Source organism: Colletotrichum orchidophilum, assembly GCF_001831195.1.
Source record: "Colletotrichum orchidophilum strain IMI 309357 chromosome Unknown Scaffold_154.1, whole genome shotgun sequence".
In the NCBI taxonomy this organism is placed as follows: Eukaryota; Fungi; Ascomycota; class Sordariomycetes; order Glomerellales; family Glomerellaceae; genus Colletotrichum; species Colletotrichum orchidophilum.
This window is the reverse complement of record NW_019173110.1, coordinates 1-66,191: the sequence shown is the minus strand read 5'-3', so window position 1 is coordinate 66,191 and position 66,191 is coordinate 1. Positions and strand designations below refer to the sequence as shown.

The 66,191-nt window shown below is 51.5% G+C and overlaps 22 protein-coding genes across 22 annotated transcripts; 13 read left to right on the top strand and 9 right to left on the bottom strand.

Moving 5' to 3' along the window:
* Positions 1–1,770: 1,770 nt before the first annotated feature.
* Positions 1,771–2,163, top strand: CORC01_12472 (uncharacterized protein; the record flags this gene model as incomplete). The annotated part of the gene is made up of 2 exons (XM_022624092.1): positions 1,771–1,912; positions 1,988–2,163. 2 exons carry the CDS (start codon positions 1,771–1,773, stop codon positions 2,161–2,163), a joined length of 318 nt encoding a protein of 105 aa, XP_022469406.1.
* Positions 2,164–3,882: 1,719 nt separating this feature from the next.
* On the bottom strand, positions 3,883–4,206 carry CORC01_12471 (uncharacterized protein; the record flags this gene model as incomplete). Its single annotated transcript, XM_022624091.1, has 1 exon — positions 3,883–4,206. One exon carries the CDS (start codon positions 4,204–4,206, stop codon positions 3,883–3,885), a length of 324 nt encoding a protein of 107 aa, XP_022469405.1.
* A 2,469-nt stretch (positions 4,207–6,675) lies between these two features.
* Positions 6,676–7,740, top strand: CORC01_12470 (F-box domain-containing protein; the record flags this gene model as incomplete). Its single annotated transcript, XM_022624090.1, has 2 exons — positions 6,676–7,059; positions 7,231–7,740. The coding sequence occupies 2 exons, from the start codon at positions 6,676–6,678 to the stop codon at positions 7,738–7,740; spliced, it is 894 nt and encodes a 297-aa protein (XP_022469404.1).
* A 153-nt stretch (positions 7,741–7,893) lies between these two features.
* Positions 7,894–8,693, bottom strand: CORC01_12469 (uncharacterized protein; the record flags this gene model as incomplete). Its single annotated transcript, XM_022624089.1, has 3 exons — positions 7,894–8,019; positions 8,380–8,451; positions 8,520–8,693. 3 exons carry the CDS (start codon positions 8,691–8,693, stop codon positions 7,894–7,896), a joined length of 372 nt encoding a protein of 123 aa, XP_022469403.1.
* Positions 8,694–11,895: 3,202 nt separating this feature from the next.
* Positions 11,896–15,117, bottom strand: CORC01_12468 (eukaryotic membrane protein family; the record flags this gene model as incomplete). Its single annotated transcript, XM_022624088.1, has 4 exons — positions 11,896–12,567; positions 12,623–13,276; positions 13,324–13,440; positions 13,513–15,117. The coding sequence occupies 4 exons, from the start codon at positions 15,115–15,117 to the stop codon at positions 11,896–11,898; spliced, it is 3,048 nt and encodes a 1,015-aa protein (XP_022469402.1).
* Positions 15,118–17,013: 1,896 nt separating this feature from the next.
* CORC01_12467 (dienelactone hydrolase) lies at positions 17,014–18,045 on the top strand (the record flags this gene model as incomplete). The annotated part of the gene is made up of 3 exons (XM_022624087.1): positions 17,014–17,063; positions 17,270–17,657; positions 17,725–18,045. The coding sequence occupies 3 exons, from the start codon at positions 17,014–17,016 to the stop codon at positions 18,043–18,045; spliced, it is 759 nt and encodes a 252-aa protein (XP_022469401.1).
* Positions 18,046–18,235: 190 nt separating this feature from the next.
* On the bottom strand, positions 18,236–20,297 carry CORC01_12466 (choline dehydrogenase; the record flags this gene model as incomplete). Its single annotated transcript, XM_022624086.1, has 4 exons — positions 18,236–19,151; positions 19,275–19,599; positions 19,770–20,162; positions 20,213–20,297. The coding sequence occupies 4 exons, from the start codon at positions 20,295–20,297 to the stop codon at positions 18,236–18,238; spliced, it is 1,719 nt and encodes a 572-aa protein (XP_022469400.1).
* A 1,844-nt stretch (positions 20,298–22,141) lies between these two features.
* On the top strand, positions 22,142–24,245 carry CORC01_12465 (modin; the record flags this gene model as incomplete). Its single annotated transcript, XM_022624085.1, has 2 exons — positions 22,142–23,273; positions 23,329–24,245. 2 exons carry the CDS (start codon positions 22,142–22,144, stop codon positions 24,243–24,245), a joined length of 2,049 nt encoding a protein of 682 aa, XP_022469399.1.
* Positions 24,246–28,678: 4,433 nt separating this feature from the next.
* On the top strand, positions 28,679–31,917 carry CORC01_12464 (WD domain-containing protein; the record flags this gene model as incomplete). Its single annotated transcript, XM_022624084.1, has 3 exons — positions 28,679–29,038; positions 29,112–31,754; positions 31,810–31,917. The coding sequence occupies 3 exons, from the start codon at positions 28,679–28,681 to the stop codon at positions 31,915–31,917; spliced, it is 3,111 nt and encodes a 1,036-aa protein (XP_022469398.1).
* Positions 31,918–32,560: 643 nt separating this feature from the next.
* On the bottom strand, positions 32,561–35,083 carry CORC01_12463 (uncharacterized protein; the record flags this gene model as incomplete). The annotated part of the gene is made up of 1 exon (XM_022624083.1): positions 32,561–35,083. The coding sequence occupies one exon, from the start codon at positions 35,081–35,083 to the stop codon at positions 32,561–32,563; it is 2,523 nt and encodes an 840-aa protein (XP_022469397.1).
* A 525-nt stretch (positions 35,084–35,608) lies between these two features.
* CORC01_12462 (uncharacterized protein) lies at positions 35,609–36,007 on the top strand (the record flags this gene model as incomplete). The annotated part of the gene is made up of 1 exon (XM_022624082.1): positions 35,609–36,007. One exon carries the CDS (start codon positions 35,609–35,611, stop codon positions 36,005–36,007), a length of 399 nt encoding a protein of 132 aa, XP_022469396.1.
* A 1,193-nt stretch (positions 36,008–37,200) lies between these two features.
* CORC01_12461 (uncharacterized protein) lies at positions 37,201–39,141 on the bottom strand (the record flags this gene model as incomplete). The annotated part of the gene is made up of 2 exons (XM_022624081.1): positions 37,201–38,883; positions 39,085–39,141. The coding sequence occupies 2 exons, from the start codon at positions 39,139–39,141 to the stop codon at positions 37,201–37,203; spliced, it is 1,740 nt and encodes a 579-aa protein (XP_022469395.1).
* A 2,055-nt stretch (positions 39,142–41,196) lies between these two features.
* Positions 41,197–41,421, top strand: CORC01_12460 (uncharacterized protein; the record flags this gene model as incomplete). The annotated part of the gene is made up of 1 exon (XM_022624080.1): positions 41,197–41,421. The coding sequence occupies one exon, from the start codon at positions 41,197–41,199 to the stop codon at positions 41,419–41,421; it is 225 nt and encodes a 74-aa protein (XP_022469394.1).
* A 1,459-nt stretch (positions 41,422–42,880) lies between these two features.
* On the top strand, positions 42,881–43,432 carry CORC01_12459 (uncharacterized protein; the record flags this gene model as incomplete). Its single annotated transcript, XM_022624079.1, has 1 exon — positions 42,881–43,432. A coding segment is annotated over one exon (552 nt), but the record flags the coding sequence as incomplete, so codon positions are not given.
* Positions 43,433–43,631: 199 nt separating this feature from the next.
* On the top strand, positions 43,632–43,930 carry CORC01_12458 (uncharacterized protein; the record flags this gene model as incomplete). The annotated part of the gene is made up of 3 exons (XM_022624078.1): positions 43,632–43,643; positions 43,675–43,812; positions 43,859–43,930. 3 exons carry the CDS (start codon positions 43,632–43,634, stop codon positions 43,928–43,930), a joined length of 222 nt encoding a protein of 73 aa, XP_022469392.1.
* A 161-nt stretch (positions 43,931–44,091) lies between these two features.
* Positions 44,092–44,337, top strand: CORC01_12457 (uncharacterized protein; the record flags this gene model as incomplete). The annotated part of the gene is made up of 1 exon (XM_022624077.1): positions 44,092–44,337. The coding sequence occupies one exon, from the start codon at positions 44,092–44,094 to the stop codon at positions 44,335–44,337; it is 246 nt and encodes an 81-aa protein (XP_022469391.1).
* Positions 44,338–46,938: 2,601 nt separating this feature from the next.
* Positions 46,939–48,176, top strand: CORC01_12456 (uncharacterized protein; the record flags this gene model as incomplete). The annotated part of the gene is made up of 3 exons (XM_022624076.1): positions 46,939–47,037; positions 47,101–47,150; positions 47,243–48,176. 3 exons carry the CDS (start codon positions 46,939–46,941, stop codon positions 48,174–48,176), a joined length of 1,083 nt encoding a protein of 360 aa, XP_022469390.1.
* A 663-nt stretch (positions 48,177–48,839) lies between these two features.
* On the bottom strand, positions 48,840–50,587 carry CORC01_12455 (cytochrome P450; the record flags this gene model as incomplete). The annotated part of the gene is made up of 4 exons (XM_022624075.1): positions 48,840–48,956; positions 49,023–50,024; positions 50,087–50,283; positions 50,323–50,587. The coding sequence occupies 4 exons, from the start codon at positions 50,585–50,587 to the stop codon at positions 48,840–48,842; spliced, it is 1,581 nt and encodes a 526-aa protein (XP_022469389.1).
* A 2,588-nt stretch (positions 50,588–53,175) lies between these two features.
* On the top strand, positions 53,176–54,115 carry CORC01_12454 (metalloprotease; the record flags this gene model as incomplete). Its single annotated transcript, XM_022624074.1, has 3 exons — positions 53,176–53,767; positions 53,818–53,980; positions 54,034–54,115. The coding sequence occupies 3 exons, from the start codon at positions 53,176–53,178 to the stop codon at positions 54,113–54,115; spliced, it is 837 nt and encodes a 278-aa protein (XP_022469388.1).
* A 2,719-nt stretch (positions 54,116–56,834) lies between these two features.
* Positions 56,835–57,981, bottom strand: CORC01_12453 (uncharacterized protein; the record flags this gene model as incomplete). Its single annotated transcript, XM_022624073.1, has 2 exons — positions 56,835–57,334; positions 57,885–57,981. The coding sequence occupies 2 exons, from the start codon at positions 57,979–57,981 to the stop codon at positions 56,835–56,837; spliced, it is 597 nt and encodes a 198-aa protein (XP_022469387.1).
* Positions 57,982–61,295: 3,314 nt separating this feature from the next.
* CORC01_12452 (feruloyl esterase B) lies at positions 61,296–62,237 on the top strand (the record flags this gene model as incomplete). Its single annotated transcript, XM_022624072.1, has 2 exons — positions 61,296–61,546; positions 61,637–62,237. The coding sequence occupies 2 exons, from the start codon at positions 61,296–61,298 to the stop codon at positions 62,235–62,237; spliced, it is 852 nt and encodes a 283-aa protein (XP_022469386.1).
* Positions 62,238–63,207: 970 nt separating this feature from the next.
* On the bottom strand, positions 63,208–64,332 carry CORC01_12451 (uncharacterized protein; the record flags this gene model as incomplete). Its single annotated transcript, XM_022624071.1, has 1 exon — positions 63,208–64,332. The coding sequence occupies one exon, from the start codon at positions 64,330–64,332 to the stop codon at positions 63,208–63,210; it is 1,125 nt and encodes a 374-aa protein (XP_022469385.1).
* Positions 64,333–66,191: the final 1,859 nt, after the last annotated feature.

Below are 66,191 nucleotides of genomic sequence, written 5' to 3'. Positions count from 1 at the left end.
CTGCCAGCCGCCAGCCTGCAGCTCGAGGCTGAGGCTGGCGGCCAGCGGAGGATATCTGCTTGCCACGTTTATTGTAGCTTCGAAAATGTCCTCGCAGGGGACCTTGCTCGACATTATGATCTCCACTCTCGACCATTTTAGATGTTCAGATATGAGACGACTTGCAAGGCGGTACTAAATAGGAAACATGGATCTAGTCTAATGTGGTACATGAACCAACGTAGGTAAACACGAATGCTGTGAAATCAGCTTGGGTGGACATAATGAGGCGTTGGCAACAAGGCCACTCTGTGCCTGTCAAACTTCAGGTATGAATTGGTGTGTGGCATATTCGTTCCCTTGTTTATTGTTTCATTGGGCGTCCATTTCAATGTTTGAGCCCGCAAGTCCTGAGCCCCAAGCGGCGTAGTATATCTTTTCATCAGGCACAATTTTTATATCCCACCGCAGGATCGTTCCTTTTCCCCGGGAGTTATTATCCATCGCTACTATGCGTCTTGCCGCAAAAATCAGAAAGGCAAGGCGGAACTTCTCCACTCCTAACGAGCTTTTCTTGTATGTACGCATGCGTTGATGCAGAAGACGTGCAGATTTCATCTCCCAGGTACAGCCCTGAACAAAGAACCCTTGGGGGGTTCTTTGAAGGGGGTGTTCCCGCTACGGGCTGCAGCTTGTAAGTAATGAAGTGACGGGGCAGCGTTTAGCCTCCAGCTCAAGGTAAGGCTGTCTTCTGCCCGCTCTGCTTGCGGCCGCTGTGGGGTCCTCTATCACATACATACCTAAGGCCCGAGGTTGCTGTTTTGTTTCTTGTTTCCTTGCCCACGGGCCATGGTTCGTCCCCACCACACAAGATAAATGTCAGCTCAAGGTGGAGGTTATGGATACTTGGCCGCTTCCCTTGGAGGGGCTTTGGCAAATGAGGGGAGTAAGGATGGTAACTGGCATGAACCATTGAGCCACTGTCTATTTGGTGCGGCATTGCTTTTGAAACTATTGGTTCCCCCACACTACTGACATATGGATAGAGCACTATAGAGAAGGCCATGTCTGAGAAAGCAAAGGCTCCTCCAAGCAACTAGAGTTGGCCGAGGCCCGCTCCGTGAGACCAGCCGAGCATTGCCTGCCGCTCAGGATGAAACGTCATCGAGGTGGCATGGATGCAAGGTTGACATATCCACCGCCACCTTCCTATCCTCTGCTTCCCTCGCCACCAAGGTATTTGAGCCTAAACACGTCCGGAGACACTCTTAGTACTCTCGAATACTTCAGACGAGGCACAATGATCAAGGAAGGAGAACTGGCATTGCAACCTCAGGGATCCTTGCAGCCACTTGGGCAAGGTCAGGCAAAGAAACCCGGACAAGGCCAGCTCAACATGCAGGCGACATCGATCTCAACACGTCAGAAAGAAAGCTTTGTCACTCAGGGCCAGACCTCTCTGAGCCGGATGCCCGTTTCTTGAGTCCATCAACCTGGTCATTGACGAATAATCGGTCGTCCCGGCCACCCCTGTATTGTATGGTCTGCTTCTGTGGAGGGGGTGGGCGTTGCTTTTGTCTTGCCTTATGATGTAGGTCTCATGCTACCACCCACTGGTGGGCTTAACCATCTCACCGGCCATGCGGGCTAATAACAGTCTGGGTATACCGTCGAGGAGATTGGGAACGTCCGCAGACCTATCCCCTCACATGAACCATCTGGCTTGTCCGAACATAGACGGTCCGTTTGCTTTGTCGCCCAAGTAGCCTTGGGTTACGGCGGGCAATCGAGATGACCAAGTCGAGAACGGTCTTGATGAAGGCCTTCGGGCGTTGGTTAGGGCCCCGGGCAGGACAACGTGGCGGCCGGCTGCTGGCCATGACCTATGTTCCACACTGCATTGCGTTCGATCTGCATCAGAGCCCCAACGAAGGTACATGTACCCAGGCCCAAGCCACGTTGAAGGTATCTCCTGATGAAAGGTCTTGTACTCACTCCCTCTCCCGGCTATGGGCTGGCAACGAGCGTCGGTTACCGATCAAAAAATGCGGGATCGCGGCTCCAATCTGCCCCTTCACCCTTTTCCCCTTGGTGGGTGACGTGTGGCTTGCCGAATCCACCGGACGATGTTCCCCGGCGACACCTCATTCACCAGATGTAGCTCTCGTTACAATCCGCAGCTGACGGCTTATCATTGTTGGCTCTGATAGGGATATTCCGGCGCCATCTCTTCTTCCATCCAAACCCGTGGCTTGAAGTAACTCGATGGCATGTCCATAAGTGTTGTCGGCCACTGAGACGAACTGTCTATCCGGCATGTGGAGTGCATTGTCCGGTCTCCTCGAACAGTAGACACAATCAAAACCAGGCTCTGGTGCTCCGAGAAGGTGAGAAGCAAATCATCGACTTCGATCGAACTCACTCAGGCCTAGCTTGGCACACATGATGGATGAACGGTGAGTGGGTCGAGCGGGGCCGCGAACGCCTTCCTCGACGTTGACACACCTTCTGTAATTGTTCAAGGGTTCTAAGTAGGGAGTCCCTTGTGTAGGACACCGATGCGCTGTCAATTAGAAGACCGCTTCTGGAAAGGCTTGCGTTCGTGTAGGCCAAAAGGCTCGAAAGACTTTGCCGCAAAATGCCACCGTTCCGTTGACACGGGCGTCATTTAACTGGGAACAGCAACTGGAAGACCAGCCGCACCACTCGAGAGTGACCTGGTCACGACTTTTGCCGGCGGGGATGTCGAACTCTATCAGGGGAGAGGGTGGCTATAAGGGGGGGGGAGGCCAGAACTGCGGCCAGTACAATTACGAGGCCGGGTGATCCGCGGTCGGCGCCGAGCTGACTATCGGTGAGGTTGTCCCTCTGATACGGGCACATCGTTAACCGTGGCCTTGAGTGGGAGCTGATGGGCAAACGGGACGGCCCGTTTGCCGTGGGACGGATGTTGAGCACGTCCTTACCATGGAGATTCTGACGGTGGGAAAGCTGGTTATACGAAGCGACGTAGCACTGGGAAACCCACTAGGAGTGCTTCAAATCATCTGCCTATCATGAAGTGCCGGGGTATTACCACTGGGGAACACCCAGGGAACTCGATGTTGACAGGATGAGCCTAAAGAAGCATGCATGATTAAGGCCAATGGATATCCCGGGCTTCCAGAAGATGTCTGCAGGCCACCCGAATTCCTGGGTTTTTGCGAATCATGCGCTGAAGAAACGATGCACCATTATTTGATACGTGATTGGGTGCATTTGGCGAAAGGAGAAGACAAATAAAGGCCAATGACAGGCAGAAGAAGCGCACGTCAGCGCGCTACTCGTGGGTGCCACGAGACGGTAGGGTATGGAAACGTAGACAAGCTGAAAGCGTGCTGCATCCCGTTCCAGGACCATCAATGATTCCGATGTTGGTTCCCGCAAAATCCTTGCTTGCCAGGTCTACTCCGTCGATTGTTGAGCCATGCTCGATTGAGGGATGACAAGAACGAGGTCAATCTGTCAAAAAGTGAAGCACCACACGGGAAGAGACGACGTTAAGACAAAGGAAGTATTACGATGTGACCAGGATACGTTTGACGTTGGCCGCCCAGGACAGACGCGTTTCCGTTGCAGCCGCAACGAAGGCCACCAGAGGGTGTGATTGGCCAAGGCCAAATTCAAACTCGTTGGGCCGGGAATATGGGCCGCACCACCACAACAGGAGTCAAATACTCTTGACAACACGCGATGTGCTCCAATAATAAGAGTTCCAACGGGCGGCAGGGTACACGTATGGAGCTAGGACCAAGAACAACGACGCAGACGGCTGGTGGCAGAATCTGGTGTCCATCTCGTGGGAGAAAGCGCCTTGGCCTTTGATTTTTGCACGATGTCAATGCTAGCACCCATCTGGCTCGTTCATGCCGTGCGACGGGGTGTGATTGATATGGTTCGATGCATTTTGAGCTCCGATTGATGGCAAGGGAGGAGTCGACGAGGCGTGGCGAAGAATACAGCCTCGTCCGTCCAGGAGTTGCATCTTTCATGCCGTTTGATGTATGCCTTGGCCGGTTCGTAAGAAGTCTGTCCTTGCAGATTTGATGGTGGTTTCCTGCGGCATGCAGCAGGTGCTCCAATAATGCCCAGAATATGACCTTCAGGGTCTGCGTTGTCCATTGTCGTTGTAGTTGAGAGCATGGCGGGAACAGGGTGTAGCTGCGGGCGTCCGTTGCGGGAGTGCATGGTTCAAGGGCATAGAACGGAGGGCCTTGACAGCAGTTCGTGGAAATTCCAGCTTGACCAGGACGAAAAGAATGGGAGGGCGACGCAGCCAGGGCCAGGGTTCTTGCTCAGGCTGTAGCAGAGGTCAGTTGATTGAAGCCCAATGCTGGATCTGTGCAAGTACCACGGTGAACAGAGGCGGTAAAGAGGGTTCTTTTTTCGGATCATTCTGAGAAGTGGGATGTGCCATTAACCGGAGCAAGCAGTTGCCGGCCTGGTGAGAGGCCAGGTGTTGTCCATAAACCAGGCTTAGCCGTCATTCAGGGATGGTTCGATAGAACCAAGCATCACCGGCGGCTCCAAGTCTGATGGCATGCCAGATTGGCTTCCGTCATAGACATGAGCAGTCGATGTCTCAAGCAGAGACGTGGTAGTCCGAATTGTCCAATGAACAAAGGCAATGGAAAGGTGCACGGCAAGGCGTTGGACTGAGGTGTGGCTTGAAAACGGGTGTGGAACTGTGGAATTGTGGAATTGGGGATGTCGGACGTTGGAACTTCGCGCCGGTGGAAAGCCCAGACCCGGAGCAGCTTGAAAAGTGGGTCAATCGGAGCAAGCAAGGTGTAGACCCGACTGTAGTAGCGAGTGGTGGTGTTGAACGACCGCCCCATTTCGGCTAGATCTGCTACAGGCGCGCCCGGTGGCGACCGGGACGAGGAAAGAGGTGGCCGGAATCTGCACGAGGCAGAAGAGAAGCCGAAGACGCCTCAGCTTCCTTTTCCCGTCGATCTATGTAGCCCCAGGCCAACGAGTCAACGACCTCACCCCCGATGGGACCACTCTCTCTTTACCCCAAGAGCTCGTGCAGACCTTTTTTCCCCAAGGTTAGCCTCTCTCTCTCTCTCTCTCTCTCGCTGCCTCTAGGACCTGAGTGTGGATGCCTCTCGTCAATTGGGCCCCTTCTCTACCTGAAGATGCTAGAACTGCCAAGTTACCCCGACATTGAGATAGACTGTGAGACAGAAAGATACGGGGTGGCGGCGTTGGTGTCGGAGTCCGTTCCAATCAGCGCCAACTGCCATTTTGAACGTCTTTCTTTGTGAAAACAGGCATTGGACAATGGCGGAGGGGCGCATTTCCGAGTTGTTGTTGTGCTGGGACAGTCGATGGGTGGCTTGGGAAAGTGCGTGCCCTTTCCGGCGCTAGACACAGTGCCAGTTCTTGCCGTTGAATGCGGAGACGCGGAGACTCGGCGAGTTCCAGCTGCATGTACCTTACGTACAGATATAGGTAGCCTTGTGGCATTAGGTTGACGGTTGACCGACGTTGACGCGCACTGTGGGTCGCATGCACGCACCCCCCCTGTTCCTGGTCCTGCCTGGACCGTGTGACGCAGCCTGGAACGATGGAGGCGCAAGCTGCAGATGCACCACTCTTGCTCCCACCGGCACACACCAAGACATGCCAATGGAAGGTGAGCTGTGTCGTCGAGCCCCGTTCCTTCCCCTCCGCGATGTCGCGCTCCTTCCCAGTTCAACAACCGTATTTCCTCAACTCACCAGCCTGTACTCTGTGATTCCCGCCCTCCTGCCGCATCAAAGGTGCCCCTGCCATCGCCATCTTTGTCGTCGGTCTCAACTCTGGCCTCACCTTCGGCCTAGACACCCCCATGCCCTCGGCCCATCGCTTGTGTCTCCATCCACCTACCTTATCCTAGCTATTCTCGGTGCCCCTCATCCGTTCCGGTCCTCCCTCCCTTGCGCCGTTGCTTGCTATTCGAGCCTTACCCGATCATTCTCCCGCTGTTCGCCAGCCTCGCATAGGGTTGTCCGTCTTTGGTCGACTCGTGCTGCTCTCATCATTCCGACGGACCTAGTCTCACGCCGTGGTTCCCCCCCAAGCGTTTACGGTAGGCTGCCGGTCGCCGGCCGGGCCTCTAGCGGCCAGCCTCTTCTCAGCACGCGCGCGCAAACGCAACACGCAAAACACAAAGCGCAAAGACATCTGCCTACGCGAGCTTTTCTGTTTCATTTTGAGGCGCGCGATACCCGACTCGTCTGGTCCTCTCGCTCTCGGCGCATCTGTCTATTCAATACCTACCCTACCTCGCCGTAGGTACGCAACAAATTTGCTCATAGGCCCAGGTCGTCTGAAGAACTCGGTTCCATCCCCCGCTCCTCCCATTGTGGCCTCGCCGATCCCCGCGTCTATCCTTCATTTCCTGCGCAACTTGTTTACGGATTCTTGTGCTTGGTTTGGCGCCCACCCGGCCTCCGGAGCACACTCCGAACCGAAGAATTCCACCTCTTCTCCGAAGTAACAGATATCTTAGGTTTTGACCACGACTGGAACAACCACGCCAGCCGCCAGCTGGAGCAGTCGCTCGCACAGCTCCACATCTGTGTCTCATCTGCGCTTGAACTTTTCGGAGCCCAGATCAAGTTATTGGTGTCATCACCATCTCGTCGCTTGCAGGCGACCGAGTCAGCCATGGACGCAATGCACGACGAGATGGCCCCAGACCATCTCCTCTCTTCGACCCGCCAGCTTGCTATATCACACTCGTCTCCCGCATTGCCTGTACCCGCTGGCGATCATAGCCCGGGTCATACCCTCCGCTCCTCCCAGATCGATTCCACGTATCCGGCGGTCGCTGATGCCCAACCATACCCCCAAGCAGCCGCTGGGGCTCGTGACGGGGATGACTATTACCATCATCACCAACAGTACTTTCTAGCGGCCTCTTCGTCGTCTTGTCTGGCGTTATTTGGGCCTCCGTATCAGCCCACGGGTGCCATCTCCGAACTTCCAAACGAGATCATGTTGCACATTCTCGGCTATCTGGATGTCAATGACCTGTTGTCAACTTCGAGGGTAGGCGTTCCCACAACTGAGTGACTATTTGCTTTCTTGCCTTGACCTACCTACCTACCTCCCAACCTCTTTCCACCCTCACGCCAGATTCCATCCCGCCCGTGCTTGCTGTCCCCTCCGTTGACCGACCCCGTCGTTGCTGAACTATGCTGAACTCTGCTGATGACACAGACCAATCATCACCTGCGTCACCTGTCCCTCTCGCCCATTCTCCATCACTATCGGCTCCGTCACACGCGCGCCATCCTGCCACCGCTGCTCTCCTCCCCTTCTCGCCCTTCTCTGGCGGAGCTCATCGCCCGCTCCATCTTTCTGACTCACACCTCGGTCGTCTCGCGCCGCCTCGCCCGCTCACTGGTCTCCATCCGACTGTCACGACGCCTGGCCTCGCGGCCCTCAGCTGAAGCCCTCGTCGAGCGGGCTGTGCTGCCTCCGGAATGTGTTCCCGGCATGAGCATGGTGCAAGTTGCGCCCGCTCTTGTTGCGAAGCGCCGCGCCATCGAGAAGGAGAAGGTCAAGGACGGCTTGAGGAAGTGGGTAGAGGGCGTGTGGAAGGGTGAGGTACGCCAGCGAGAAGAGGGCATCAAGAAGTGGGAGGAGACCAAGGGTGTGGGGAGGGTATGGCGTCTCCGACGATTCTGGGAACGCATGTCAAGAGGCGATGGCGTCGGCCTCCGGTAGGCGGGTGAGATGCCATGTACGATTCTGAACTGGGCTTGAGCATTGGGGCGCAGCTCTGGGAGCGGCCAAAGGCGTTACCGGGCGGGGATCTATCATTTTTTTTAGGATAACGTCTATCATAATGAGTGAAACGTGCACAAGTGGCTGAAAACTTCATCCCCATCTGTCAGCCTTTGCGAAACGTAGCCGCATTGTATGGCACGTGGAATACAGACAGGATAGCAGCGCATCATAGGTCGTGAAAAGATGTAGATGTATTAGTCGTAGGGTGAGATAATGCTACCAGTAATCATACTCAGCCAAGGTCAAACTTCCCGCAAACCAATCTAGACACCAAGCACCAGCCTCAGACAAATACCGCCACTGAAACCATTCGTCTCAAGCTGACCTGTCTGAACTCGCTTCAAGGGCAATAGCAATTATGCAAAGGATAGCTACGATGGCAGAAGCCCAGAAAGAACAAAGCGAGATATACTAGATTGTACGAATTCGGTTGTCGATTCGCTTTTGAAAGACAGGGCTGAAAAGTCCGTCGTCTGATTGTTCCCTAGCATGAGGAGATTTCTGGAGAAGCGGAGAAGATCCCATGATTAGCAAGAGGGCAACACATGAAGCACCCAACTGCGGAGTTACACTTACTTCTGATGAGGGCTTGGAAGGCACAATAGTGTGGCGATCACACTCGGGGCATATGTGGTGAAGGCCAACGCACTAGGAAGTGGGAGTGTCAGCAAGCATTCTGGAAGGACTTGAAGACTAGAGAGAGCTATTGTTGATACCTGGTTGCAGTAGACATGGCCGCAACCTAGGGGTTGGCAGAAGGAAGCACGGCATTGTCTGCATTGGTGGGCGGGTGTCACGCCAGGGGACGCCGGACCTGATGCCGGAGTCGACATCGGCGTTCTTGGTTCGGCAGCAGGGGCTAGAGCATCGGTGTCATTTGTAGCATCCATTGAGAACTTGGGCTCTCGACTCAGAGATGGGCGATGAATGTAGTTCTTTGGAGTTGCTGGAGAGGCGGACGAGCGTGATAAACCCAAAGATGATTGCGTATGTATTTGCCTGACTGAAGGAAGAACCTTGCGATCAGAATCGATCTGGTTCAGTGGCGGCCGGCGCAGAAAGGAAAATAGTTGGAGATCCGTGTCTGAAAGTGGCTGCTATGGAAGAAGAACGTGGACGGAGCTGTGTTGTTGAGGTTGAGGCCAGATAGCTCCGAGATTGGGACTTCATATGGACACTAGGGGCTGGAACATGCCAACCGCCACGGTGGTGGAAGGAACGAAGCAAAGGTGACTGAAGGACACGACGATACATGGCAACTATCAATGTTGAAGTTCATGTTACTTTCTGCTTCATGGGCAAGGACGCACCTGCCCTGAGAAGGAATGACTGTGTTACCGACTCGCCGCGACGCAAAAAGCAACAGTTCCAGTAGGAGGCCCCGGAGCCGGCTCGTGCCTGCTAAGCACCAAGGAAAGGGTCACAGTCACAGCCGAATGACAGCACCTTCTTAATGTTCTCATGAATATGATTCAACGCCTCCTTCCCAGACCCTCCCAATCTTGCTCGCTCGTCATCAATAGATTTCGAGCCAGATCTCGTTGTTCTCCTCCTGCTTATGGGAAAGTGTTGAAGTCTGGAGATTCGTCAGGTCCCAGCATCGCGGACAAGCACTCACCTTGTATCCCCGGCAACAAATGACCGATGTCTTTGACTTGGCACTGAGATACTTGGGATCGTTTGCAAACTGGATTGTCTCAACGAAGATAAACTGGCCTCAACTCCCTCGTAGTGGGTGAGCACTGGGCTTTAGGATATCGGCCAGCCTCCTGCCTGGGGTTACTGCTTGCGAATCACGTTGACCTATCCTCGTCACAATGCATTGTTCCACCCGGGAGCACTTTCAATATACCTCTCCAAGCCACTTAAATGCTCCAACACGTATTAATTCAAGAAGCAGCGTTTGCCATTCTCTCTCGCCCATTTGCCGATGCTTGTTTCAAGTGGTCATCACTGAATTGAATTTCACAAAGCATACAAAATGGAGCCAAAGTCCAATGAGAACTTTATGGCCCCATGAAGCGACCTATTCAGAGACTTTCGGGTTACTGTCTGCTTTTCCACAGTCCAGAAGCCCCCTGGATCAAATACGGAAGCAAAAACCAAGCTAAGCAGCCGCCAGACCACCGCGGTATACTCCTTTCGATATTTTTCTAGGAAGCAATGGACTCTGTTAGTATCTACTGTCCTGTCCCAAAATTATTCAAAGCACTCTCGGAATTTCTGTGAAAAGTCAGTGCTTCATTAAGTTGCTTTGTGGGCACATTGCCAAGAATGAATTTCAGGGGCTAGCCCATCCCGCTGCTCATTGCAGATCTCGCCGAAATTATGCCCGTCGTTCTGCTTTCCTCTTCCAATTCTTCAATCGCTGCAGATAAGTGAGGCTGCTGGGAACACAGTGATATGAGACGAGTTAGGTGTTTGGCATTACCTCTTCGATCACTCATGCATAGGTATTACTTCGAACAGAGCGGCAGTGTCCTGTATGCCTTTTTTTAATCTCCTCGACTCTTCAACCTAGTATCTAGGTATTCATCTCTGGACATAAGTCAGTGTTGTAGAAAGTCCAAAAAGTAAACCGGTCAAGATGGTGACTAATACCCTAGGTCCTGCACGAATCATGCTCTGTTCGACCATTTGTCCCATTTTCGTTTCTCGGCCAAGGACCGCTTGGTCGAATCTCCTTTGGCTACAATCTTTCATCTGGGACCGTAGACACGGGCGTTCTCTTTCTCTGAAATGCAGGAAGCTGAAACCCCTTGCATCATGGATTCCCTCTTGTGTCTGCGAAGTTGAGGGCGATTCGTCTGGCCTGCGGTCAACCTCAGAAGGCAGCTGCGACATTTGCTCGTATCTTTAATCCATTTCCTATGTCCCGGGCCTTGAACTCGGTCCCACCCTGTACCTCTAGCTCGTAAACTTTATAGTTGTGCGCGATTGTGCTCAGTCACAAAATATCCTCAACTTTGCCCGAGTGTAGTAGTCGCTCTTCATCTTCCGGGCTATTTTACGCTACGTAGGGGTCTCAAACTTTTTATCCGCGGCACGCGTCTCTTCAGCTTTGTATTTTTTGCGGATTGCCCACTACCAGTTTCTTGTGCTACAAACGAAACACGTATGAATTAGTATATGCACAATATCTGTCATGGATCATCCAGGGTGCCGCATGAGTATCACTTTCAAAGGGGTGGTGGAATATAAAATCTCCCCTTCTCATCTAGTAAACAGCCGATGTCTAACCAGCAAGCCAAATAGCCCGCAACCACTGTGGTGGTGTAAGGTAGTGAGGATGGAATTTGCGAACGTGCTTGGTTTTGCACAGCTCCTTTTTTGGTTTGAACCTGAGGCAATCTAGATCAGCTCACATGGCACTTTTGTATCAATCAAGCTCTAGTTACTTACAAAGCAATTTCGAAAAAGACAACGCTATGACACAACTTTATATAACAGCTGTGTCCGCGATTGCTCAAAAATGCTTCGCAGTGGCTGATTGTAGGCCATGGTTTGCTCCACTATCTCATAGAACACTCGCGTCATCTTGCCGTGTGACTGCCCACCACCGTGCCCGTATTCTTCGTCGTCGTCGCCCGGGGTATTTCTGAGCTGTCTGGTGCGATTTTCTCATGGCAGTTGGTTCGCTTCGAGCTCATCCAGGCCCATGGTCTCCGGCAACCGTTGAATGCCTCATTCGGGTACGCTTGACTTGGATGAAGACAGATGTCTCAGGGATACCTCGGCAGCTGTATACACTTTGCCAAAAGAATTCCGTTCTCCCCTATCAAGAGGTAGAAAAATGTCAGGGCCTGGGAATAGGATAGCATCGGGATGACTTTAGTTCTACGGGCGCTCCTGATTGGGATAGTGATTGATTCTACGTTCGTATTGTGTGGTTATACGTCATATTCGGGGTTCTCGAAATGGTCCCGACGGCCAAAAAAGGGGGGGGAGGAGGGGGGGGGGGCCCGTTTTCTGCTCAAATGAACCAAGGCTATCAATTCTCAGGAACAGAAAACTGAGGGAAGCGGCACGTCTTCCGAGATGCCCCAAGCTGTGTGATGCTATGTGACAGATGCCAGACTGCAAAAAACTCCATCACCAAATCCTCTTCGCAACCATTTCATATCGATGAACTCCGTTATAGTCGCCTTCTTGCGGCCTTTCTGGTTTCTGAATTCGTCCCTTGCCGCCTTTCAGCCCCTCCTTTTCGTCGGCGTGAATCCATCTCCGCCGGTCCTCCGTGACCTCGATCTGACCATAACCACCAACTCTCTTCCCCTTGGCATCATAAACTTCGCGCTCCTCTTGCCCAGTTGCCACCATGTGCTCCTTACGCTTCATCTTGGCGTACCTGTTCCGGGAGTATCGCAGCAGAACCATGCCTAGCAGGAGCTTAATGATCAGAAGAACCAGAAAGGCGATGAAGAAGACGACAATCATGGTCACCGCCGCAATCACGTCATCACTAGTCCAGGTCCACCATGCCCTGCTCTGGACACTTGGCTCGCCGTAGGGGTAGCCGTAGACGGCCCGACCTAAGGCATCCCGAAGCAATGTATCGAGACGGTCAAGTGCTGCCACCATGGCGGGCGACGATGGTGTTGCGGACTCGACAGATAGGGATGTCTGAGTGGACTCGGCGATAGGCGCAGCTATACGTGTTGAGAGGAACATGTGATACGTTTGGACAGAAGCCCGGATGAACAAGCAGGACAGCGGGATAACAGCGAGACCAAGCCGTCTCGTCAGCGAAGGCGAAACAAATGCCTGCCAGGATCATTAGTTCTTAACCAACAGCAAGGAGAATATCTGGAATGCTTACGTTAGTGTAGTAGTCCTTGCACAAAATGTCAAGGATACGGCTGTAGAATGTTGGCTTAATATTGTTGAACTTGTTCACATAGGCGTGTTTGATGGTATCGACCAACATCTCACTTCCTATGACAATGAGGAAGGGAGATAACACCTCCCCGGACCAAACCCAAGATGGAAGAATCGTGAAGCTGAACGGAAGAATCGATGGGCTGTGGAGAGGCATTGCACCAGATCCTCCTAGGTCACTGTTTTCAGACCCTGCTCCAGGGACAGAGAGCCCACCGACTTCCACAATGTTTCGCATGCCGATGATGAACAACATAATCCAGAGTTGAAAACGTTCCACAATGTCCGCACAGGTCAGCTGGAACAGGTTGTCTTTTTCGAATCTCTTGAACACTGTGCTCTTGATCTCAACGAATTGGTTGGAAATCATGAGGGTCAGCAGCGCATTTGAGTAGGAATTGACAGCCACGTTGAGCGTGATGACCTGGTAATATAGTGCGACAGAGTGAATGACGTTGTATACCAGGGCAAGTCCGAACATCCCCAGCGGCAAGAGCACCTTGGATCGACCAGAACTATTTCTAGACAACGTTTCAGAGCTGAAAAGGCACTCAAAGATATCTTGCCCAAGCGCTGAGAGAAGGCGGTCCCCGACCTGAATGAGTCAGTGGGAGATCTTTGCAAGAGTGAGGATTTGCCTACCTCAAGGACGTTGTAGATGACATAAAGCTTGATGCCATCTTGGGCTCGAATGAAGTGATACATTCGACTGGCGTCCAATTTCATGAGAAAAAGCGAGCTGAAAAGAATGACGGCACCCTGCAGTAGGTCGGCTTTATGAAAGGAAGACAGATTGGACGGTATCGATTTCGTCCTACGATGCCGATGTACTCTAGCACCCGAAGGGTGCGGATGATGGTGGCTGGAAGGTCCATTCATCTTATGAGTGATATGCCCATTCCCGTTCAACTTGACTTCATGTTCAACGACCCCGTTGCCGTTCGTCTTAGGATCTGAGTCGAGATGAATGGCAGGAACGTTATCAGGAAATCTCATGTCCGTAGCTGGGGTGGATGATCTCCGTCCGGGCGGCCGGCTCTGACTCCTATCGCGGCTGGCAAGGTGATCGGGATCTCCTTTTCGAGCGGGCACAGCACTCCTTGCTCTAGGCCTTCGTGCTCTGGCCCATACTCTGCCCATTCCGTACCAGACGAAGCCAACCATCCACCGTGCCTCCTTGATAGCCATATAACCCCACCATCTGAACAATACCCCAAGAGCAATGGTGAACCTCATGGGTAGAATCGTAAAATTGTAGAGCCAGGCATCGAGACAGGCTAGCGCTCCAAAGTAGAGCGTTCTCTCTAGGAACGTCGGCAGCAGGAGAACATTTTTGAGTCTTTCCCACTTGACGACGTAGGACTCATATGGAATATCATTCGTGTACGAGTGGTGTATGTACAGAGGGCTCGGTCGTTGGGCGGCTAGTTCCAACTGGAGGTGCGTAGGTATAGACATGGGCGGGAGGGGTATCGAGGGGGGAAGGGGCGACGGCGGGAAAGGATCATTTCGTTGTGACTTTGATGGCGGCGGTACTTGAATTTGTGGTAGCGGCGGTTTGTTCTGGGTTGGTGGTTGAGGGTTTATGGCGTTGAAGTGGCTGGTCGCATCAAGGTTGAGAGGTGGTGGCCGAGCAACGGCGTAGAAGGAATTTCGGCGGGGCGACGTGGTTTGCGACTGTGATTGTCGTCGATTGGTCGGAGGAGTTGAGAGCGTTCTGCCCGAGACAGGCCGCCTTGACTCGTTCTGATATCGAGACCTGTTACCGCCATCCGTCACGGGGCCGTTGGGTCGCAGAGAGTCGGGCTGACTGAGTATCGACTGCCGAATCGCCTCGAGCTGGTCCGCGAGGGGGAAGCGCACCGGCTGGTCTTGACTTCCGAGCGCCTGGTCGTCGGGAACGATTGCGACAGGGAGGGCTTCGGGGGCGGTGAGTTGCTGTATCCCTGCGGCAGATAATCTCCTAACATTATCATGGCTTTGATTCTTTTTCATAGATGCGGAGCTCGATCCGGCCCTGGCTCTCGACTTTGGTGCCACGCCGTCCTTTTGCTCGGCCTCCTTCTTTTCAGTGGTCGCAGGCTCGGATGTCGACGAAGAGTTGGATGAGTCGTGCTTCTCAGGATTGCTATGCGTGGACGAGGCATCGGAAGACTGTTCTTCGTCGGAGTGGCCGCCGGGTATGGTAGGGAGGGTCGAGGTAGGGGGTGCGCTCGCAGACACGTTTGGCAACGGAGGGAGAGGTATGTGCGACACTCTAATATCGTTCTTGGCATTCAAGATGCCCTCGTCGTGTGCCCTATTGTCAGGAATGAATATGGGCATAGGCGGGAATGCCTCGGCCGGCTCTGCAGGCAGGGCGGAGGGGTGTGCAGAAATCTCATCATGTTTGTCGTCGTCGGCCCCTCGATCATCGTGGTGTTCGCTCGCCGCCATTCCCAAGCCCTTCACTGTCTGTGTTGGAAGGGAAGTATCGCCGCCATTCGCACACCAAGGCTGCGATTGTAGTGGATCGCAAAGGTCTTGTCGAACAAAATGCGCCAGGATTCGCTGGATAAGTTTGCGATAGGATCTGGCGCAAGGAGTGGTTCAAGCAATGGCCAGCCTTGCAGTCTGCAGTTCTTCAGGCCGCGTGGGGGGGAAATGCTGCCGAGCGGGCGATCTCCAGGAACGGCTGGATTGGTGGCCGGACAGGGAAACCTGGCGGCACAGCGCGGCAGAAGACAATGAGACCGCTGTGGGGACGCTAACTTGGATCTGGACGGGGACGGGAGGCAGCATGGCAGTGACGTACTGGGCTGGGCCGTGGGATGACTGCCGATTTATGGTGAGGACTCGGGGCATTCTTCGAGGTTGGCGAGGGTATGACTAAGCCGGTCTCGGTGAGCGTGGTCCACCGAAGATGTCAGTAATGTTCTCTAGACTCCTCTCAGTCCACATCGCATGTTACTGGGATGCACTTTGTGCCTGGGCAACTATGTATAAGGAGAATTATCATATTAATACAACCCATGTTTATTCTTCGTATCCGTAATATTTGGTTGATTTGGAAACAACGAGAAATGGCTCCTGTAAAAGTCTCTTGCCAGCTCAGAATTCTTTAAAGCCCCTTACCTCGCTGATGTCTTTGTCAACTGCTACAACAGGGACGCGACTTCATGGAATCCATTTTGGGTTCTCTAGGTAGGGGCAAGCTTAAAACTTGATCTGAATGGGGTGCGATGGATTTTTCTACAACAGGCAGCTGACGAGGTACTTGTTCACGTAATTACTAATTTGCTGCTTAACGTGCGAGGTCGCGAGACTGGGTTCAACCCCGGACGCTGAAGTTATCAAGCGTCGGGCCGCACACCGAGTCGGCAAACAACCTGCAGATACGGATAGACAGGGGCGATTTCCCGACAATCGCATGCACCGCCCGCGCCCGCCGGGGCCATTCACCGTGACTCTTCGCTACAAATCAAGTGAGATGTAGTAAGCGGTCGTGAGAGCAGAATTGGCCAAGGGGAAAGGGGAGGGGGGGAAAACTGGGAAAAAGAAAAAAAAGGAAAAAAAAAAAAAAAAAAAAACAGCACAGGCACGCACACCACAGAGTGCAGAGCGCACAGCCACGAGAGAGAGCGAGGGAGGGCAGGCGCGGGGCGGGGGGGAAAAAAAGAGAAAAAAAAAAAAAAAGAAAAAAAAAAAAAAAAAAAAAAAAAGGACCTGAGCATGTCGTTGCATCAGCTTACGTCCGCTACCGCCGCCGCTCAGATTGCCGCTTCGGAACCGTACTGCTTGGTACAATGGAAGGTGGGAAAGAACTAGGCTTTTGTCCAGAAAAAAACCGAGGCACCGCAGCTCGGCGGAGTGGGACAGGCACCGGCGCCCGAAAGAGTTTGTGTTTCCATTAAGGTGCCATTTTGTCTCATCGACAGGGGGGGGGGGGGAGTAGCGTCCAAGTTCCCAGCTGTGCGGCTTGCTCAAGACCGCTGGCCAAACACAGTCCAGTCTATTCGCAATTTTGCCATTTTGATGGATCGGAACGGATCTCGGCCCACTCTGGTGCGAATAGAAAGCCGGCCTTGGCGAGTAGGTAGTTTCCGATGTGGGCAATGGGCAATGGAGACTCGAGAGCATCCCGTTGCGTTGCTTGGTAATTCCTCACGACCACGGCCCAAAACCCCCCCGGCGCTGAGCATCCGTGGGTCCCTCCAAGGTCAATGATGCCCCTCCCAGGTCTGCTCGAGCTTCAGACTCTTAAGCTCGCGGGGGCCTCGCTCTTTATTCTTCCCCTGTGATATCGTCTTTTTCAACCATCAAGTATTATTTACCAGTAATACAACAGTCGAAATGGCTTCCAACCCTCCTGGAAAATGCTGCACCGTCGGTGTAAAGCACGAGTAAGACACGCCCAATACCGTAACAAGCCACCTACCCCGCCACGCTTACCCCCCTTCCCCCTCCCCCTCCCCGCGTCCCCCTCCAACAAAGCTTGATTGAGTGAATCTTCAACGTCAGCCTTATGACCTGTCTGTTGTTAAATGCTAAGCCAATCTCTCGGTTGATCGACACGAGAGTTTCACTGACCACGTTTTCATCAACATAGAGGCACCCCCAAGGGCAAGAAGATTACTGTTGCCGGCAAGTATGAGGGCTACCTTGCCGAGGCTCCCGCCGACAAGGCGCACAAGAACACCGGCCTCCTCTACGTCGCCGACGTCTTTGGCATCTGGAGCAACTCCCAGCTGCTCGCCGACCAGTTCGCCGCCAACGGCTACACCACCTTGATCGTCGACCTCTTCAACAAGGACCAGCTCCCTGTGCCGATACCCGAGGGTTTTGACTTCTTCAAATGGCTCAACGAGGGCAGCGACGGCAAGAACCCCCACAACAAGGAGGCCGTCGACCCCATCATCGTCGATTCCATCAAGTACTTGCAGAACGAGCTGGGTCTCACCAATGTCGGTGCTCTCGGCTACTGCTTCGGCGCCAAGGTAAGCTCCGTCTCTCCAACCTCCACAGCTTGTACACGCGTTGGTTCCTGACCTTGTCCTTTTACAGTATGTTGTCCGCCACTACCAGGATGGTATCAAGGTCGGCTTCTTGGCCCACCCCAGCTTCGTCGACGAGGACGAGCTCGCCGCCATCACCGGCCCCCTCTCCATCGCCGCCGCGGAAACCGATAGCATCTTCCCCTCCGAGAAGCGTCACAAGTCCGAGGAGATTCTGCAAAAAACCGGTCTGCCCTACCAGATCAACCTGTACTCCGGCGTCGAGCACGGCTTTGCTGTCCGGTGCGACTTGAGCAAGAAGATCCAAAAATACGCCAAGGAGCAGGCCTTTTACCAGGCCGTCGCGTGGTTTGACGAGCACCTCTTGTGACTAGAGGATGGACGTGGGGGGGAAGCCAAGTTATGAATAATGAGGGCCGCGGCGGTTCTTGAGACTGCGCTGGGTTCTAGCAATACCAATTGATTATTACGCGACATGGTCCGTGTCGCATTCCAGTGATGAGTGATGTCAGTGAAATAGACGCTCTATACTGCTGGATGCTGTGGCGAAGCACAGGGTGTCAAATCTCCTTGGCCCAATCACTCTTGATAAAGTCGGCACATCGCTCTGCCACCATGTAAGTCGGCGCCACAGTGTGGGCACTCGTCACCTTCGGGAAGACGCTTGCATCCGCGATCCGCAAGTTTTTGAACCCGTGGACCTTCAAATCCTGCCCGACAACACTATCCTCTTCTCCTGTCCCCATACGACATGTTGAAGTTGCGTGGTAGATATTGAGCAAACGCTCCCTGATGTAGGCATCAATCTGCTCGTCCGTCACATCCCGCCACCCACCTTTCATCGTCCTAGCCTTGACCCCGGGTGCGAGGTGCCAAGTAGAGTTGAACGGATAATCCGTCTGTCGAAAGCGCTCCACATACTTCATCGAGAAACGGGCGGCTTTGCGCGCCGCTGCCCAGTCGCGGGGGTCTGTGATGTAGTGATGGAACACTTTCGGATGTGCCAGGGGATCTGACGAGGCGAGCTCGATTCTGCCCCTTGAGAATGGTTGTACAAGCGTCGTCTGAAAGGCGCAGTATCCTTTGCCCTTCTCAAAGTCGTACGAAGCATTGATAAACAGGAGCTCAATGTCGGGCACATTCTCTGGTCGAAGGGCATCTGTGTTGTCGTGCTTGTCATCGGTACCGTTGCCGTAATGTTTTATAGTCATCGTGGGCTCATCAATGGTACTCGTGTGAAACCAGGCACACAATCTCGCTCCAGACGTCGCCAGCATGCCGGTTTTGAAAAGGAGGAAGAGGATAAAGTGCCAAATGCCAATAAGAGGATTGAACATGCGGAGATATGAGTCGATGAGACGGGTGTGGAACGCGATGCTGAAGGTCACGTGGTCTTGGAGGTCGGCGCCAACTCCTGGCATATCACGTACAAGTGGGATGTCGTGCTTGGCAAGCTGTTCCTTTGGTCCTATACCGCTGTGTAAAGTTAGTGAGGATTGATCGTGTTGGAGGTGGCTCGATGAAGTCGTACCTCAACATCAAGAGCTGTGGTGTGAAGTGAGTTCCACAACAGATGATGATCTCTCTCTGAGCCTTCACGAAGCATTTCCTGGCGGGCTCTTGTTGAGGTGATCTAAGATGTAGACACCCGTAGCTTCTGTTCCATCTGTATTCGTCTGAACTTTTGTTGCGACAACACCAGTGCAGATGGTGAGTTTGCCTTCGCGTTCATGAACCGTCGACCTTGGGAGGTAAGCTGCCAACGAGGAATGACGGTAGCCATACTTGTCTATCATGATGTCGGTCGTGAAGAGACCCATGGCCGGGGCGTTTGGGTCATTGCCGTCATCTTGGACGGGGATGTTCATGTCGCCTGCTGCCTTTTGAATGCTGTCAAGGCCATAGGTGAGCAAATACTCGGGTGCTATGGGCATCTCAACATACTATTGGTCTATAGGAAATATCATAGGGTTCTGTCGGACGTGGAGAGGACCTGCCAAGGGCAAGCGGTTGTTAGAGACAGACACACACACACAGAGAGAGAGAGAGAGAGGGAGGGAGGAAGCTCAGTCGGTCTTTGGGGTATGACGATACCTTCATGGCCGCGATGGGGGGCGTTGGGATGGCAAGCGGCGTTTTCTATCTTCTTAAAGTATGGCTCGCACTTGTCCCAGCTCCATTCATCATTTCCAAGCGCAGCCCACTGATTGTAATTACCAGGCGCGCCTCGTGTGAGCATCAAACCGTTGACTCTGGTGGCACCGCCGAGTGCCTGAGTGTTGAATGTCCGGGTTTTGCATCCAGTCCACCGCTGGTCAGGCTCAGACCAGAATGTCTCGATCTGAGGACCCTTGCCGTCATTCGCATTTCCAACAATGGGGATGCGGTCAATCCAGTGATCCCTGACCACGCCTTTACAGATGACGAGGACGCTGGTGCTCGGGTCCTCAGTGAGTCGAGAGGCCAGGGCACATGCGGCGGTTCCGCCTGCGTGAGGTTAGCCATCGCGAACCTCTTCTGTTACCAAAGATGCCTACCGCCCACGATGACATAGTCAAATGTCTTGCCATCGACATCGACTGCTTTATGCTCAGGATAAGGACGAGAGAATGGCCAGACCATAATTGCCGGACGAAGTGAAGCGCGATGTGATGATTCGAAGCACTCTCTGGGTTGTCCTCAAAGGAAAGTTGACTTGCTGAAACTACCTGACACGAGTAGAATGGGACGCAGAATGAGGGGTTCTCAGGTTGATAGAAGTAAGCACCAGGTTGTACGGGAAGGATTTTCACTCGACTTACTGCAGTCTTACACAAAGGGCTCATGGCAATGTACAGAAATGCCAGTGAGCGCGATCCCTCCAATCGCTGGCTGATCCTTCACCGGCTACTGATTTTGATTTTGGCTTCCATACCTGATGGCTCCCATACCTTATGAACCCGAGACCCCGTAAACTCTCATAGCTGTAGAATGCACGAAAATCTAGAGAGAACAGAGAGGCAGTACTAACGTCAGTTTCTTTCACACCTATAATAAGCTCTCTGACCTACACACATCCTTAGCGGGGAGTTCCCACTGCTACACGGATATCACGACCCTATAACTCGGCCATCATCTCTTTAAGGTAGGCATCAGCTCACTGCCTCGGCAAGACTGTCACGACACATCATGCGAGCTGAATCTGCACTCTGTAGTACATTCGTATCCGCCAACGTATAGCAGAGAGAATCGCATTCAATGACCAGGGCTGGTCGGCCGACTGGTGGGAGATGGACAGCGTTGAAACACGGCTGCCTGTCATCTGCGATTGGAGACACTCCACTACCGTTAACACTAACAATAAGGTCGGGATACCTAGCGGGGGACCGGACGGGGTAGCAGTCTGAAATAAGGTACCTACCTACCTTAAGGTAACCACTGGCTGGGGAGGGGGAAAAACAAGCACTGAAAATAGCCCATTGAACTTTGCGCAGACCTGTGGTTCGAACGACGGCCCGCTCCTACACTAGTTCTGGCAAAGGCGCCATGGAAGCGACATGGAAGCTGAGCAGCTTAGCCACGCTCTTCGCCTCTTTTTCAACGTCCGCACTGCACTGCCCCCAAAATGGACGACCTTCAACGTCAGTTCACCGATTCTTTCCCCTCCCGCACCGTCGTCCCTCTTCCACGTCAACATACATCGCATCGCCTTGCCTTACATCTGCATCGCCATCAGCAACGGTGGAGCCACCACGAAATCATGCTGCCTGTTGCACAGCAAAGTACGGAGGGCAATCTATTGTAGAAACCACGAGCTAGCGACTGACAGGGCTATTGGGCAAGACAAGGGGGCCATGCTGACACAGGGGAGGGGGTTGGTTGGCCATGGGGCCGGCAAGCAGGTAACAAACGGTAACAAACGATTCCAGGTTTGGACATGGCTGGCGAGACGAGCTGAAGCTGCCACTGGACTCTGAACACTCGCTTGTTGACCATGGAGTAGGGTAGGTATCCGTAGACCGTACTCCGTACAGAGTAGACGGGACCTAGACACTGCCCTGGTCGCACATCCCATCGCATCCCACGGTTCCAACCAGCACCCTCTTTCCTGTTTCCCGGTCGCGGCTGTGCCGCCATCGCGCGCTAGCTCAACGTGCAGCCTCGTCTGTCTCGTCAAGATTTCTTTTCGACTTCGATCCGACAAACGTCGCGGCTTCCTTCTCCCGCGTCTGTTCTCCAGTGCTGAACCCGCTCCTCTATCAGCAACTTGGGCTGCCTCACGCCACCCATGGCTTCGTTCATTTTGACCAAATCTGCTCCCTTCGCCGAGATAGACCTGTCTTGAGTACTTCGATCCCACCCACTACCGAAAGCACCAACCTCCAGCTGCGCTCAGCTGTGTTGCTCCGAATCCCAAACCCGCGAGGCTCGGCAAACGACGGCAAATAGAGAACTAGACGCGCAGGTGAACCCATTGGACCCAGATCATGGCCATGGAGGGCATGAGCGAAGCACAATTCAACCAAACTCTGCAGCAAATCAACGACAACATCAACGATGATGACAAGGAACTGTTTGTTGCCATTGTCGCTCTCGTCATCTCCATCGTCGCCTTACTTGCCTCCCTCCTACAAGTCGCCCAACAATACTTCGCCTCCGCCGCTGGCTATTCAAGCTGTGGCAGCAAGGTGATAGGCAAATGGTCCGAATCCAAGCAGCGTAAGATCAAGTTCACCGAGTTCCGATTCGAGGTTCTCTTCGAAGCTCCCGTCATTTTCCTGTGCCCTCCCACCAACAAGAAGGGCCCCGTCAAGGACCAGCCCATCATATTCATCGACGGTTCGGAAAAGAGCTTGCTAGACAGCAGGTCAGAACTCCGAGACCAAACGGACGTTTCCGATAAGGAGCTCGCCAAGCAGTCAGTCCACACGGCCGACAATGAGCGGGCTTCGTGGGTGGCGCTGCTCTCCGCCTTGCAAAAAATGGAACATGATTCTAGGGAATGGCAGAAGGAACAATACAAGGGCACAGTCTACCAGGAGCCACCAAAAGCACCTGCTCAGCTCGAGAGTCCAGAAGACGTCAATAATGTCCTCAAAGCAGTCAGCGACAAGTATACTCTGACGGTCGCCGTTCAGAAGAAGCGCAGGAGCTGGGACACAATGCCGACCAACGTCAAGAAGCCTTACGCCACAACGGCGTGGTGCCATATGGTAGAAATGCTGGCTATGCTTGGCGTTTACTGGGTCGAGTTCAACAGGACCAATGATAGATACCGAGCAGAAGGCAATGGCTACACTGTCACGGGGGAGAAAGTCAGTGATCTTGGCATCATGTTCACATTTCAAGTTCATGGACGCAATCGATTCGAGAACAACCGCGTCATACCCGTGGACGAGACCAAGGAGCTCTGTTTTGGCTTCCTCCCAACCATTTACCGGGCAACGTCAGACAATCGACGTCTAAAGTTTCCCAACGATGAGCCCCGCGACTTGTCGACCTTGAACTTTGCCAGTAACCATGAAATCGCCGAAACGCTAGTTTTGATCGGCTGCAACACCAACACTGTCAACTACTTTTCCACAACGTCGACGGCCAGGGTTGGTCATTTGTTTCCCGGTAAGCTGGAGTCGCACTGCTTCAACTACTCTCCAGTGTTAACATTCTTTGGTAGTCGCTTTCGAGATAGTGGGCATGTTGGGACGTACGCTTCACATCGAAAAAAGTGCGTTCCATTTACTGCCTAACCCGACCCACTATCGATGGGACACGAAGAATTTCTCCTTGACCAGACTGCTGGATGCGTACACTATGCAAATGAACAAGCTGAACTCGGATCAGCCGAGTCCTAGCCTCGTGGGCCGAGCTATTAGAAGGAATATCCGCAAGATCAATGGGCTGATTAAGAAGCATACTGCCATTGGCAATTGGCCAAGCCTGCCCCTCATGGACGCTCTGCACGAGGCTCTCGACGACACAGATGAGATCCTGACGGCAAGGGCCAAGATATCTCGACCGACAAGAAAGTCCTCGGTTTTCGAGGGGAACGCTGAAGGGGCAAATGAGAGCGCACGACGTGAAATGGTACAAGATGTGTTACGCAGTCATATCCAGGAGGTCCTCGGGGGCTTTAACGAGAAGTCGGAAAAGCCGGCGCAGACACCTCCTGGCAGCACCTCAACTATCGAAAACAGAGTAAGAAGTCAGCTTCGATTCGAAGATATCGACGCCGCACCACCGGAACTCAAGCAGGAGAAGCTAATGGAGGTTTACTTCCGCTTGGTGCGGAGAAAGGTAGTCGAAGTGTCTCGAGAATCATCAGACAGGCGCGAACAACCCGCTGTGGGTTTCGGCGGTCTCAGGAAACGAAACCAGACCAACTTCAGTACCCGAACTGTCGAAACGATAGATGATGAAGAACCAATCATACTATATGAGTTGGGCGAGGAGCACGTCACCCACGAGGATATTTGGTGCACGCTTGTTTTCCGCATGATTTGTTGGCTCATGCTACACGATTTCCACAAGAAAGATGTCCAAGTATCGAAGAGCGAGCTTTTGGGTAGCCGATTACCAGTGTACATCTCATAGGTATTGGATGATACTTGAATGATACAATGACGGCGACTATCAATATTTATTTCATGCATTTACAGGCATTTTTGGGGGACAAAATTGCATAGCAAGGATGGACCTGGGCGATTTATGAGTTTGCAAGCAAGCGGCATGACGTGCCCAAGAGGCCCGGGCTTTTAGCTTACGAATGATGAAAATGACGATTTGATCCAAACAATTATTCCAATAATTGGAAAGTCTGCAATGCTAACTGAGATGCCCAGGATCTTTACACTCTCGCTGGATGGAAGCAAGTGCTGGCAGCAGCCACGCTTATACTTGTCAGTGTCTCGCTGCCTGCCATGCGACTAATCCCATGTCCATGGCCAAGATGATGACCTGGAGGGTTGGTCTGGACGGAGCCAGCCAACAGGCCGGGGGTTTCCTGAAGAGTCAAACCGAGGTTTGCGAACAAAGATGGAGCCAGGTTGGAGGGATGCGGAGCCCGTTGCTGGCTCGTCACCGAGGCTCCGACCTTTTGCAGCAACTCCGAAACTCTCTGCCGCCAAGCGGCCCAAAAGGTTCCCAAGCTGCAAAGTGGTTGCAGTTTTCACATTCCTGGGATCTCTGGGCGTGCTCCGGGAGCCGGGGGCCACAAGAGAGCGCTAGGCCGGATCGGGGCGGACGGCGGCAAACAGGGGAGAGACAGGAAGATGAGGGATTCGGGGAAGCAAAAGGGCATGGATTCGGCGAGAGGCCTACATGAGGGAGCTCGAAAATGCAGCACAGCATCCCGAGGCATTGAAGAGACGATCGCTGGTCTTGCTGACGGATCGTAAAGTATTCCATGACTCCCCAGCGTCTCTTGGCTCAAGTTGTCAGCCGAGGGAGGTGTGTGATGAGTGTTACGATGCGCATCAGGGCCAAGAACTAACACGAGTGCTGACGATACAGCAGAACGCCTTGACATTGAAAAGGGGTTCTTGATGTCACGAAGCGGAACCTGCAGCCCGCCAGAACAACCTGATCGACATGTTCCATTATTTGGATAGAAAGCAGTGTCACTCGAAAACTCACTCGAGAGCTATGCGCGGGGAAAAGCATTTCAGTTTGGCGGTGCATATTCAAGACGAATGTAGAGGGATGAGGTTAGTAGTTTGATGTAGACCGCAACTCACCATGGCTGTTATTAGTCTCTGCGCCTACGGATATTCCCATCCCTATGGCTGTTGGTCTTTAGACGCCGGTTAGTGTGATGTCGTCCAATGCCTCGCAGCGCAGGAGACGCACCCATGCGGCGGCTCTCAATTTTTGCAATCCAATGAGCCTTATATGCCAGTGTGGTTGCAGTTTAGACATGGATAGGCTTTTCATCCATGATTGTCAGACATGGCTCTCAGGCAATGGCTGTTGGCTCGTAAGTGGCTTGCCGCTGGCGTCTCTCTTCTCTCCCGTTCCATAGGTGTGTGTGCGCTACCTACTTTGCGATGGAATGCCTTGAGCGTTGGCCCGTTCATTGATAAGGGAATGTATGTATAGATAGTGGGAGAATTGCTGGAGGCACCTTAGGGGTGGAAGGGTTCAATAGGTGTGTTTATCGAAACCGAATCGCAGCGTCGAGGGCGGCATGAGACGAGACACTGCTTCACGGGTGACTAGGTAGTAACGCGTTCGCGGGGTTCTGTACATGCCCAAGATCTATCCGTACTGAACACTGCATTAATGCGAAGGTATAGACGCGATCAGCCTCCCCCAGCCTGGGCGTGAGATCAGCGGGGGGTGGACAGGCGAAGCAATTTAGATGGCCAGCCCTGCGCCGCGGTTGTTGCGTGCCAAAGTCGACGCGAGAATTGGACGAGCGTGAATGTCAAATGTCACTGGGGGACCTGGACCGGTGACCGTGACTGGCAAGTTGCAACTGCGAGAATGTGACTGGGGGGAATGAGGAGAGTAGGCCCGCAAGGATTGGAAGCGAAAGGGGGACTGGGGCCAGCGGACCAAGGGGCTGGGTTTGACATGGATGGTCTCGAGTTCAGCCGGCGGCGGCCATGACAAGGGGAACAATTCATGGTGACGACTGACAACGGGAGGGTCTCTTGTTGCAACTTGCTGAAATGGGCATGAGACGTCTTGCTGGCTGCTCTCGCAACAAAAGCGATAGAGGGAGCGAGACAGCGGAGTTCCAGCCATTCTGCCGATGGCGTGCAGACAAGGGGCCTGGCAGAACGGAAGAGACAAAGGCGGCGAAGCCATGAACGTAGCAAACCAGAGCAAGGCTGATTGGCGACGGAAAGGAAGACGTACACTGAGGTAAGGTAGGCGAGTCCGCAGCCCACACGAGCAGCATTTGGATGACCACCTTACCGATTACCAGCAGTATTGGAAATACCTTATTGGACAACGACCCAAGAATACCCGTACAAGTCCTTGGATGACAATCGAGTCTGTTGCGGCGCCGAGTACCTTGCACGCTTGAAACACCGGATCAGATACCTCCACATCTATCAGGGGCAGGGAGGCCCCTCGCTTGATGGAATCAAAGGGGGATCCACCAATACCTGCAGCCACTCACTCGTCAGAGTCGTCACTGCAGAGGGAGGCGACAGAGGAAGGCGCGTACGCCTGAGGTTGAGCGAATCTGGAAAGGAATCACGGGCCCCGGAGTCTGGAATCCCACTCTATCCGTATTCGTACCTTACCTCCACTTCAATTCACGTGTTGCTTCTCCACTTTGCCATCGGGAGCAGGCAGACACGTACGGATACGTGGACCTGTAAGGCACTCTTCACACACTGTAACTACCTTGTGTAGGTCTTCGTAGAAGACTTGAGCGTTAATCATCCAAGTATCGAGGTAAACGGATAACAAAAGAAATCTGCAAAACAAGCCGTCTAGTAAAAACATCAGAGACAGCGCATGATCACTGCTATTCAGTGTTGGCTGGCGGTACCTAATGTATGGATACCGCAAGGTCAGGTATGAAACCCTGAGTTGCTCGCTGTTCCTATCCGTAGCCGCTGCCAAACCAACACACCGAACCAAGTGTGGCCCAGTGACGCTCGTCGTCCTGAGAGAGTGGAGACCACTAACAATCCAGTGTGCCTGGGAACATGGAAGGAATGAAGCATGTACCTCGTCGGCCAAATTTGTCTTGAGAGATACCTCCAGCTGGATGCGAGCGGACCACAAACCAGCCCAAAAAAAAAGTTTTTATTTCTTTTCAGCTCTTTCTTTTAGGTATTCCATGCTGCCGGCCACGCTGCGATCTCATCTCATCTTGTCGCTCGAGCGTTGCCCACCAACCTGATCCACTCCCCATAATTGGTGTTTGCTGTGACTTGATCATGTCTGCAGTCTGCACTCATTAAGTCGAAGCCCCAAGCATTTGGACCCCATTCTGAATTTCTGCTGCCTCGACACCGCAGTAGTCGATCAACCAAAGTTGCGCCCGAGGCTCAAAGGAGAGGAGGGGGTGCTTCGAGATTATCCAGGTCTCGACAAAGACGACAGCACTGCAAACAAGCCCGGACCAAGTTCGATCCAACTGCTTTCACCACCAGCAAACAAGGTTCCTTACGGTAGACTTGTTGGAAGCCAACCTTATCCCCCGCACCTCAGCTTGGAAACCTTCTATTCTCCCCGCCGCCAACAGTCGTCTCATCTCGCTATTGACCGACGCCTGCTTGACGGCTTGCCTTACCTGACTTGCCCCGCCTGCCCTTCCATCGCGGCATTGCGGTATCGCGGCATTGCTTCTGCACTTTCGATCCGTTGCGGTGTGTGCCGCGGGCCTCTGCTGTGCCGTGCACCCACCCTTATCCTCCTGCCTTCCTCAAGACCTCTAGTATCCATACTATAGCAGGTAGGTCTGGAAGTACCTCCACTGACGGGAAGTACCTTTTCCTCAGGGGTACTCGTCCACCCAGGCAGGCAATGGTAGTCAAAACCTGGAACGAGCCTCCCCGTGTTGTGAGGTGTCTCTCCTCCGCTGGATTGAGGTACCACACCTCCTTGATCTGACTGGACCGCTCCGCACTGCACTGCACCTCAGGGCACTCACGACTCACGAGTCACTCTTTCCACTGTCGTCTGCAACCGCTACGTACATTTCGCTCTCGCGGCGTCGCGGCGTCGCACTGCACCCGGGCTCCCCTCCCGCCTTGGTCGTCCACGGTGCTGCCACCAAAAAAAAAACTCCACCTCCACCTCCACAGTACAGACTACCTACAGAGCAAGGTAGCCGTAGCCGTAGCCGTGCCTGCAACCTGCGACCTGCGACCGTAATCCCGCCCGCCACCTTTGAAATCCCCAACCCTCACTCGCACCCGATCCCGACCCTAAACCTTACCCTTCCTCTCCTCTTCGACAACTCCCCCTTCTTCCGACACAAACACCACCAAGTTTCCTTCACTTGCCATCCCACCCCGCTTGACCCTTCGCATCAGGCCCTATACCACGCGAGAGGCATCATGACGCCCTCGCCCGGTCCCCAGATCAACACCACAGAAGTGAAGCGGCCTCGCTCCAGCCAGACCGTCTCCTTCTCCGTTGACGAAGGCAACAACTCCTCCATCCATGGATCCGACTCGACAAGCCTTCAGTTGGCCGTTTCCGAGTGCATAGAGACAACAACCACCACCACCACCACAACTACCAAACGCACATTTCCGCCCGTCTTCCTGCGCGAAGTTCGTCCTCTCCACGAACTCGATTCCAAGGAGTATCCCCTCGCCTCTAAGCCTTTACCCCCCGAACTCGCAAACTTCTCTTTCAGCGTCTCGGGCTCTTCTTCCGATGGCGCAGTCGACAATCCTTTTGTTGCGAAAAAGGTATGCCCCTCACGCCTGTCGTTCCGTGTCTTTCTTCGCCGCCGCATTTGCTGACATTGTCTGTCTCCTGTAGCAGCGCAAAGCACCGCTTGCAGCCGAAAGGCAACCCGCAGGCCTCCTCAAAGAAGACGAGTCGAGCCAAGAATCTCCCAGACGCACATCCAAGTCGCCTTCAGATGCCCATCAAAGAAGATCTCGTCGCTCGAATCCCCGGGAAAGGGAAGTCTCGCCGTCCTACAACGCGTCGCCCGTTCTGCCTTCGAGACCCTCTAGGAACCCCAGACCGACAGGTCTCTCCATACCCGAGGACGCTTCGCAACGCCTCCGACGCCAGCTCATGAGGGGCAGACCGTCCGGCTACTTGGCTACCCCAGACACGTCCGAAGTCGCTGGTTCAAGCTCAGAGCGTGTGACGCGACCCCGGACCCTTCAGCTGAACCGCTCCAGTCATACTCCTCCCGAGTCGGGACCGAGCCAAACAAATCTGCAGGAAGCTGAGAGTCCCATCGGAAGCGATGCACTCACCGTCTTCAGCAGCAACGTCGCCACTCCACCCATCACTGATGCCGACCCCGAGCCATTTGTGGACATCGACGAGTCGCTTCAGCAGTCTCTTCGAGCCGTTGGACACCGACCCTCCATCGACGCCGTGGCTGCACAGGATGCGAGCCTGCCTAGTCCGAGACTTTCGCCTACACTAGCAGCCGCTCAACTGAATTCGAGAGACTCCGATGATGAAGATACAGAGTCGCCTCAGAGCAGCATCGTCGCCCGACGAAATGTCAGCTTCCGCGACCAGGCCTGGTTGAATGAATCACAGACCACCGAGGAGGGTGGCTACGTCTCCGACATGTCCATCGTCGTCGATGACAGCTCCTTCCAAGCCGATAATCTCGACGCTCACACCGCCATGCTTGATACCCGCAACATGATGGAGAGATTTGATGCCATGCCCAACGAGATGAAAAGCTTCCTCATGTACAACCTCCTCCGCCGATGCCCGAGAAAAACACTCCGCCTCGTCGCCGACGTTGTCACCCCTGCTTTAAAGTGCGATTTCTTCAAGCAGCTCCCGCTCGAGTTGAGCTTCCACGTACTGTCGTTCCTCGACCACCGCGACTTATGCCGAGCTGCACAGGTCTCCAAGCACTGGCGCAATATTGTGGACACGAATGAAACTGGGTGGAAGGAGCTGTTTGACCGTGATGGCTTCACGCTCCCCCCGGGTGAGCTCGACAAGGCTATTGCTCAGGGTTGGGGCTGGCAAGATCCCGTTGGAGTTACTGGGGCCGAGGTTGACTTGCGACCATTAAGCCGATTGGACTCGGCTGACAACGAACTCACCAAATCCGTTGTCAAGGCTGATTCAACGAGTAGGCTTCGCAGCTCTAAACGCAAGAGGGCACTCAACTTGTCCAGCGCCGATAGATCGAAACGTAGAGCAAGCGGACAGGACGTGGCGCGGTTGGATGCGATGCAGTCCGAGGTGAAGCAGCACAAGTCTGAGGGACCGCTTTCAGCTGCCAATGCGGCCGCGGCTGCTGTGCCCAATCCCAAGACCAGCATCCCGGGGCTCCAGAAGTTGCACCTCTTCAAGTCCCTTTATCGTCGCCACTACATGATTCGGCAAAGCTGGACGAGCGGAAAGGTCAAGCCCGGGCATGTTGCCTTCGCTGCCCATCCCCGCCATGTCATCACATGCCTGCAGTTTGATGAAGACAAGATTATCACTGGAAGCGATGACACCCTGATTCACGTCTACGATACCAATACTGGCAAGCTACGAAAGAAGCTCGAAGGCCATGAAGGCGGTGTCTGGGCTTTGCAATACGAAGGCAACATGCTCGTCTCAGGATCTACCGATCGATCTGTCCGTGTCTGGGATATCGAGAAGGGTCTTTGCACGCAGGTTTTCTACGGCCACACTAGTACTGTCCGATGCCTTCAGATCCTCATGCCTACCGAGAACGGAAAGGGGCACGACGGAAAGCCCGTCATGATGCCGCCAAAGCCGCTCATCATCACGGGATCCCGTGATAGCCAACTCCGCGTCTGGCGTCTTCCTGAGGTCGGCTCTCGCAGATACATCCAGACCGGCCCTCCAGCCAACGATGCTGATTGTCCCTACTTCATCCGAACGCTCTCTGGACACACACACTCCGTGCGTGCCATTTCTGCACACGGGGACACTCTTGTCAGCGGAAGCTACGACAGTACCGTTCGCGTCTGGCGTATCAGCACTGGCGAGTCGCTTCACGTTCTGCATGGTCACTCCCAGAAAGTCTACAGCGTGGTCCTCGACCACGAACGTAATCGATGCATCTCAGGCTCCATGGACTCGCTAGTCAAGATTTGGGACCTGAACACTGGTGCCTGCCTGCATACTCTGGAAGGGCACAGCTTACTCGTCGGATTGCTTGACTTGCGCGACGAAAGACTTGTATCGGCAGCCGCCGACAGCACTTTACGCATCTGGGACCCAGAGAATGGCAAATGCAAAAATGTACTCACAGCCCACACCGGCGCGATTACGTGTTTTCAACATGATGGCCGAAAGGTCATTTCTGGAAGCGAGAAGACGGTAAAGATGTGGGACATTCGCACCGGTGAGTGCGTGCAAGATCTGTTGACCGACCTGAGCGGTGTTTGGCAGGTCAAGTTTGACCAGAGGCGCTGCGTCGCCGCTGTCCAGCGAGACAGCTTGACTTATGTCGAGGTAAATTTGACCTTCGCAGATCTTGACCAGAATTATGCTGACCAACTTGCGCTAGATTCTCGACTTCGGTGCTGTCCGCGACGGCAAACCTCTCTCGGAGCTGGGCGAACGCAAACTCCTCAACGAGCCAGAAGTTCGCGCCCTTCTGGCCGAAGACTTATAATGACGAAGGAATATCAAGACGGGACAATAGGAGTTTTCACGAACAAGCATATTACGACGGGTAAAACAGCATCCACCACGGGGAAACCACATGATGGCATAATGACATTGGTAGGGCGGGGTTGGATGGATTTCCATCTTCATGTTCTTGGCGTTTATGATGGCCACAGGCGGGGCTTGAAAAGGAAAGGCGGGCGTTTGCATGGATTTCCGGGCCGCGCAGAGCGCATATACCACCTTGTTGTTGTATGGGTTAATGTAGATATCAGGCGGCAGCCGCACGAAACGAAACGGTTCATGGCACTTCGATTATTACGCTGGTTTGCGTCCATTGCATGTGGCCGACGACTTGCATATTGTGTCTCGAGGCTGAGGAAAATATTGTTTTTGAAATGGAATCACTTGTTATCAAGGATCTGTGGACGTCTAGCTCGTTCTGCTTTGTGTTGTGTGGACAGTTTCCCTGCCATCTTTTAATCTCCGTTCGCACTAATTATTGAACATGTTTATGGTGATTTTTTGAGAAGGAGAATAATGAACTTAACAAAGTAACAGCACATGACGTAGTGGAAAACAAACGCTGAAAGACTCTGTTGACGAGAATCTCGGGATATCTACTTGGACATTGAAGAGAGACATTGAACCTATCCGCTCAATCTCGACCACCTCCGATTAAACGCTCGCCTTTGAAAGGGACTCCCCAACCTTGATGGTGTCCTCCCCGACTCGTCACGCTGGTTCCTCTCCCTCTGCGGCTGCTTGACGTCGCCCTCCAGCCCGAACCCATAAGTCTCGGCCCCTCCCGCGTGCGGATCCTTGGGCACGAGGCCGTAGCCGACCTTGGCGGCAGCCACGGGACGGTGGTCACTATTGGGCGTCGTTGCCCAGGGGAGCTTCTCGAGACCCGGGCCGCGGGTTGCCGCGACGATGCTACTAAAGCGGGTGTTGCGGACGAGACCCTCCTCGCGGACGGCAACGAGACCGAAAGCCACGCCGACGATGGCGAGGAGGATGGCGACCGAATAGACGGCCCAAAGGTCGCGGGCGTGATACTTGTAGCGGAGGTCGGTCCGCTCGCGGGTGCAGGGGTAGGTGTGGTTGTCGCCCAGGCGGGTACCCGTCTTTTCGCTTGTGTCGTTGGCCCAGACGACGGCTAGGAGACGGGGCTGGGAGAACATGGAGATGAGGATGTCTTCGTAGAGGCTCTGCACCTGGTTTATGAAGTCTTTGACGACAAGGTAGTTGTGCTGGTCGAGGATGCGGGTTTGCAGGACTTTGGTGTTGGCGTTCGTATTGGGCTGGAAGATTGTCCCGTTGATGAATTGGCGGAATTGGTATCCGATGGAGTGGTATGCCATGGCTCTGCGGTAGCGAGCCACGTCCTTTGGGAAGATGTAGTTTGACTCTGGCGTCGCCGTTGTGTTGTCCGCTGTTCCGTCTTTGGCGTCGACACCGGGGAGGTAGCGAGTGTCGGCGATGCGGTCAAGGAACGTTCGTTTCCGGACATTGGTCTTTTGGACAAGGCCGGTGTAGCCAAAGTCGACCTCGTATTCCGTCTCACGATGTTCGCAGCCAAACAACTTTGGAGTGTAGGCCGTTTGCCATTCGGGCAAAGTAGGGTCCATCGGCTGGGGGTCGGACGGTTCGTCGACCTCGGCGAAGCCGAACCAGAGCACCGGTTCCGTACGGAGGGCGCCGAGGTTTTGTGGATAGGGAGGCGGCGTATTGGGGATGCCTTCAGGACCAGTGTCATTCATCTGAGGGTTCTGGTACTCGCCCGCGGTGGCGTGGGCAATGTACGTATGGTTGCCAACTGGAGCAAGCATGCTCATATTGAAAGGCACGTCGGCGCCGTTGAGCTTTTTGGGTGTCGAACCAACGCCGCTGGCTAGTTGTTCGCACTTGTACCCGGGGCCTTTGAACTGGATGGTGAATGTACAGTTCCAGCCCATGCCGCAAACATCGACACTGGCATTCGTCCGCGCGAGCGGCTTCTTGCCCAAAATCGCCGAAGTGGATATTTCCTCAAATTGCCAACTCGTCCCAATCCAGTAGTCAAAGAAGTGCTCGTCAGATTGATTATGGCTGGTTGTGTTCCACAGAGAGGCGGAAAGCTCAAATAGGTTATTAATCTTCGTCCTTGTGCGGAAATCACTGGTTTCTTCCTGTTCAAAATTGAGAGTGCGGACGGACGGGCACGACGTGTTTTGGCGCGTTGTGGCAGGTTGAGCAGTCAGAGTATCAGAGGTGAGGACCACAACGAGAGGGGTGCACCAGACATAGATGGCCAAGATCATGGCGATCCTAGCTTGGCGAAAGACTTCCATGTTGAAAATGGCAGTCATGTCCTCGGCGGCGGCAAAGAGCGAATCCACAGCAGCCAGGGTCAGCATCTTTCGACGGACCGTCATCCATACCCTCTGTCGGAAGGCGAGTATCACAGCCGAACCCAGACTTGCTTTACTGAGGAAAGACAAGGCGGCACCGTAGCGAAGCATGCGGATCTGGCCGTTCGCCTCTGTTCCGTCAAGGCCGGCGTAGAAAAAATGGTGACCTAGAGCAAATGCAATGCCGGCCAAGAGGAAAAAGTACATGTTCCACGACGTGTGCCAGTACTTGTTGAAGAGTTGGATTTGTTCCGGGGGATAGTACATTGGCTGTGGTCGATTAGGCGGAGGGCCATGCCATGGCGGCGAGAGTAGACCAGCTGCTGAAGACCGAGAATCGACGCGCGCGGTCATGTGTCTTTTGGGTGGAAGACCCCCAGTTGACAGACCCCCCGTGTAAGGGGTGCTCAGGCTGGAGTAGGAGGCTGAATAGTTTGAATACTCTTCTGTGTCCATCTGTAACGGCGCCGGTCTTGGTCGCTGCGAAGTCGCACTACTTCCGCTGGCCGGTGCTGGGAAGTATGCCGCGGCGCCGGCAGCTCGTTCGGAAAAGGATGGCTGTGATGATTTGGCGGAGGGCGTCGGCGGGCTTCCTCCGTAACGCCCGTACGGGCTGCTGATGGGTGCCGGTGTTGTCGGCGTCTGTGGTCCGTTGATCGGCTTTCGAGCAAATTGGCGATTGGAATGCCATTCAGCCGACGGCGTCATTTGGATATTATGTTGATCTTGGAAGGCATTCTGCCGCAGGCCGAGCCCTTCGCTGTCGGTTTTGCCTTCCATCGTGGCAGGTCCAACAGGCGGATGAGGCTTGAGGACTGAGGAAGATATTGGTAGGGGTTTGAGACGATTCCGCGATCAGGTAGGGATGTCAGTCGGTGTTGGAAAGGGCCGCAGGGGTTGAATAGACGTCTCAGACACATTTGCCGGTTGAATTTCGCCAGTTGAATTAATCTGCAAGACGGCAAGAGTTGAATAATATAGACCTGAACAACTTTATGGTGTTCGATGTGCAAGGTATCTGTGTTGTCATTCGAAGCGCCCTGGGTGAGCGGGAAACAACGGTGAGGGAACCGCTGCTGAAGAACAGAAAATCCAAGGAGTACAGAGCGGAGAGAGAAATAGAATTGAGGGAAAGCAAGCACGGAATAAGGACTGATAAGACAACTCGCATGTTGTCTCGCAAGGCTTGGGGAAACACAGCTACCAACACTTGCCGGACATGATGGGAGTTTGTGGCTCCTCCCGCCCTCCATCTCCAGACGTACAAATAATAAACAAGGGAAGGCCGATGCGACCTGCATTGAAATGCACTTGAATTTACAAATTCCTTGCCTGATCGCTTCTTCAGGGTTGGCCACTGCAGCCAAGTTGGCTCAGCTCGAGGTGATGGCACAGGACTGGCGTCGCCGACCAATGGTGGGGGTTACGGCTGTGCGTCATTGGCGATGGCTGCATGTGGCGGCCGGGATATGCCTCGAGAGAAACCCCGGAGCCTTGCTGGCCCCTTCTGATAGACGAAGACGGCCGTCGGTGGTTGCCTTTGATCGCACTTGCAATCGTGAATGGCTTTGTTTGACGAGGTGGGATGAGGCGCTCTGTCATCATCTAGACGCAGCTGGGGTTGTATTCCCCTTCGCACCGGGAGTATCCAGAGAGTTTTCTAGGGTGACACTGCCTCATGGGGCCAAGGAGGATGAGAGTTAGATGAGAGATGGGACGTAACTCGTGGTAGGTCCAACGCACTGCAGGGTTGATGATGAGGTGAGATGACGGAGATTGAGATGTGGGTGGAGGAGGAGGCAGCTGGGAGTTGGGGGCTATGACTGAGTCTCCGTCCATTGCACACCAACAGGCACTGGGCGATTGAATGATGTCTCCCAACAGAGAGCATCAAGCGTCTTTGGATGTTCCCATATATTGGGGCTGAGAAGTTCGGGCTTTGGAAGATGACCTGTCAACAGACAAAGGATGGACCACGGTTGCTTGCCAACTCCCTTGCATCTGGTCAGTCCCAAGTATACGGTTCTTCGAATCTCTAGGGATGTCGGTAGTCAAGTGCTGCAAGGGGAGAAGCAAAGACCCGTCCGCCACCGGGGCTGGATGAAGACACCGAAAACTGTGCGCTGTGACTGCGATTCCCCAAGTACCGGTATGGTCGTTGCTGGCATTGGCGCAAAACCCGAGTACTTGGCCTAGCACTAAGAACAAAAAGCTGACATGCATCTCCAGTGTGCCGTCTCGTTAACGAAAGAAGCCGTCGTCTTTTTTGCCTTTTCTAGTCTTCCCGCAAGCCGCTTGTCGCTATTCGCTGAAGAACGCCGCGCTGGTCAGCTGACGATCAAACTTGCTTTTGACCGTCTGATATTGCTTCCCGATCTCGTCCATGTCCGGTTCAGCCCTACGCCTCTTCGCTGCTTCCGGCCATTCCCGGTATTCGAACAGCCTCAGAAGCATTCCATGCCTTTCCCAGAGTAGCAGGGGCGTGATCGATCAAAACATAAGTCTCCCCCCGCTCAAGGTTACTGACCAACAAGGAGATGACCAGGATTTTATAGTCAGTGCCGCAGACATCGCCACCTGGCCAGGCCACGACGATGAAAACCCCAAAGTAAGTTTCATGTCTGTTTGCTGCGATGCTATCTATTGCTCTGTAATCGAAAACCTTTGATCGCTCAAAGATGATGTAACAATGTTTGTAAGTATGCTTGCCCCTTGGAATGGTTAATGTGTCCTTCCCCAACAATAATGCAAAATGAGGGCTTATTCCAAGTCGTCTCGTCCCTCCTGCGTACCAATTACGATCCCAACTCCGTCCAGGCTGGGAAACCGCCCAAGCCGTATGCATCGTTTCCGTTCTTCATTGCCTTCATCTGTAGCGTCTTTTTCATGGTCACATCCTAAAATACGAGAGCGGACACCCTCTCATCTCTATCTCTGTGCTCCTTCTCCTTCTTCTTGAATAGAGTCTTGAGCATGTTGTTCCTTTTGGGTCGAAGCACCGCTTCGATGGCCTCATCTTCCTTTTGGCGGCTGCCGTCCTCAATCGCCAGCGTTGGCGCGCGTGTGCTGCGTTTAGATGCGGAGCTGCGGTGACTCCGGTGGCTACTGGCGACACTCTCGGCGTCCCTCTCAGATCTCGCAATCTCAGACCTTGCAACGCTGCTCTTGCGTTCGGACACCTCGGACTCACGGGTGCTGCGGTGCGACCTGGAAGAGTGGTGCGACTTCTCCGACCTTTCGGTTCTCTCCGTCCTCGAGCTGCGGTGCGTCTTGGAACTGCGTTGCGTCCGGAAACTTCTCTCAGTACGGGTGTCGTCTCCAAGTATCGAACGCGCGGCCTCGGGGCTGATGAGCTCCATATCGACGCTCTCATCCTCACCGGCAGGCGCGATGCCGCGGCGCCAACTCTCGATAGAGCTGAGCTCCTCATCAAGCCGAGGGTCAAGAACGTACGCTTCGTCGTAAACGACGCTGCCCTCCCGTACGCTACCCTCCCGTACGCTACCCTCCCGGACGCTTCCATCCCGGACGCTCCCATCCCTTGGCTGCTGGTAAGGGTCATACTGGTCGTATTGCTGGCCGTAATCATTGTATGCGTACTCGATGGGTTGCGGCGCGGGTTGTGCCTCAAGCGCCATGGCGTTGGCGATGGCTGCCTGCTTTTGGGCCTGGGCGTCCTTGATTTGCTTCACAATTTTCCATCCACCGAACATGACTACTGTCAGGCCGATGCTTGCACCGGCGGCGATGAGAAATTGGGGTGATGCGAGAAGAGCAAAAACTGCCGGCGAGCCTCCTTTGATGACGGACAAGAAGGCAGGTGACATCTGCTTCAACAGCGTTGATAGTTCCGCCAGAGTCAGGGCGACAGCGGCGGCGGCATCGGGATTCCCCTGAAGATGAGCGATGGTAGCGGTCGCCGAGTGATGCGCGCACTTGGCTTCGTCGAGAAGTCCCTCGACTCTGGAGACAAGAGTCTTGGCCTCCTTCTCCTTGGTGAGGGGGTCCAAATCGGTACGATCCTTTAGATCGGGGGGAATGTTACCGTAGGCGAGGTCCATATCAATCTCCTTCTCCTTGCGACCCTTGGCTATGATGGGCGCGGACATGGTACGAGGGACCATGGAGCCACGGATCGTCGCCGAGTCTGCAAGGCTGTCGCTGCACGTTGGGGCAGTGGTGTAATGTGGCAAGGTCGGGCGGCTCAAGGCCATATCAAGGGGAGCTGTCTCAGCATACGGGGTACGATAGGCGGCGGGCGGCGCTCTTGATGGCGTGACGCTGGAGACTTCGGAATGTGTCTTGAGGTTGTTCTCGGTAAGGGCAGGTCTCGAACCAGGGTAGTATTCGACATCGCGGTGGCTCGTCTGGGAACGTCTGGATCGGTGACTCCTCCTGGAGCTGGCGACAGAGCGGCCATCATCGTGTGAGTAGCGGCGATCGAAGGCCTCGGGAGGGAGGTCGCGAGAAGTGTCAAAGGTTTGGGCGCGCTTGAGAACCTCTCGGTCGGCCTTGATAGCAGCCTTTTTCTCCTGGTAGGAGGCCTTGGCTTCCTTGAAGATACCGGCCAGGTGTTTGCCCTGCAGAAGCGAAGATGATACGTCAGCTATTGGGCTTCATCGCTCGCCTGAGAGTGGTAGTGCGTCTGCATTGTTTGCATGTCGAATGTTGTTGTACGCAGTTCTGACGGCTGAGTTCAAGGGCTGGATCGAGTGGGCATGGGAGTGGTGAGGGGCGGTGGGGGGAAATGCAACGGGTGTGAGCCAGAGAAAAAGACTTACGGTACTTATAATCTTGCCCGAGTTGTTGATAATGGTGACCGTCTGCGTGAGGGCCATGATGATATATCTCAGTCACCTGCCCGGCGTCTTCACCGAGCAAGTGATGTGGATGTGTGTGGAAGTATATGTGAGTGCGTCGAGGTGAAGGAAGATTGTGTGAGAGAGACACACACAGGCGGTAACCTGGTGTGGTAGTGTTGGTGCGGGCGGCACTAGTCGATTTGTGAAGCTTTCCCTTCTTCTTAAGTGACGACAGATCCCAGGGTACTACGATCTGGGCTTGGCTTGGTCAAGGGCGTTCCGTCAGGACTCAGGGAGGAGGCTGGTCTCAGAGGGAGCCCAGTCCACCGCCAAAATGACCCCGTCTTGTTTGCTGTTGCGGGGAGCCACTTGGAGGGCACTCGGGGCACTTCGGGGCGCTTTTCGGGGCAGGGTCCCTCGCTGTTGACGATGCGGTGAAGGAGAGGAGGCGGCCCCTAACACAACTCCACCGTCACAGTTCCAAACAGAAGCGGAAGCGAGTACCGACTTGGGTGACAAGGGTTGGAGGAGACCGAGGACGGGTTTGCAAATCGCCCCCACAAAGTCACAGAAATAGGTCAAGACTTGAACAATAACCCCCCGGAGATGCTGATGGCTTTCGTGGCACCGAGAAGGATCGTGGCGCGTGGGATGTTCAGCCGTTGTTGTTAAAGTGGACGACGAACAACGGCCGGCAGCCGGACGAAGGCGATGTGGGGATACAGAGGTTGGGAAACCTGCGGCTTGGTTTCTCGCTTGGTATCTGTAGAGGGGATTGAGATGGAGATGTCTATCGTTTGTGACAACAGTCTAGGGAGATACCGATATGACGGTGTGAAATGCAGGTGAGCGTCTGGTATGTGTTGCTACCCCTGACTCCTTCTCTCCCTTGCGATGCCGTAAGAGATGGAATGTGAGGCCACGCTATGTTGGCTGAAATGAGAGGAAAAGAGCGGGGAGGAAGGATGAAAGGGAAATCAAGAGACGGGGTAGGATGCGGGATGAGAGGGGCTTTTCGATATGATATACAACGGCGGACAGTATAGGCTCTCAATTGCACCTTATCACTATCTATGGGAAAACATGGAAATGAACCAGTGAGGAACGTGTCGATTGCCCAAGCCGTATCAACGGGTCAATTAGAGGGAAAGCCCAGCAATCAGAGCGAAACTCTGCCCCTCGCGCGCCTTTGTCAGTTCGTAGGTAGAGTGGCCAGCTTCTCATCACAGTCGCATTCGCAGTCGCAATCAGTCGCGGTGACTAGTCCACGTCTTCTTTTCGATCTCACTCCCTGAAAACCGAAAAGTCACCCCTCCCCTGTATCCGTAGGGGAAGCCCAGACCGTTAAGGATGAGGCGACATCCTGGCGATTGGTTCTGGAAGAAACTCTGAGCGCCTTTTTGCACATTTGGGCCTCGCTGCAGCTGGCCACTCCAAAAGGGACAAGACGAATGGGGCCGGAACTGGCCAAACGGAACGGGGATGATTCGTGAACTTGACAGCTGAGACTCGACGGGGCCGGTGGGTTGAGGAGTCGCTTCACCACCAACATTGTCACTTTCCACTCCCAGACTCCCAGTCCTACCAGTCTCCTCCTGGCTCAGTCTCATTGTTCTACCCTAAACTTCTTACCTCTCATAACGCGTGGGAGGAAAACTGCCAGCTGGGTCTGTCTGGCCCACATCTCCTCATCACTCACCACTCAGCTCACCACTCACTCTCACCTCATTCACAGGCCATGTCCCTGTCACTTGTCTCCGGCTTCTTTCCGCCTTTCCGATCCTTCATCCCCTAGTGTGCCGGTATGTGGCCCCCTTTCTCTCCGCCCTTCCAGCTCCCTTCCCTCCAGCCCTCCTCACCGCATCGCAGCACCCAACAGCCGGTCAAGGATCGCTTGAGAGAGGGCCACACTCGAAATCGCTTGGCTTATTATTATTTCCAGATGGGACGTGGTCTCTTTTGCTGCTTCTTAGGCTCGCTGGCCGCTGCACCGACATCAGTCACGCGTTTATACTGTTCATGGTCCCGTTCCTATTCCTGAACCCTTCCTGCTGATTTTGATCCTGTTTTTTGTTGTCTCTCTTTGCCGCGATGCTGCCGCTGCTATTGCTGCTGCATGACGCACACACGATGAGGTCGTACAGCTTCACTTTCAAATGGCCCCAATCTCCCCATTTGATGTTCCTGTATTGCTACCCAGCACCCGACACACCGTTCCTGACGTCGTGTGTCCAACACCGGCAGCTTGGCCTAGAGCCGTCAGCCGTTGTCTGTCGTCAAGGTGGATTGACGTGGGCATGGACTGTGAGTAACTGAGTATTCGTACTATGAGTATGAGAGCGTGGCCGGGCGGGTAATTGCGGGGTTGAAAGACCGACCGAATCCTCAGACCAGTCAAGTCTCCTCACCCGAATGAGCTCACTTCAACATCTACGCTGTCTTTTTTCTTCTAACAGTTAAAGACCGTCGTTTTCCGGGCTGCCGCCTGTCGTGATACTACACGCATCTGTCTGTCCAGCTATCACCGATCATCGCCCAATTCCAAACTGCTCTCTACCGCGGCCCTTCCCATTGGGTTCGACCTGCCCCTGTCAATCCGCATTCTCGTCAACACCATCAACTGCAGCCGCCGATCCTGCCACACCACCTTCGGGCTCTTCCACCACCACCATTGGGCTGCTATGCACCTGTAACACCCTCTTGACCCTCCAAGCTTCAAAGGATCCTTCATCCACGGTCTCGCTCCTGGCTGATCATCTCCCCGCCGCCCGGTGCTCCTGTCAATCCGGCTGCTCAGGAAGCGACACGACAGCAGGTGGCAAGTGTCACCTCTGGGCTCTAGCGTACTACTGAACTCAAACAGCTCCTTGGCCAGGGCCATAGGCCCCGCCTTGGAAGCACTTCGTCTGATTTTGAGTGGCACAGTTTTGGCTGGTGCTCCTGATAGACAACACGTGAGGAACATAGCACCATCGTTGGAATATTGTCGGCTGTCTCGGTTGTCGCTTTACCTTAGCCCCATTCACTGCTGTCCGTCCAGGCAATGATGGGCAACAATACCCCTTACTCGTGCTTGTCCATCCGCGGTTGCGCGTTTGGACGACAACAAGCCCCCGGCCTTTGCGTACAGCCCGTCTCATGCAATTGGCCCATGATTCATGGTCGGTATCTAATTTCAGCCAGTGCCCATTCCTCTTGCGGTCTTCATTATCGCTGGGAAAGAAGCTTCTAGTGCTGAGGGAAGAGAGCGACCGTGAAAAACTTGATTCTGCTCATGATATGAGTTCCCACCATTGGAAAGCATTTGAGTCTGCTACGATACCTATTCGTAACTTGATCGAGTGATATCGGTCAGACACCTGCCTAAGCCTTTGTATTCGGAATTCGAGCTCATCTCCGTAGGATCAAACGTCAATCTTAGCTTAGTCTCTAGTCAAATTGCTGACAAACGTACTGGGAGATCATTTGCTGGAGTCATTCGCTCGAAGACGCTGCTTGATTCACTTGAATACTTGGATTGACATGAAGGCTTCCCTGCGAAACTCCTCGCGAGGGCGTCGCTCATATACTACGCTTTACATAAAATGAGCGGCTCCGAACATCTCGACTTGTTCTTTTCCACGAACAGCGCACCGGCTGGTGTGCTATTCTGTAATATATGCAGTAAGCCTCTTAGCCAAGGTCCATATCCAGAGACCCCACCTACCGCCCTTCCAACACATGAACTGACTCGTTGAGATTGATCCAGAGGGTGCTTGAAGCGCCATGTATCATCTGTCGGCGCGCAAGAACCTGGCCCCGGAATCGGCCGAAGCCCTGCCGCGAATGTAGTACAGCGAAACATAAGTGCAGCTTGCAGGCTCGTTGTACACGTTGCACGAAGAAAGGACTAGACTGCGTTTACCCGGGGAATAAGAGTCATGGGTCCGAGGACAGCACAGAAATTGTCGAGCAACATGGCTTGGTCCCGACTCTTTCCACCTTTGACCTAACTAATCCTAATCCTCCCTTCACATCGGAGGCCTCTATGTTTGATGAACAACTTCAATGGGACTCACTATCACTGTCCCAAACCTTTGAGCTGACGAATGAGCTCACTCTTGGAGATTTCCCTCTGATAGGGCAAGGATCTGCTCATAGACCGGAGCAACGAATCAATGGTGTCACCGGTCTAACCACGACGCCCGAAACCTGCCGGCAGATAATGTCACACTGTATTAACCATGAAGAGATGGTGATACCTGATGCATCTTGGATCATCTTTCCACTTCAGTTCATCGGCTGCGTGAATCAGGTCGCGCAGAGCAGCCCAGACATGATCAAATAGACAGATGATGCTGCGAAGATCAACGTTTCCACCTTTCATACACCAATACCAGGACACGAGCCATCTTCCCGAGCCTTTGGCGAACTGTATGGGCATGCGATTCTCTTTGCTTCTCGGAATATGGTCACAAGTCCCTTTTTATGGCATTCGATACGGATGGAGCAGGAGAGAAATCTAATTGAGGTCGAAACAATTCACTATGCCTCTCTTGGTGAGTTCAAAATGCTAACTGAATCTTCTAGATGACGAACTACAACAGACAAGACATCTTCGCCTCACTTCAAGCAGAACTGATCTACATAATCATGCGTCTTATCAGTGGCGAAGGCAGCACCTCAGAGGACCGCGACTACAATACTCGTATGCTGCTAGCCTACGAGGTATGTCGGCCTGTTGATGGAGTGTTTTGTCACTAACGCTGGCCAGGCGCTTTGGAAGCAGTTTATGATAATAACTGATACACCGTGCAGTGTAGACTCCAAGAGCTCAAAAACATAGGAAGATTGGGTCTTGAATGAGTCTCGAACGAGGTGAAGAACCCCCATTGTGTTGTTGAGGGGCACGTTCGCTGACAAGAGACTCAGAATTGCCTGCGTTTGGTTTCTTGTAGCTCAGGTAGCCTCTGTCAAAGTCGGTATCTCCTGCGCTGTTTTAGACACATGGAGAGAATTGTCCCTTCCATGCCACAAAATCAAATGGGTTGCCACAACGCGAGAGTTGTGGAAAGAAGAAACAGATGCTTTGAAGAATATTCCAAAACAAGGAAAGAATTAGCATATTTTGGAGGGCTTTTAGAAAGTCATCAACAAGCTAGTGATGCAAGTTATGCAGAGACGCTGGATAGATGGAACTCAGGAGCCGACAACATAGGGATCCTCCTAAATCTGGCTACGGCAATTCTGTAACACTATGTGGTAGAGCCCGCTTTGCATGAATACTGGTGGAAACTTCTGCTCCTTCTATCTTGCATCATACTTGAAAAAAACTCCAACAAGTACTTCAAGTACATGTAGCCATGCCAAAATCTCCACTAGGTTTACCAAGCCAGAAGACCCTTTATGTTCGAGAACGTGCCGGTCGGTCTACCCGGAGCTGCGGTAGCCAACTCCACAATTCTCTCCGCACCGATAGAAGTCGGTGCACCGGCATCAATCCATCTAGTCAATTTCGTTTTAACCAGGCCGGGGCAGACAGCGTTCGAAGCCCCACCAACATCCTTCAGTAGGTATACGGGCAAAGTTAACAGCCAAGCTGTTGATAGCCGCCTTGCTGCCGTCATGTGCTTTGAAGTCTACGGTGTAGAAGGGCATCTTCTCGTCCAAAGACGACTCCAAGGAGCCCAATTGCGATGAGACGAATGTTATACGGGGATATTTTGACTTCAGTAAGAGAGGGAGAGCTGCCTCACTCAGAACGGCCGCTCCGAAGACACTCGTTTCGTAAGTCTTTCTGAAAAGGTCTCTGGTGGAGCTGAATGCCTCAGGGGACGTATCAATAAGAATGCCTGCGTGTTGAGGACATCATCACTCCCATGGGTGTTTTGGATGGACTCGACGGCCTTGAAGATCGAGTCGTCAGAAGAAAGGTCGAGCTGGACAGAGGAGACTGAGCAGTTTCCCTGTTGAGAGATTGGGCGAGCTGAGATTCAGATTGGGGATTGCGGGATCCTATAATGACGTGATAGTCTGGGATTTTGGCTAGTTATTGGACAACGGCTTCGCCAATGCCGGCGTTGCCTCCAGTAACGAGAGCGACAACCATATTCGAGAAGGTGACTAGATAACTAAATACAGCAGGACGAGTCCAATGTCTCAAGAAGAATATGAGGAAGAATCGATTTAGAATTCAAGTTGTGTATTCAAGTTCGATGCAAGCCTGTCATGGTAGTAGAACAGACCGTCTTATATGCTCACCAAGAGTGCTGCGTATTACAAATCTTTTCCGCATTGAAATAAACTCAAATCAGTGTTGTTTTTCTAAGAAATTTGAAGGATCGATCATTTTCAGGCCAATTTCGCCGTCCACCGAACATGGTACAGCATCAAAGACCGGCCAAATTGGGCGGCGAGAAGTGGCAACCCCGGCCAAATTCGCCGGTGTGAGAAGTTGTAAAAAAAATGGGCCATGTCCCCGTCCTTGGAAAGGGACTAGAGTAAAAAGTAGAGAAATAGATATTGAGGTTTCCGATAGATATATACTACAATGGTAGTCTTGGACAAAAGACGAAAAGCAAAGCCGGGATAGAAATGGAACACATGGCAAATAGCGAATCATATTAGATGTTGCCTTATCCTGGAAGGCGTTGTCATAAGCAGCTTCTGGGAGCAGGCGAACATTGCGGCACTCAAATTCGCGAAACATAGAGATAATGAGGGACAGGTAATCACCAATCAATTTGGCACCCTAATTAGCGCAATAGACATCATTATACGTGCGATCATATAATAGAAAAAGCTCTTTCTTGGATACGTGAGACCGAGAAATCCGTCTAGTCGTTTTTTTCTTTGTTTCGATGACTTGCTGGGCATTTGCTTGCAGTTCCTTGTATAAAGAGCACGATCCAAACAGTCGTACGAGATCTGACCGTCATTTGTTGATATGGAGCTTTAAAGCAGACGAATCCGAGACAATATGCAGTCTTGTCGAATTAATTTGGATGCTGCAATGATAAATTCCGTATCCGAGCACAATCCAAATCACAACCCATCCCCAGATTTGCTGACGGGGCACAGCGCTCCCTTCGACGGGCAGAAAATAGTGACTCGGTGAATGAAGACTCAATACTTTGATGGCTTCTGGGGGAAATATGAGAACCGGCATTGAGGAAAATGTTGTGATTGACAAATGTTGACAATGCTACAGTTGGTGTGACAGGCACTGACATTTCATTGCTGGGATGAGACATCCATGCAGGGGCGCGTTTTCACGTTTGAAGACTGAAGTCAAAGAGGTGCATTCAATGGTAGCTCGAGCCCTAAATGAATAGTGAATTTGTCAATTAATTCAGACGAACGCCTTCCCAGCTGATAGAGTTGGTCGACATGCCGTGACTGCTGTCTAAAGCTGGGAGCGGGCCTTACAGTGCCCATTGTCTGGGATGATCAGCCACCGCTCACATGAGTACTATCGTCGGAATTTTGAGACCTGCACAGGCATTGATTCGATGAGGACGCGGGGCTCATTCCGGTCAAACAGTTCTTGAGACGTTTGGAAGGCACGCCTCGAGTATTTGGGGGCAAAGACAACACATGTATTCGCCGAGAAGTGCCTCGGCCTTGAAGGGAGCAAAGATTTTGAGTTCTGCTCATCTATCTGCGAATGAGTTGACATGCAGAAACTGGTCTGAAGCTATGGCTGTTTGTCTATATAATTAAGGGAATACCCCTGATACGACCAGACGGGCTCGTGTTTGCAACCATCACATCATACTTCCCCCTCTTCCAGGATTGAAGACGAAAGAAATCCACCAGACTTGAACAACTTCTCTTCGAAAGGGCTACATCACCATGCGTGCGCTCGCTGTTGTTACGTCTGCTCTTTACGTCAGCTATGTCTCCGCACAACAGGGAGCTGTCTGCTTCGACGACTTGGACTGCTTGCTTTCGGTATGAAATCGCTGGGAAAAACCCTTTCTCAGCCTCAAAACGTTGACTGACGTTGTGTTAAAGGGAGGACAAAATGCCAAATGCGTGAGGGCACAGGCTGGAGGCATCACAGGGTCAGTACAGTTACATTGTTATCTTACCTACAAGTCAAATAGACTTGAAGATGAATTCTGTATTCTCAGGGTTGAAGCTGACTTGATTCTAGAAACTGCGCTGGAGGTAAAGCCGCCGGAGCCGCCGGCGCAGCAGCGGGAGCAGGAGCAGGAGCAGGAGCAGCGCAGCCTGCTGGTCAGCAAGCCGCTGCTGCCGACCCAATCGGCACATTGTTAGGAGGACTATCGGGCAAAAAGGCTGCAGGCAAGACTACTGCCGGTGCTGCAGCGCCAGCGAAGGCGAAAACCGCTGGAAAAGCAAAGGCTCCGGCTATAGGGGCTCGGCAAGCTGCCGCGGCACCTGCTGCTTCTGCAGCTCCCGCCGCCGACCCCATCGGCGCCGTCCTCGGAACAGCAGCAGGTCTGCTGAAAGGTAAGGGTGGCCAACCGGCTGGTGCCGCCGCCCCGGCTGGATCTCAAGCTGCCGACCCAATTGGCCAAGTTTTGGGAATTGCCGCCGGAGTCCTAAAAGGCAAGGGAGCTCCCACAGCCGGGGCCGCAGCCCCGGCTGGACAGCAGGCAAATCCCCTTAATGCTGTACTTGGAGCTGCAGCAGGATTGCTGAAAGGGAAAGGCGGCGCTCAGCCAGCTGCCGCGGCTCCCGCAGCTGGTGTCGCTGCTCCTCCACCCGCAGCAGCCCCGGCGGCACCGGCACCATCTAAGCCGGCCGCTTCAGCTCCCGCCCCACCAGCAGCTTCTAAGCCGGCTGGTTCCGCCCCCGCCGCCCCCGCCGCCCCCCCAGCTGCCGCTCCTCCGAAGGCCCCGGCTGCGGGCAAGTCAGCTCCGCCTCCTGCTGCAGCCCCGACAGCCTCGGCAGGTGGAAAGCCCGCACCTCCGCCTGCCGCCCCTCCTCCCAAGGCTCCGGCCGCAGGGAAACCCGCTCCGCCACCTGCCGCTGCCCCTCCTCCAGCCCCCGTTGGCGGAAAGCCTGTGCCAGCTTCTCCTGCTGCGCCCGCGGGCAAACTTTTCCGCCGCGTTTACTTCTAGAAGTGGAAGCAGTCACCATTCGGATGGTGGGACGCGTAATTTTTCTTTCGTTATTTTCTTTGACTTATACACACTGATGCGAAAAGCGCACAGTTTAGTGAGAATACCTAGGTAAACTTCAATACACGGCCTCAAATAGATACTAAAATCAAAATGGGTCCGTGAATGTACATTTTCAATAGGCAAAGTTGAACATGTGGCTCACTTTGAAACGTGTAGCGAAAACGCCACCGTTAGTAGTTCGAGTGGCAGCAAAGCATGCATCTTGTTTGAGAGGATTGGGGTCGGGATAACGCCATTTTGAAGGAGGACTTGGGCATCTGTGGGGCGCTGAAGAGTTTCAATTGATTCAACAATCGATGAAATCGTGGGAGCTCGTAAGACTTATCTCGGGCTTAGTTCGCGATGATAGAAGCTTACTCTTTGAAAATACGCTTGTGTCAGTATCATAGAATCTCTTTAGTACCAAGGGAAAAAATGATGGCAAAGATATGTACATCTGCCGTGTATTGACTTAGCGACGTTATCCAAAGCGCTGAAGAAAGCCGATGAGAAGTCGTATGAACATGAAACTACTGCAAGTCTGGGCAAACCTCATAGTACTTATGTACAAGAGGCATGAGCTAACGAGACGCGCGCGGATGCTTGTAGAATAGTCATGTCTCAGATCCTTTCCGTAACTTGAACCCACATGTCCGAAATCACGAATAGGCCCATACAGTTCTTTGCCCGCCACGGACGCACTGGATCATTCAGAGCCAGTTCGAAGTTGCGCAGTACCTAGGAATAGTCAACATCTCAACAAAACCGTATACATGGAAGCGTAATTTAGAGCCTCCAACTCACCTCGAAGATAGTCTTGAGAAGTTCCATTTGAGCCACTGGTCTTCCAAGACACATGAAATTGCCATGACCAAATACGAGATCATTGGTCTGGGTCATAGACGCAAGTTTTGCTGAATCCGGTTCGAACCACCTCTCAGGTCGAAATGCTGCCGAGTCAATACCGTATGTTGCCTCGCTGCGGTGCATCGCGTAACCAGAATACCCCACGCAGACTCCACCAGGTAAAAAATGGGTTTCCCCATTGACTTCAACAGTGTCACCTCCAGCTGGGACATCTCGGGAAAAAATGTTCAGGACGGGTGGCCAGACTCTCAAAGACTCTCGGATTACTGCTTGTAAATATGAGAGTCTCTTCACCTGCCCTAGAGTGATTATTCCATCGCCGTAGGCTGGAGCTTTCCCATCACGCACTGCCTCATCAATCTCCCGCTGTAGCTTTGCATAAACCCTAGGGTTTGTTATGATCTGGAGCAGTGTCCCTCGTATGGCGGCAGCGGTTGTATCAGAACCGGCGATAATTTGCTCAAGTGCCTCGGATTTCAGCTCATCACCACTTAGCCCATGGCGTATAAACGATGAAAGCATGTCTGACCTCTCATCTGTGGATTTTTTGGTCCTTTCCTCGACGTAGCGGAAGCATGCAGAAATCATTTTGCCGAAGCCGTTGTTGTCAGTGGGCGAAGGAGCTATAAATTTGCCGATGATGGGTGATTGAGCTATCCAGCTGATGCCAGCAGCACAGGCGAACCTAACGGTGGACAAGCCCTCCTCGGTTGATTTCAAGTAGTCGTCAACGTCACTATCAGTCCGTAGCATGCCGAAAGCTTTCCCAAGACCGACCGCACTGATGACATCCAGGGTAAAGTACTGAATCTTCTTTGCCAAATCCATTGGTACAACTTTGCTGTCGGATGAGAGATATTTAGATCTGATGAGATCGAGGAGCTCTTCAAGTCGGTGGTCAATGGTAGGTTCGAGGTCTAGGTTCTCTCTACCAGAGTACTGACAATGGCTTGAGGTTAGTCGCTAGCCCACTCTCACACGATTAATGTTAAGACACATACACCCGGGGCCATCTGTTTCCTTCTCTTCTCGTGTTTTTCATTATCCGTCTGGGTAAAGACATTATCACGTTGATACTCAATTCGACAAGCGTGATAATACCAGTCAGAGCGTTTGTAACCAGGGTGTCGGTTGACATGGGCCCAAAGTTCAGGCGAAGATGTGATTAGAATTCCGGGAGCAATGCGAGTGATTGGACCTGGAAGCTATTCAGCTATCAGAAGGCAAGACATGCTACCAAAGGGGATGCGATCGCCATTGTCCCAGGCAACCAGCATGGGGTTGTGCATACCATGTTTTTCGTTCATCTCGGCGTACCACTCGTGGCAATTGGGGCTAATAATTGCCCTGCTATGAGGCCAATGACTGACGCCAGTCCACCAAGGCCCTCCGAAGTGTCGAAGTTTGAAATAGAGTGCAACTCTCTTGACGATGTATAGGGAGAGTAAAAGGAGGACAGCCGGCACGGCGGCCTTTCCAAGCAGTGTTTTTGAGATACCCATTGTGCTTTTCAGGAATAGGTGCATGCAGATTAAGTTTCTAGACCAAGGGGGTGATTGGCATCAATTTTATAGATGTTGTATTAGCAAAAACCATGATTCCCCCGCACTTCGAAAGATAGGGACAAGTCGTTGGTTTGCTCAAAGTGGTTTCCAAGAGGCCCAATCATATCCTGGACATATATAAGCATTCCACCTCGGACGCCCTGCCTTTTTTCCATTCGGTCGCATGTATGCAGGTTTCGCACTAGTCGATGTCATAATTGAGTCGTCGGTACAACCGTACAAATTTCTAACAGAAATCATTGCTGGCGCATCCAAGCATTCAACAGAGGGAAACCTGGCAAGCATCCAATATCAAAACTTAACATCGCTTGAAGGTGGAGAAGGAACAGAACATGATGATTTTTGGTGCGATGCGAAACAGATTTCGACTTCTTGCGACTAGATAGGGCATTGCATTAAATGCCCACTGCAGAAAGAAAGTGACTAGGCTAGAGTATTCAGCCTCCAGTCAATAATGCTCTTAAAGGGAAGAAACTCCAAGAGAGCGTATACTCATTCCTGCCATACGCATTTTGTAAACGACGTTCTCTATTTAAACCTAGATGTAAAGTATTAAGCGCCTAGAACTATATCTAGACTAAGTAAAGTTAAGCAAACGATTAGAAGCCACTCTAGTTGATCTTAATAAAAGGTATATTAAGGCTCATTAAATCATTATTCATATACATCAATTTTGAGTTAATATTGAGTTTAGATTGAAGTTCTCTACATAGTAGCGTGCCTTATGACCATATATAATTTATCGTATATAACTAACAAACTAGTTTAAATCTTAAAGTTCTCGACCCGTAATTCAGAAACACACTTTCGCACTAGAAAATCAAGGCCTATGACACTCTACTTATAATCTTTCTTTACTTGAATATACAGATTCTTACAGTCTTCTATTTATATATGAGAATAGTATTTGGATAAAACTAAATTTAGGATTATAATCAAGCATCTCCGCTAGTAAATACGTCTAGCCGACAAGCTATATGTGGCTTTCCACGAACTTGGTTCTTTTACATAACACATTTTTTTTATTTAATGTCTCTACCTCTTAAGGTCTAGGTGATAATTAATACTTTCTACTCTCCCTATATCCTCATTACTATGTGCTTTTAGTTAAAAGATTAAAAAACAGGTGGCAAATCCGCTTACGAAATGCACGAACGCATAAAGTTCTTCAAGCTTTCAATATAACAGTACATAGGACTAGTGATTTTAATGTAGTTCAAACTTTCTTATAGGCCTACCGAAGTGGACTACGATGATCACAGTTAAAAGTGGCGCAATAAAGTTATATGTGACGCCTGACTGTGCAATAGTTACTGAAGCCGACATGTTTCTTTACAAAGTAGCTAGTAACAAGGTAATAACCAAAGTGCTTTATTTCTTTTTCCAAGTCGAAGAATTCTAAAAATTATATCTGCAGCGTTGCTATATTCTAAGTGTTTGAGGATATGTGCCTCGATGGGTACAGAAGTACGTGCTTCCTTCCCTTGAAGAAAGATAAGAGTCAGGGTACGGATATACCTCGAGCTTCCTGCAATGTGGGTGGGATTGTTCATAAGAGATAAGACGGTCATCGAACAACCATTGCAGCCGGCGGGATCTAGCGGGACTAGGCGGGAGGAACAATCGGCAGATTGAGTGACCCTCGGAGATGTGGGGACGACGGCGGTGCGCAACTCCCGGGATGTGGGCGGAGCAGCGCGGGGTTTTTCAAAGGATTTCCTCGCATCCGAGGTGGAACAGAGGTCAAATTAAGGAAGGTCACATCCTCGTTGGTCGGCAACGCCCGAAAATCATAAAAATAAGCTTGAATCGACCAATCCCCATTAGAAAAAGGGACGGTGATAGTCAACTGCCAAGGCTGCCAAGAGAGCCAAGAGCTGGCAGTGGGAACTGCAATAGTCTTTTTGCGCGTCGTCCGCCAATGACCTGTTTACGATTGGCGTAAGAGGAAACTCAACCAGAGGCATCTGCTAGCTTTAATCACACCGTTGCACAAGATACGAACGGGACACTGGACTTGGTGCCTTTCTTGGCTACAGTCACCGTCTTGGCGTTGCCTGTTAGATAGCAAAAGCCGCATTTCATCTTGGCAATTCAAAATATGCCGCCCAGCCGGCTTATCACGCAAGGTCGTTTGTTCCTGTCGTTAATTTCAATGGCCTGCAACAAGACAAACTCAGCAGGTGAAACTTTTTGAGCATGAATCAACTCCCTAGTCATGGAGCCACCTTCGAGAGCACCAGCCAAAAAAGTATTGAAATGGCCCCAGTTTACATACGATGAGCCTGCTGGCTATGATGTTGCTAGACTTTTGGTTTCTTCCATTTGAGGAAGGTTGAACTCGAGATGCTCAGGCGGTAGTGATACAGACTTTGGGGTGGCATGTCACATGTGAGCTCAGCAGCAGAAAGCAGTCGAAGAAGAAGTTATATATACTGTCGAAATACCAGCCATCAAGGTGTTCTTTCATCCTCATCCCACCTCAGGTAAGCCATTACAATCAGGTGTCCGGTCTCTTCTTCAATATGCAGTTCAAGAGTCTCCTCGTCTCCGCCCTTGCGGCTGCTTCCACCGCTTTTGCCCAGCGTTCTTGCGGTACCCCATCCCCGACCGAGGAGCAGATCGAGGTTGCCCAGCGCCTTCAGTTCAAGGAGGAGAACGCTCGTGTTGAGGGTAACGCCACTCGCCTTGGCCCTATCACGGTCAATGTCTACTGGCACGTCATCGCTACTTCCAACTCGGTCAGCGGTGGTTATCTTACCCAGGCCACCCTTGACGCTCAGCTGGATGTCCTCAACGAGGCCTACGCCCCCCACGATGTGTCTTTCGCACAGGCTGGTGCAGACTGGACCGTCAACCGCCAATGGGCTTCCGACACCGCTGAGCTCGCCATGAAGAAATCGCTCCGCAAGGGTACTTATGCCGACCTGAACGTCTACTTCCTTCCCGGCACCCCCTACCTCGGATACGCCTACTTCCCCACAACTGTCACAACCGGTTCCAATGCTTTCTACTACGACGGTGTTGTCATCCTCTCCACATCGGTCCCCGGTGGCAGCCTGTCCCAGTACAACCTCGGACATACCGCGACCCATGAGGTCGGCCATTGGCTTGGACGTAGGTTTGCTGATCGGAAAAACATCAATTTAAGCTAACTTCCTCATCAGTCTACCACACATTCGAGGGATACCAGTGCGGCGGTGACGGTGACTATGTCTCTGACACCCCTTTCGAGGCTGAGGAGGCCTACAACTGCGAGATCGGCCGTGATACCTGCCCCAACCTGGCCGGCACCGACCCTGTCACCAACTACATGGACTACTCTGACGAGTAAGTTTTCATCCACACTATGGTCGACAAAGCACACACTGACCATTATGTAGCGACTGCTTCACTCACTTCACCGCTGGTCAGGATACTCGCATGCACAGCTACTGGGATACCTACCGCGCTTCTTACCAGTAAATGTATCAAGCTAGCAATTTCAAGGTACTGATGCAGCTGGCATCGGTTTTGCGTCTCGAGTCAAACCGTCTCGTAAGAGCCAAGTGGTGTTATCAAAAGACTCCGCAAATGTGATGTCGGAATGGGCTCATTGGGGCAGAGGAGGGGAGTGGTAAAATTCCAATAAATATTTCTTTTAAATCAAGATTATATTCATACTGGGACCATGAAATCAACAGGAACATTTGGCGAAAATGATTTACCTAATTGTGGAGTTTGTAAACAATTCCAGAACGACAACTTTCCTGACTGAGAAATGGCCAATTCAATGCCAATTGCCCCATTCCACTACAAGGTTTCTCAGGGAATTGGATATTTCATCGGAATGACCCTTTTGTTCCTGAGCTTACGCCTCGTGAGCTACCTCTCGATACCAATCAGCCATCATGCGTCGGATTTGTAAGGCCCTCGTTGGGCATTCCTAATCTCCGTTGCCAAGCTTTACGGCACGGGGGTTCAAATGAGCTTGCCAGCGGTCAGTGTCGCCCTGCTCTCTATCAATACGCGCCAGCAACTTCAAAGGTAAGCACAAAGCCATTGGTCTCTATCCCCCCACTGAGGCACAATTTCCATTTTCTCAGATTCTAAGCTAGCAGATATGTCAAAGAAAGATCGCGGCTATAATAATAGACAACAGACATGTCCTCAGTCGAAAAGAGATTGTACGTTCGTCAGAATATCCAAATTCTGCTCCAGAGCGTGACATAAGGTTATCAATTCGGCAAAACGTTGTCGGCAATCGCGGCGGGCCAGTATCTCAAAAGCTGAGCGACCATGGTGAGCACTAACATATATCTCCTGCCAGGTAACGTTGGAAATGAATTCGCGCAGAACTTGACGACTCATTCTATCGCTAGCTTCATTTTGTTGAGCGAGAAAACGCGAAGGGATTTGAGATGATCCACCATCATACTGGAGTCTTTCCGAATCATGACTAGTCCTGCGAGGCTTGATACAGCGTGGCCGACTAAATGATCGTTGTGGGAGCCAAGTCGTGTAGATGGAATGGGTATTTGATCGATACGGTGTAAAATTCTCGCAAATATAGAATGATCTTTAATAGATGAACTAACGTCTAGGGATTTTCCTGTTTCGCGAGCAGGTTAATGCCTTTGAAAAGTTTAACAGATTCTTTTGGTATTGATCTTAGGTGCGACTGGCCTGACTGAGCAGAGAGGAACCACCATGGCACTGATTAGCTATCGCTTTCCCCCCTTTCGGATAGTCTTTGTAAACCTCCGGAACAAGTTGATAACTTGACTTTCGAACCATATACTGCGTCTCCAGGACGACTCTATTGGCAAGTCGCCCGGCTGATTTATGTATGCAAGTTTCTGACTGAAGCGATGATCGATCCTTAAACACCTACCACTCCTTGAGCTTTTCTTACGAATAACGAGCCTATGATAGTAAAATGAACTGAGTCGCTAAGCTTGAGTAGGATGAGCAACCAGACCTAGGAAGCATCGAGTCCAGAAATTACGTCCATGCACCTTTTGACCATGTCCAACGGCTAGCTTCCAAGAATATAGAGAAAACTGTGTTTTCCTTCTTCGATTTACATTCTGTATTGCATAGTTTTTTGTTCCCTACCGACTCTAGTACTTTTGGTCACCCGAGTGACAGAGGATACCGTCTGTGCGCTGTGTGCATTTGGCGCCATGCTGAGCCACTCCGTAATCCGTTTACGAGGACGAAAGTAGTTTAGATTCAGATTGACATAATAAGTAATCGAGTTTGTTACTGGACGATGATTACATATGATTGAGCGGAGAGTGCTGGAAGACTGTTAATAATAAACTGCGTGAAGAATGGTAAGAGTGCGTTGCGATCATAGCTGCAGAGGCGGACAAGGCCGTATGTTCTTATATAGAGGGGCCACTAAGAAGGAGTACAGAGCGTATTCTAAAGATATGGAAGTTAGTGGAGCAACCGCGACCTATATATACGCTCAACGTCTTTAGAAGGTAAGGAAATTCGTTCCTCAGCTTTTCTATTTCTTTTAGGTTAAGATCTACCCAGTAACACAGAACTTAATGTTCATGGCCTGTTTGAACTCTTTACGTCTGTTTCCGTATGCAAACAGCTTTTGATAACTGTTTAATCTATTATTTACCCCCTTACCCTTACACGGCCTGAACTTCATACCTTGGAATCAGTCTGATAACCTTTCTATAGTCAATTATCTGACGGAATGTTCCAATGACATCGAGCGAGATCTCAATTATAACATCAATACATTGTACCGCTTTATCAAGGACGACAAGGTTAAAGTATGCTCAAGAGGTCTCCTGAGTAGTTCATAGAAGCCGATTGTTTTAAGGGGAGTAAGTTTGATTTCATTATCCTGGTAGGTACGAATTCATTCTTGGCCCCGAGAACGAAGCTTCAAGTTATTATAGATTAGTTTAAAGTGTTGAGTGCGTTGAGCGAAGCCAGGTCCTGCACGGACGGCCCGAAGACCAACGCTGTAGTAATGAAACCATTGGTACCCTTGTAATCTGACACCTGACTAGACGCCACGGGGGCCCTCTAGCTTTACTTCATCTTCGCTAATAAGTCGTCCCAACTATAACTCTAGCCACGAGGAAACCTCAATATTAAGTTAGTTTAGAAAATATTCCTATTCCATCTACCAAAGTTTTCAGTACTTTAACGACGAGTATATACCTGCACAAAGTTACATTTCTTCTGCCAACGTTGCAATGACTTCCTGGGTTAACTTTAAAACCACCCAGTCCTCCATGCGCTTCGCACCCAGCTTGCCATAAAACCGCAACGCACGCTCGTTATTCTCGAGGCAAACCCACTCCATCTTGACGCACCCCGCGTCACGCGCCTCTTGAGCCATCGCCTTCATAAGGATTCTGCCGTAGCCTAAGCTTCTGAACTCCGGCAAGACGTAGAACTCCTCCAAGCAGAGTCCCGGCGCCGCTGACCATGTCGAGTAGTTATAGAAATAAATAGCCAGGCCTGCGATCGCCCCATCAGGAGTCCTGGCAAGCAGAGGATAGGCGAAACGCCGCATTGAGCTGGCCGCCAGTGTCTTCGATATTTCTGGTGACGATGATGGCTCGAAATGCAGCGTTGCGGCCAAGCTCTCGGGCGTTGCTCCTATGGTAGCCCCTGGTAGCTGTTCTGCCGTAGCGGCCACGATGAATGAATGTATAGTAGAGATATCTAGGTTAAGGTATTAGTCACTAGCGTCTTGGCGGAGCGGGGAGTGTTCCGGCCTTACCCTCAAGTTTTGCGCGATAGACTTTTCCTGCGGATGCTATTTTAATACACCGACCAGGAAGCAAAACGTAATTGGGTTGCAAAGAGCCGCTTATTGTATGATTTTCAAGATAGGTTAGGGGAAAGGCGGTATAGATTCAGAAATGCGAAGTCCGGCGTTATAAAAGCTTAGTTGGTTTGAATTTTGACAGCCAAAAGGCGCGCCTTATGTTACGACCTAACACACATAAAGGACCAAAGACATGCCCCGCTAGCCTACGGTGGCTACCTCGCTATATATGTAGCTAATATGGGAATATATGTGTCACCCTTATAGATTAAGCAAGGCCTCGCTGTCGATGCTTGTGCTACTTATGAGTATCTACTTTGTCGGCGGTCCGCGGACGCCCGTCTTACTTTAGAGCTTAACTCAAAACATGGCTGAACGAATCAGTGCGTAGTCTTGAGACTGCTGCCCCTTTCTGAGGGGTAAGATTCTATAGTTATTACTTACTTAGTAGTAGGTCGTCCCTAGACAGATCTTCCTCATTAGACCACAAGACACACCCGCGCCATGCCTTCTCGAATTCAACGCTTGCTGTCCCTAGCATGCTTTCCGTGTATCTCGTTTGCGATCTAGATTGGCGGAGGCCTGATTCGGAATTCCAGCTTTAGTCATAGCGGATGGGTGGTCAAGACGGATATTACTCTAGCCAACTAGAACCACGAAACTGTGCCTGCCGCGCAACTAGATGCATCTCAATCAAAGCCTCAAACCGACCCCCTAGGGCTGTTATTAACTAAGACTTCGCAATGGGTCGGGTTTTCAAAGTTAGAGGAAGAATTAAATTAGCTGGACTGCTTCGGACGCTCGTAGAACAAGCTATATATTACCGACTTTTTGTAAGAAAAAATCGACATCTTAATGGGACAATCTAATTACTAGCTGGAGAAGGGTGTCGTTGGGTTGAAGGAGTTACTCGAAAGAAATATCACCCAAAGCCAGCTCGCTGGCTTGTAAGTTCTAACATGCCCAGTTCATATTACTAGCTCTGGAAACACTTGTTCGATCGATTTCTCCAAAAACATATACTATGTCAATACATTGTTAAAGTTTTTCCTGATTCTAATGACTAGCATACATTCTAAGTTGATGCTAAATCACGGACTGAGCATAGCCGATTAGGAAACAGTGGGATGTATGACTCTTCCTTTCTTCTTCGTATACCTAATTATCCTTGTGTTGTTATTTATTATCGTTCGCTGCGAACTTATAGAGCGACCGTTGCCCAAACCGAGGATCGAACAGTGGCAGATCATTCTTTACGTAGTGCTTTTCCTCCCGCTTGTTGTTGATATGGTATGCGTTGTGTTTGGTATGGAATTGTCGGACCATTTCCGAACAGAACATGGGGTAGGCAGCGCGTTGAAATTGCAGTAATAACGCTAATTATTATTTCCCCATATCATGGGGCTGGCTACAGTGGTTCTTGCGACGTTCGCAATAGGTCTGTACTATATTGAGAGGCGGTTTAGATCGTGGCGCTACCTGGACAGGTAGTGGGACCGGATACGGAAGATCATTGGATACGCCGATGTATTCTTTTGCTAGGCCGTACTCCTTATATCGGGCTTTGCTTTGCCTGATGGTATTGATGACTTTGTAGTGATGAGCCTTTGTAGGACAAGCATCATATCCACCTCGTTGTCATTCTCGATAGGAATGATGGTGGCCTTTATATGGAACAGCGCTATGGCGGCCATGACTCTTCAGTGGTGGCTTGTTCACAGGGCCAAGCTGAATGAACGTCGAAACAGAGCGCCCTCGTGGGTATCACGCATCTTTCAGCGTAATGAGGAAATTTCCGACGAACAGCTGATTTCGGACAGCTGTGAACGACGGTAGTAGATAATTACTAGACGGAAATTGTACGACGGCTTGTCTGGAGATAAGGTTGTGAATGTGAATTTATGGATATTGCTAATATTAAAACCCGATCTCTTTGTGCCGGGAGTTTATTAAAGGCAGATGCGTAACCCTGTTTATGTCTCGTAGCCTCAGTGGCACTGACGCGTTGGTTATCTAAGGTGCTTTAGTTGAAATAGAGGCAGTAGCTATTACTAAGACCTAGCTACGACTTAAGGATAGGTCGACGATATCGTCCTTTTTGTGCTTGCGTGTATGAAATGAAAACCAAGTAAAGATGAGAATGAGTGTTTTCCACGTTACGTACACGCCAGCAGTAGGATAGTTGTATGCGAATACGACGCTTAGATACTAAGGAAATGGCTTTGCGCTCCATCAAGGGCAAAATACCACATCCTATCCAGGGTTTGCAGCAGAGTTAGCAGCATGGAGAAAATGGGTTGAAGCCAGGGAATTAAAGCAGCTCTGTGGGCCTTAAGAGACAAGGCCCGATGCGTCCCGCGACTCATACAAGCGGCGATCTTGCTTAGCCGCCTTCGACCTGTTCAGGAGGCAAAGGGAAATTCGGTAAAAGCCAAGATTCTTGAACCACCAGTGGGCTACACAATGCGGACTGTCGTGTATTCCACTCTATAATAAAAGCAAATTATCTTGCTGAAAAGACTCATATAAACCACCGTAAGTGATTGTGAGGTGTGAGCTTCTGCCGGCGTTACTTACGCGCAAGGTGATATAGGGTAGGTGCCAGGCACCTGTTAATAACAGAGTTCTCAAAGAAATGACAGCAGCGTAGGCGAGACTCAAGAAACTAAGTAACCAGCCGGGTACGATCAGCCGGGAAAGGAGAGGGAAAAAGGTATTAACGATCAGTCGCGACAAGTTTTGTAAAGTTAAACAACGGGTAGGACATAGTCATAGCCTTTTTAGACTTTACTAAACGTTTTTCTAGCTAAACGAACAGGTTGCTACGTACCGCAAGAGAGCTAAGGTTAATATTAGATTTACACTTTAAAGCGGGAACTCCTCGTACATGTTTATTTCATGTTAGCTACTTCTTCGATACTATTAAGATAGGGAATAGGCATGTAAATGGACTTAAATTTTCTAAATCCCTACGTCTCTTAATCCTTTTTATCATCGAATGTCTCAATATTTAATGCGGGCAATAAGGGGGTAGGCTGGTATTGTATTAGGTGCACAGCCACCGGCGGGGCGCCGGGGGGGGGGGGCACCGGGGGCAATCTTTGCAGCTAGGAAGGGTATACCGCTATTAGCGGGGCGCCGGGGGGGTATTAATAAGGTAATTTTTATAACCTTACGGCGAATTAATAATTAATTTTATATTAAAAAAATTAAAAAAAGATTTTAAATATGTTAAATTTAAAAAAAGTAAATTTAAATATATTAAGTTATAAAGTATTAAATAAAGAGATTAACTATATATATAAAGTTTATTAATAATTATTATTCGAATTTATTTTTCCTAAGCTTAATATACTTAAGATCCTTTTTTAATTCTTTTAATATATAAATAATTATTAATTTATTATAAAGCTATAAAAATTACCTTATTAATACCCCCCTGGCGCCTTATTAATAGCGGTGTACCCTTCCCGGCTACAAAGATTGCCCCCGGTGCCCCCCCCCCCGGCGCCCCGCCGGTGGCTATGCACCTGACATGTTGCTCTATGCACTAGCGGATTGCTAGTCCCATTCTAATACGGAACGTCGAAGTTCGGTCGTTAATTCGTTTACGGAATATAAAATGAATAGTGTCAGCGCGCCGTCTTAGGAACCTCAGAGCTTCAACTGCGCGCACCGTATCGTCTAAATCAGTCCACTTCTTATCATTAAATATATATATATCAGGTTACAAGTCTATAGTGGAAAAAAGACGGAAACACCTCGTTTTGAGAGCGCAGCGGGGTAATATCCTTCAACTTTGGTTTGCAATCTAAAAGTTTCAGTTCCTATTGAAGTTAGATATCGCCCAGAAAGATGTCTCGAATCATTTCATTGTTGGCCGGGGTTGCAGCACTTGCCCTCGCCGCGGAGCTTCAGCAAATCACCTCTTTTGGGCCCAACCCTACCAATGTCTCCTTCTACCTCTACGTCCCTGACTCCTTTCGGCCCTCAGATCCTCTTCTGGTCTATCCCCATTGGTGCCACGGAACGGCCCAGGATGCTTTTGCCGCGAAACCATGGCGTCCGCTAGCCGATGAATTGGGTTTCATCACCATCTACCCATCGTCACCATAGACCGCAGATCACTGTTGGGATGTCTCTTCCACACAGACTCTTCACCACAATGCGGGAGGAGACTCACTTGGAATAGCTAGCATGATCCGGTGGACTCTATCCAATTACGACGTCGACAAAGACCGCGTCTTCGTCACAGGCATTAGCTCTGGCGCAATGATGACCAATTTCTTGATCGGCTCGTATCCAGAGCTGTTTGCCGCCGGGTCTGCCTTCGCTGGCGTCCCTTTTGGTTGCTACGCTGGTGACGGGTTTGCCGTATGGAATAGCGATTGCGCAACTGGTCAGATTGACCGAACCGGCAAAGAATGGGCGGAGCTTGTACATGAAGCATACCCAAAGTACAAGGGGCCACGGCCCAAGATGCAGGTCCTTCACGGAAGTGTTGACAATATCGTCAACGTTACGAACTACTACAACGAGATCAAACTCTGGACCACCATTCTGCATACAGGGCTCAAACCAACGCGGATTGAGGAGAACAACCCGCAAACTCATTGGACAAGATATATTTATGGCCGCAAGGGCCTTTTCGAGAGTTTTCTAGCAGACGGGGTAGATCACGATATCCCAAACCAAGCCAGCGAGGTCGTCAGATTCTTTGAGCTTGATTGTACCGGAAAATCTTATTTCTCAAGGAAATCTCTCCAGTTCCCCGCAAATATGTTTAGTGAGGGTTGATTTAAGCAAATGTTAGGCAGTGGTTCCTAGGTTACTCTATACACGAGTCCGGTGTCCATCTTCCTAAGCTCAGCTCGCAGATAGAATAAGCAGTGAATTATCGAACGGGGAAGCCAACAGTATTCAAGCAAACAGCATCTTCCTCTGTGGGTAACCATATGCTTAGCTCCATAAACGAATTTGTGCTTTTCCTCCCGAGGAGATAGATTAAAACGCAGCTTACGATTAGAATAAAAGATACTTGATTTCTGTACTCAAACGGTGTTGAGAAAAGAGACATAGATCGCCAATCCACTGCTCGAGAGCACTTCCCATTTAAAGATAGCGCAATTCTCATAACCATGACTCAGAACTTGCCGTAAGAAACACTACGCCTATAAGCCGAAGGCCAATAAAAACTATACCCTCATGAATTTATCCGCGCTCAATGATTAGTTCCAAGGGTTGGTCCGACAGAGCTGCCTAATAGCAACTCGAGGCGGCTGCAAGTTTCGGCCTTGCATCACGACTGTGTTTCGTAGTCGCCCAGTCCATAGAGGCGCCGAGATAGTTCATAACCAAAAAAAAAAAAAGAAAAAATAAAGGCAATAGTAACTGTGGTCGAAATGAAAGCCCAGAAAGGTGCCGAAAGAAAATAGTTGTACTTTCCCAAAAAGCAAGATACCCCCGGCGAGGAACCTCCCTTGGCAGAGACCTAGGGATGACAGCAGGCTAGCTAAACGCTACGTTGCACGGTGACCATATGCAACTTCCGTTGAATTTGAGAACTAGGTGAATAATTCTCAAGTGGCTGGCGGGTAGCGTAGTAGTAGATTGAGATGCGTACTCTTGTAGGAAACGCCGGCTACGTCAATGGGTTAATATGCCCATTTAGGTCAATTATCATGCATGAACGAGGTCCTAGTATTGGCTAAATACTTGTTCATTATCATTCCAAAATCCTGTTTGAAGTCTACTAAGGCGAATACACTTAGATAGAGTCCTCGGTTAGTAAGTAGTCGACCACAGCATCTGCCCAATACATCGACGCCTTGTACCACTCAATCTGAGGCACGCTACCGCTCTTGATACCCCTGATTGCTTCAGCCAATGCAGGTCCACCTCCTTCGTCTCGAATCTGCCTTAGAGGGTACTGATAAGTCTTAAACGAAAAGACTAACGTGTCTTCATTTTCCATCATCCTGTGGAGCGTCTGCCTCTCACAGCGAAGAGTCACTTGCTCAGCATCCACCTCGCCGCTCTTTATTTTTGGGAAGCCGATACCCAGCCATTCCAGAGCGTCCTTGATCTTTTCCATCACCGGCACCGGCAGGAATGTCAAGGGATTCTTAGTCGGGCTAAAAAGTTCTCGGTCAAGCGCTATGTTCCAATTATGGCGCTTTGCCAGTTTTCCCTTTGCTAGAGAAGCGAAGTAGCGGTCCATAGACTTCTGAAGTTTGATGGCGTAGCCGGGAATAGGACCATGAATTTGGGCCAAGGTCTTGTTCAACTTGTGCGCCGGGTTGAAAGTGAAGGGGTAGCAGTTTATAATTGCTCGTGCAACGTAGCTGTCGCCTTGGCGCTGGAGAAAGAAAAACTCGGCGTCGACGTTCTCAGCTATCAGGCCTAGTACATCTCTGACGTTGTCTGGCGGATTCGTTGGCATTGCAGTCGACTCGGGACCGAAAAGCATGTCCTCTCCACAGGTATAAATATCTGGATACCTTCGAGGGAGATAGGTTCTAACAAGCCAGATGTAAAACTCCTTGACAGCACTCTCCGAACAGGGGTTAGCACTTGTCACCATTTCCCGATGTTGAGCCACAACTCTGCGTCGCAAAGCAAGCCGATCCACCAGTGTATTATCAAGCGGCAGGATATCTGAGAACGTTGCGTTCTCAAGGCCCATGGTAAGGTGGAACTTGGGCTTCCATGGTCGCAGCTGTATTGGCTCAGTCTTGGCAAAATCGAAGCTATCCAGTGGCTGGATGTTGTTGTAGTCACTTGGCACCTCTTTATGGCGACTCTGGTGACTTTGATAAGGTGCAGGTTTCTGAGGCATGATCATCAGCATATCATCTCGGCTGCACTCGTTTTGCTGCCCGTTGAATGGCATTCCTTCTGCTAGACGTACCGGAGAATATTTCCTCAAGCATCTCCAGCATACCAAAGTGATGAGTAGTATCACCAATGGAAGGAGAAACCAAGAATTCAAGGCAGCCATTGCAAGAGTTTGGTCAAACTGAAAAAGAAACGGCAGCAATTGCGAAGCGTGCACAACAGTTTATTCAATCCAACGCGCGCTTGTGTGATTGGAAACATAGAAGACATCTTATAATCAGAGAGTCGATTAATCGTTAATATAGCCTGGAGACCCTGGTGATACCTAGCAAAACCAAAGGGGTGGGTGGACACTCGTCGGTCTCCGCGGATGCCGCCGATTAGCATAGCCTCGCCGAAGGGGCGGGCAAACAACCCGTGGCTACTCCCCGAAAACTCCGTTTGCACCTCGCGCAATCTATTCTTAGATCAGAACAGGGGTGAGACTCCAGTGTGGATGGGTTGACGTCGATTTTGTCCATTATGAAAGCGTAAACGAAGAGGTTGAAGCCCAGCAAAAAGAATTCACCTCAAAATATGACGCGTCTAGGAGTTTTGTAGCTCTATTGATCTAGGTATCCCTACATATACTCAGCAATCAGTTCATTAAAAAGATCATCTTGACAGAGTTGCTTTAAGTATACAGACAGACCTGGGAAACCGCAGCCTCATCCTTCAATAGGATAACCTCTTCAGAGAGCGATTCATAACGGCGACTTGAGGGGTCGGAATAACTTAGGTAAGCGAACGATCGAGCAACTCCGGGGATGGTGACACCCAGCTACAAAGGCCTTCATTCAGCAAGGCAGGAATTATTAAATAGATCTTTATCCTTTTTTTGTTTTTTTCCTTTTACCACAGAGAGGTGGCACCAGACATCGACAAAAAGGTATTAAACTTGAGAGGTACCATTACGCAGAGTTTTTGACTCAAGATGATCGTAAACCATCCAATTTTTTGAAATAAGGAAGATATTACTCAAAAGAACGCGGTATTAGACCATCCCAGGCTAGAACTGGTCCCCCTTTAAGAGCTGTTGCTTCGGGCCCTACAAAGCGGCTCAACATTGCAGGACTAGGCCTAAACAGCTAGTGATTAGTCTAAATCGATATCGATGTTAATTATACGTCACATCGCCAGCCCCTTTCTTTTCTCTTGCGATTAATACGCGCGCCCATACAGTGATTATCCGCCATCGCGATATCTCCGAGAACGGCCAAGGTCCACTTTATCTCTTTAAGGCGCATAAACCAAAGTTGATCCGTCATAATCCCGTACCCTCATGCCCCCCGTCGCCCCCGGCTAGCGTCGCCCGCGGCGCCCGCCCCCCCGACCCGGCCAGCCCGCCGCCCCTGCGCCGCCTTGTTCGCCCTTAGTATAGTATGTCTTTTGGGATCGTGACCGTCCCTACTTATTTTATACCCCCCCCTTTTATATATACGTAGGCGCCCCCGCAGCCGGCCGCTTATTTTATAGCTATAAAAGTACGGGAGCGCCGCCGCTCGGCAGATTTATAGTTGTAAAAAAACTAGACCTAGACTTAATTACTTATTAATTTTATATTTTATAACCGTAAAAACAAAGGGCGCTACCGGTTAATAGATTTATAATTATAAAAAATCCCGACCCGGACTTATATTATGATCGGCTAGTCGTAATTGTAACGGGTAGGTTAACTAGGTATGAGAATAGTGCTCTTAAAAAGTAGGTCTAGTATTAAATAGAAGCTGAATCTTAGCCTCCTACTATTAGGGTTAGGGTTAGGGTTAGGGTTAGGGTTAGGGTTAGGGTTAGGGTTAGGGTTAGGGTTAGGGTTAGGGTTAGGGTTAGGGTTAGGGTTAGGGTTAGGGTTAGGGTTAGGGTTAGGGTTAGGGT